Source organism: Ranitomeya variabilis, chromosome 4, assembly GCF_051348905.1.
Source record: "Ranitomeya variabilis isolate aRanVar5 chromosome 4, aRanVar5.hap1, whole genome shotgun sequence".
NCBI lineage: Eukaryota > Metazoa > Chordata > Amphibia > Anura > Dendrobatidae > Ranitomeya > Ranitomeya variabilis.
Genome location: NC_135235.1, coordinates 217,552,038 through 217,623,314, shown reverse-complemented (window position 1 = coordinate 217,623,314; position 71,277 = coordinate 217,552,038). Strand labels below are relative to the sequence as shown.

The window sequence follows — 71,277 nt, the reverse complement described above, 5'->3', positions numbered from 1 at the left end:
TGTATGTATGTACGGTATATGTGTGTATGTACGGTATATTTGTATGGCTGTGTGTATGCATGTACAGTATGTGTATGTATGTACAGTATATGTATGTGTATCTGTATGTGCAATAAATTTGTATGTAAATATGGTATATATGTATGTTTATGTGCATGTACATACAGTATGTGTATGTATATGTGTGTGCGGTATGTTTATACTATATGTGTATATACTGTGTGTATGTACGGTACATGTATGTGTATCTGTACGGTATATGTGTGTATCTGTGTGTATGCACAGTATATCTATGTACGGTATGTGTATGTATGTACGGTATACTGCATTTATGTGTATTTGTGTGTATGTATGGTATATGTATGTACGGTATGTGTATACAATGTGTATATAACTGTATGTGTATGTACAATGCGTGTATGTGTATATGTATGTACGGTATGTGTGTATGTATGTAAGGTATATGTATGTATATGTATGTACAGTATATGTATGTGTATCTGTGTGTGTACGGTATGTGTGTGAATGTACGGTATATGCATGTGTGTATGTACGGTATGTGTATGTATGACGGTATATGTATGCGTATCTGTGTGTATGTATGGTATATGTATGTGTATCTGTGTATGTACGGTATGTGTATGTATGACGGTATATGTATGTGTATCTGTGTGTATGTACGGTATGTGTGTGTATGTACAGTACGTGTATGTGTATATGTATGTACGGTGTATATGTATGTACGGTATATGTATGTGTATCTGTATGTACGGTATGTGTGTGAATGTACGGTATATGCATGTGTGTATGTACGGTATGTGTATGTATGACGGTATATGTGTATCTGTGTATGTATGTGTTTGCATATACTGTATTTATATGTGTATCTGTATGTATGTATGGTATATGTGTGTATGTTTGTACAGTATATGTAGAGCAGATACCAGACATATCGTGGTTATGTAATCTACTAGATGGTGGCCCGATTAGAACGCATCGGGTATTCTAGAATATGTATGTATGTGTGTATATAGCAGCCACATAGTATATAGCAGACACGCAGTATATAACACAGCCCACGCAGTATATAACACAGCCCACGCAGTATATAATACAGGCCACGCAGTATATAACAGTGGCCACGCAGTGTATAACACAGCCACGCAGTATATAACAGCCCACGTAATATATAGCACAGCCCACGTAGTATATAACAGTTCACGCAGTATATAACACTGGCCACGTAGTATATAGCAGCGACACAGTATATAACATAGCCCACGTAGTATATAGCAGTGTGGGCACCATATCCCTGTTAAAAAAAAAAAAAAAAAAAATAGTTATATACTCACCTCCAGCGTCCAGCGAAGCTGTCCTGATGCACGTGCTGCTGCCGCCAGCTTCCGTTCCCAGAGATGCATTGCGAAATTACCCAGATAACTTAGCGGTCTTGCGAGACCGCTAAGTCTTCTGGGTAATTTCACAATGCATCTCTGGGAACGGAAGCTGGCGGCAGCCGCGCGCATTGGCGGATGACGGAAGGTGAGAATAGCAGGTTTTTTGTTTTTTTATTATTTTTAACATTAGATCTTTTTACTATTTCTGTGTGATGTGCAATATGTTAGTATTTGGGGCCCCATTTTAAACTTTTGCCTAGGGCCCCACTTTGCCTAAAACCGGCCCTGCCTTCAGGAGTCAAAGACAGCCAGAGTCCCCGTAGAGAAGGCACAGACAGGTTATTACGATCTGTGCCTTCCCCATCGCTTTATACACAATACTAAACAAGATCTGAGTATTTAGTAATAGAAAGCAATGAAGGCTCTTTCTCCTTCATACACAGAAGTGTATAGTGAAGGTGCAGGAGCTCCACTGGGTAACATGAGATACACACAGCTCTGCAACGCAGCTAATAGGCTGGATGTCCCCTGCAACTGGGGCTAATATACCAGCGCCAGATACAGGGAAAATAAGACGAAAATAAAAATATTTAAATGCCCCCCACTCCTACCCCACTGCGCACACAAAGGCCTTAATGGCCTTATTGAGGGGATTCACAATGTGCAAAATAAATGAAAAATAAGGGAATAAAATATAACATGTAAAAAATAAATATATAAATAAAAATAAAATAGAAATGCCATTGTCAGTCCAAATTACTGTTACTAGCCTCGCTCATGTAAAGAAAAGTGTCCAATATTTTAAAATATTTTTTACAAAACAGCAACACATTTTTAAATGTATTTTTGTGGTGATAAAAAAATAAATGAAATGGGAAAAACAGATATTTATTTCTCTTATTTTTCCACCCATATCGCCAGATATGAGCAAAAAAAAAAGAGACTGTGACAGTGATATACAAATGGAGCCCACAAAAAAAAGACACAAAAATAACTTGAATACATGACACAAAAATGACATCTCTTTAAATCGCATGTATGCCAAAAAAAAAAAATGTTTCTGGTCACAAATGGGGGTTGAATGTCCCGGTCCTGAACATGTTAATTAGTCATGGTTTTAATTTTTTTTGTGTAGATAAATCTTTACCACTTCTTGCTTCTGTTTTTGGATCCATTTTAGGAACAAGAAACAATGATGAAACAAGGGTTTAATGACAAAATGTCAGCCCTGGAAAACGAAATTCACCACTTACGTGAACAGAACAGAGCAGAACCCGGAATATGTATTATGGTTAAATTTTATTAAAAAAGTGAATAAAAACAAACCTATCACCTTTTTTTTCCAATATAAACTAAAGCCATCACCCTGAACTGCTCTATTCGCTGAGAGTTTCGGACCTGCGCCATTAAACTAAAGGCAAAGCACAGTCTTGTACTGCGCATGCGCCGGCACCGACCACTTCTGGGTTAACAAATGCCTGCACATTATAGGTCTATGCTTTGTCCTTAGTAGGTGCAGGTACAATTGGGAAAATCTGGATCCCTTTAAAGTCCCTTTGGATCAGTAGAAGTCCTCTACTCTGGACCCCATACTCATTGTTGGTACTTCGACATAAAGGAGACTGGTCCCTTCATCCTGCACGGCTAGAGGATCAGGGGATTGGCTGAATGTTCCTGCCAGGACAAAGATTGATGCACGGACATTATCTCTAGCGTAAAATATTAGATGATTAATAAATGCTTTTTCGAAGTACTAATATTGTAGAAGGTAAAAGTATGAATAAAAGGGAAAAAGCAATAAAAATATATAAAAGTAAAAAAAAAAAAGCATGCTGACTAGAGATATACACAGCAGTGTGCACTACCCTAGTTTCACATCCAGTTAAAATCTCCATTACAATGCGAATTTGCTATGTTGGCACTCGAATGCCACCATCTTGGCGCCTCTTACTAATACTAAGCCCTCGCCGCATCATGACATAACATAAAGCCTCATCACTAGGGATTATGTAATGTCATGATGTCATGGGAGCCTGGTATTCACCAGAGGCGCACAGTACACTGGCATTCAAGTAACGATGAAGGAAGATGCACTGCCACTTCCAACCAGAGAGGTGCCTCAGTGAAGCATGGGACCGGACAGGAGACAAGCCGAGAGAAGGTAAAAACATCCCTAATATGTGTGCATATTCTGTGTTTGTGTATATTTATATGCCTGTTTATATGTATTTTTCTATATAAGTCTTCAAATATGTATATGCCTATATATGTATCTGAGAGTGAACGTGTCTGTGTATGTTTGTGTGTGCATGTCTGTGTAACTGCGCGTGTGTGCATGTCAGTGTAGCTGCGCGTGTGTGCATGTCAGTGTAGCTGCGCGTGTGTGCATGTCAGTGTAGCTGCGCGTGTGTGCATGTCAGTGTAGCTGTGCGTGTGTGTGCATGTCAGTGTAGCTGCGCGTGTGTGCATGTTTGTGTAACTGTGCATGTCTATGTAGCTGCGCGTGTGTGCATGTCTGTGTAGCTGCACTCCAGGAAACATCAACCGTAATGAATACACATGTCAGACATGGCCACATTCTTTTATTTAAACACAAACAATAAACATTGTGTGAATTTAATATTAATAAAGACGCCGGCACATTTCACCTATCTATAGGTCACGCGATTACTTTCTCTAGTTGCTCTCCTCGACTCACAATAATCAAAGTTGGACCCAGTAGCCTCTATTGCTCCAACATTGCATCATTAAGAAAATCATTAGTGCCATTAGCAGAATCCATGTTTTCAGAGATGTTGTCATTACGAGCTCCGTTTCCCAATGTAGAGCCAGAACCATTGCTCTCAGCCACATACTCCTAGCTCAAGGGGAAATCCGGGTCTGACAATGAGTGGGGCAGCACCCAGTCCCCCCAGGCTCAGATCCCTGACTCGAAGGCTCATGACATGAGCAACACAGCAGTCTCAGCCACACACCTAGCTCAACGAAAGGAAAAAATGGGTGTGAGAAAGAGTCTGCTGGGATCATCCCAGGAATCCATTTCACTGTCTACTGAGCTCACTCAGGGACCTATACACTAGCTACTGAGTTTACCCAAGGACCCACATACAGCCGACTGAACTCACCCTGTCACCTACAGTATACACTAGCTACTGAGTTTACCCAAGGACCCACATACAGCCCACTGAGCTCACCCAGGGAACCACACATTAGCGACTGAGCTTATCCTAGGGCCCATATAGAGCCCACTACGCTTATTCTAGGGACCTACTCCTCTCCAGTCCTGCCACCTTTTTGTCCTGGACTACCCCCAAGCCTGCTGACAACATCAGCCTCAGGGATTAGTTGTCCATGTCTGCAGTGCAGTCAAGACCAGCCACCTGCCTTCACGTACACAGATCTTGTGATGTCAGAAGACAAGGCCTGCTCCTTCATACTTGGCCCGAGCTCTAGACTCCAGATATTGCAGAAATGTCCATCAGGGAATTCTATTCAGCCTCTCAATGCCTCAAACGGTTGGCCCATGCTTCCCCCAACAACCCACCGTGCCTGAGCTTGGTCTTCACTAGACACTTCTTCACTAGCAGTAGCTGACACTGAACTCCCTCTTACCAGGAAGTGCCCCCATTTTATTGACGCTAGTGCCCACCCACGGGGCGAGTTCTAACCTTAACCATTTCCTATCTCAGATGCTAAACCTATTATTCTTATTTTGTATCTTATACGGTCCTATCCTATGTTATACTCACATTATGCATGAACACTTTACATACTTTACAATATCATAATACATTACATTGGACTCACATTACTTTCCGCATGACAGTATTCACATGACGGGTTTGTTGTTGTCAGGGGCATTAACAGGGTAAGAAGGTCTACATCCCTGAAGGTCATTGAGCTCACTCAGGAACCCATACTAATATACCTATATACAGCTCCCTGTGTTTACCTATGGGCTTACATTTATTGTGCCCTAAATTCACCCAGAGGTCCACATTTTATTGTCTGCTGAGCTCACCCCAGGGACCCATTCCACTGCCACTAGTTCTTCAGGTAAGAAGTAGAGAGATAAGAGTAGAGCGCCTCCCTATAATGCAGGACCTCCCTGGCTTAAAATCTACATAGCTGCACAAAACAGAAACTGCAGGGGTGTGTTATAGGTCCCCCCACAGTCCTATCCCCCATATGCCTGTGTATTGTATGTGTGTATGTCTGCATGTGTGCATGCCTGCATACTGCGGGTACAGAAAGTATTCAGACCCCTTTACATTTTTCACTCTTTGTTTCATTGCAGCCATTTGGTAAATTCAAAAAAGTAAATTTTTTTCTCATTAATGTACACTCTGCACCCCATCTTGACTGAAAAAAACAGAAATGTAGTAATTTTTGCAAATTTATTAAAAAAGAAGAACTGAAATATCGTGCAGCGCCCCAGAGTCCTGGTCGTTGCAGTAATGTCGCTCTTCCACCAGGGAAAGTGATGTTACATCTGATGGTACTAAAGGAGTTCACCTTGCCAGGTATCACAGTCACACACTACACTTCACACTCCAGTCCACCAGGGGGAGCAAAGCTTCTATCTACTAGGGCACTCCTCACACACGGGTAAAACTTGTATGTTGGATAGGAAGTTAGACAGAGAGAAGCAGACTGGGCTTCGACCAGATAACATCGAGGGAGAAGCAGCCTGGGTTTGACCCAGAGAGGTCCTGTCAGGGGTGGGATCCTGACAGAGACCTAGCAAGCGATAGAACGTTACGGAGCTGCGCCTGCACATCATTGTGGCAGCATCCTAAGAAAGGACACAAAGCGAAGTATATTGTGGAGAGTGAGAACCGAAGTCACAGCACAAGGAGATAATACCGAGAGGAGTCCTGCCCCGAGATCGGCAGCCTCCTTCCGAGGCGCGTAGCCGGTGGCCGGAACACCGAGGGAGTACTGACTCTACGCATTACTCCAGACAACTGCAGGACAGTCAATTCCAAGTTGGCTGCCCAACCTAAAAACTTAAGAAGACACGGAGGCAACTGTGGAAGAGGGGCGTTTCTAGGGTCCCTATAAAATAGCTCCAGGCCTACCCCGTCATACGGGTTGTCCTATCCATATCATCTGGGTGACAGAGAGAGAACATCAGAAATATCTACAAAGGTTGTGAGGACTTTCCCGTTGTGCTCAGCAGGGAGGTACTACAACACACAGGCGCTAGCAGGAAGGCTACTGATTTCCTCTTGGCTAAGGGAACTCTGGATGTGCCTTCGGACCGGCTGGACTCAGCCAGCCCTGTGAGCGGTACTCTGGACTGCGGATGCTGAAGTCTTCAGTAAAAGGTAAAGAGGCTGCAACCTTTGTGTCCTCGTTATTCATCGCGCCTTACAACTTCCACTATCACCATCCGCACACCTTGGGAAGCCCTGGGGACATACTTCAACTGTGGGAAGGTATACTGTTATGACCCCAGTGGACAGGGTCTCAGAGGAACGTGTAAGTCTGCAAGATACAAAAATCCAGCTCATAGGGCTGTGGTAACTGGGTTGACCAAATAGCTACTCCTAACGCCAACACTAGAAGTAGCCGGGGATCATGCCTACGGTGATCGCTAGATGACTCGCGCCAGCCGGAGAATCTAACTACCCCTAGGAGAAGAAAACAAAGACCTCTCTTGCCTCCAGAGAAAAGGACCCCAAAGCAAGATACAAGCCCCCCACAAATAATAACGGTGAGGTAAGAGGAAATGACAAACACAGAAATGAACCAGGTTCAGCAAAGAGAGGCCAGCTTACTAATAGCAGAATAAAGCAAGATAACTTATCTGGTCAACAAAAACCCTATAAAAATCCACGCTGGAGATTCAAGAACCCCCGAACCGTCTAACGGTCCGGGGGGAGAACACCAGCCCCCTAGAGCTTCCAGCAAAGGTCAGGATACAGATAGGAACAAGCTGGACAAAAATACCAAACAAAACAAAAGCAAAAAGCAAAGAAGCAGACTTAGCTTGAAAAACAGGAACCAGGATCAGAGGACAAGAGCACAACAGATTAGCTCTGATTTCAACGATGCCAGGCCTTGAACTGAAGGTCCAGGGAGCTTATATAGCAACGCCCCTGAACTAACGGCCCAGGTGAGGATATAGGAAAAGACAGACGCTCCAGAGTCAAATCACTAATGACCACTAGAGGGAGCAAAAAGCAAAATCACAACAGTACCCCCCCCCTTAGTGAGGGGTCACCGAACCCTCACCACGACCACCAGGGCGATCAGGATGAGCGGCGTGAAAGGCACGAACTAAATCGGCCGCATGAACATCAGAGGCGACCACCCAGGAATTATCTTCCTGACCATAGCCCTTCCACTTGACCAGGTACTGAAGCCTCCGCCTGGAGAGACGAGAATCCAAGATCTTCTCCACCACGTACTCCAACTCGCCCTCAACCAACACCGGAGCAGGAGGCTCAGCAGAAGGAACCACAGGCACAACGTACCGCCGCAACAAGGACCTATGAAACACGTTGTGGATAGCAAACGACACAGGAAGATCCAGGCGAAAGGACACAGGATTAAGAATTTCCAATATCTTGTAAGGACCAATAAAACGAGGTTTAAATTTGGGAGAGGAAACCTTCATAGGAACAAAGCGGGAAGAAAGCCACACCAAATCCCCAACACGTAGTCGGGGACCCACACCGCGGTGGCGGTTGGCAAAGCGCTGAGCCCTCTCCTGTGACAACTTCAGGTTGTCCACCACAAGATTCCAGATCCGCTGCAACCTATCCACCACAGAATCCACCCCAGGGCAGTCAGAAGGTTCCACATGACCCGAAGAAAAACGAGGGTGGAAACCAGAGTTGCAGAAAAACGGCGAAACCAAGGTGGCGGAACTAGCCCGATTATTAAGGGCAAACTCAGCTAACGGCAAGAAGGTCACCCAATCGTCCTGATCAGCAGAGACAAAACACCTCAAATAAGCCTCCAAAGTCTGATTAGTTCGCTCCGTCTGTCCATTAGTCTGAGGATGGAAAGCAGACGAAAACGACAAGTCAATGCCCATCCTACTACAAAAGGATCGCCAGAATCTGGAAACGAACTGGGATCCTCTGTCTGACACAATATTCTCAGGGATGCCGTGCAAACGAACCACGTTCTGGAAAAACACAGGAACCAGATCGGAAGAGGAAGGCAGTTTAGGCAAAGGAACCAAATGGACCATCTTGGAGAAGCGATCACATATCACCCAGATAACAGACATGCCCTGAGACACCGGAAGATCAGAAATGAAATCCATGGAGATATGTGTCCAAGGTCTCTTAGGGACAGGCAAGGGCAAGAGCAACCCGCTGGCACGAGAACAGCAAGGCTTAGCTCGAGCACAAGTCCCACAGGACTGTACAAATGACCGCACATACCTAGACAAGGAAGGCCACCAAAAGGATCTGGCCACCAGATCTCTGGTGCCAAAAATTCCTGGGTGACCTGCCAACACCGAGGAATGAACCTCGGAAATGACTCTGCTGGTCCACTTATCAGGCACAAACAGTCTGTCAGGTGGACAAGAATCAGGCCTATCAGCCTGAAATCTCTGCAACACACGTCGCAGATCTGGAGAAATAGCTGACAAGATAATACCATCCTTAAGAATACCAACAGGTTCAGCGACTCCAGGAGCATCAGGCACAAAGCTCCTGGAAAGAGCATCGGCCTTCACATTCTTTGAACCTGGTAAATACGAGACAACAAAGTCAAAACGGGAGAAAAACAATGACCAGCGGGCCTGTCTAGGATTCAGGCGTTTAGCAGACTCGAGATACATCAGATTTTTGTGATCAGTCAAGACCACCACACGATGCTTAGCACCCTCGAGCCAATGACGCCACTCCTCAAATGCTCCCGATTGCCCACATCATAATTTCGCTCCGCAGGCGAAAACTTCCTAGAGAAAAAGGCGCAAGGTCTCATAACAGAGCAACCAGGGCCTCTCTGCGACAACACGGCCCCTGCTCCAATCTCTGAAGCATCCACCTCAACTTGAAAGGGAAGCGAGACATCAGGCTGACACAAAACAGGCGCCGAAGTAAACCGACGTTTCAACTCCTGGAAAGCCTCCACGGCAGCAGGAGCTCAATTAACCACATCGGAGCCCTTCTTGGTCATATCCGTCAACGGTTTCACAATGCTAGAAAAGTTAGCGATAAAACGACGGTAGAAGTTAGCGAAACCCAAGAACTTCTGAAGACTCTTAACTGACGAGGGCTGAGTCCAATCAAGAATAGCTCGGTCCTTGACTGGGTCCATCTCCACAGCAGAAGGGGAAAAAATGAACCCCAAAAAGGGAACCTTCTGTACACCAAAAAGACACTTTGAGCCCTTGACAAACAAAGAATTTTCACGCAAAATTTTAAAGACCATCCTGACCTGCTCCACATGCGAGTCCCAATTATCAGAAAAAAACAGAATATCATCCAGATAAACGATCAGAAATTTATCCAGATAGTTCCGGAAAATGTCATGCATAAAGGACTGAAAAACTGAAGGGGCATTAGAGAGCCCAAAAGGCATCACCAAGTACTCAAAATGACCTTCGGGCGTATTGAATGCGGTTTTCCATTCATCCCCTTGCTTAATGCGCACAAGGTTGTACGCACCACGAAGGTCTATCTTGGTAAACCACTTGGCACCTTTAATCCGGGCAAACAAGTCAGACAACAGCGGCAAAGGATACTGAAATTTGACAGTGATCTTATTTAAAAGCCGATAGTCAATACAAGGCCTCAAAGATCCGTCCTTTTTAGCCACAAAAAAGAATCCCGCACCAAGAGGGGAAGAAGACGGACGGATGTGTCCTTTCTCCAGAGACTCCTTGATATATGAACGCATAGCGGTATGTTCAGGTATCGACAGATTAAACAGTCTTCCCTTAGGAAACTTACTGCCTGGAATCAAATCTATTGCACAGTCACATTCCCTATGAGGAGGCAATGCACTGGACCTGGACTCGCTAAAGACATCCTGATAATCAGACAAGTACTCCGGAACTTCCGAAGGCGTAGAAGAAGCAATAGACACAGGCAGGGAATCCTCATGAATACCACGACAGCCCCAACTAGACACTGACATAGCCTTCCAGTCAAGGACTGGATTATGGGTCTGTAACCATGGCAGCCCCAAAACAACCAAATCATGCATTTTATGTAGAACGAGAAAACGTATCACCTCGCGGTGTTCAGGAGTCATGCACATGGTAACCTGTGTCCAATACTGCGGCTTATTTTCTGCCAATGGCGTAGCATCAATACCCCTAAGAGGGATAGGATTTTCTAATGGTTCAAGAATAAAACCACAGCGCTTAGCAAATGAGAGATCCATAAGACTCAGGGCAGCACCTGAATCTACAAACGCCATGACAGGATAAGATGACAGTGAGCAAATCAAAGTTACAGACAGAATAAACTTAGGATGCAAATTACCAACGGTGACAGGACTAACAACCTTAGATATACGTTTAGAGCATGCTGAGATAACATGTGTAGAATCACCACAGTAGTAGCACAAGCCATTCCGGCGTCTATGAATTTTCCTCTCATTTCTAGTCAGGATTCTATCACATTGCATCAAATCAGGTGTCCGTTCAGACAACACCATGAGGGAATTTGCGGTTTTTCTATCACATTGCATCACATCAGGTGTCTGTTCAGACAACAACATGAGGGAATTTGCGGTTTTGCGCTCCCGCAACCGCCGGTCAATTTGAATAGCCAGGGACATGGTATCATTCAGACCTGTGGGAATGGGAAAACCCACCATAACATTCTTAATGGCCTCAGAAAGGCCATTTCTAAAATTAGCGGCCAGTGCACACTCGTTCCAATGTGTCAGCACGGACCATTTCCGAAATTTTTGGCAATACACCTCTGCCTTGTCCTGGCCCTGAGACATAGCCAGCAAGGCTTTCTCTGCCTGAATCTCAAGATTGGGTTCCTCATAAAGTAAACCAAGCGCCAGAAAAAACGCATCAATATCAGCCAATGCCGGATCTCCTGGCGCCAACGAAAAAGCCCAATCCTGAGGGTCACCCCGTAAGAATGAAATAACAATTTTTACTTGTTGAGCAGAGTCTCCAGACGAACAAGGTTTCAGGGACAAAAATAATTTACAATTATTCCTGAAATTCCTAAACTTAAATCGGTCTCCTGAAAACAGTTCAGGAATCGGAATCTTGGGTTCAGACCTAGGATTTCTGGTAACATAATCTTGTATACCCTGCACACGAGCGGCAAGCTGGTCCACACTTGTAATCAAGGTCTGGACATTCATGTCTGCAGCAAGCTTAAGCCACTCTGAGGTAAAGGGGAAAAGAAAAAAAATGAGAGAGGGAAAAAAAAAACTCAAAATTTTCTTTCTTATAATCCCACTTCTGCAATGCATTAAACATTTAATACTGGCCTGGCATACTGTTATGACCCCAGTGGACAGGGTCTCAGAGGAACGTGTAAGTCTGCAAGATACAAAAATCCAGCTCATAGGGCTGTGGTAACTGGGTTGACCAAATAGCTACTCCTAACGCCAACACTAGAAGTAGCCGGGGATCATGCCTACGGTGATCGCTAGATGACTCGCGCCAGCCGGAGAATCTAACTACCCCTAGGAGAAGAAAACAAAGACCTCTCTTGCCTCCAGAGAAAGGGACCCCAAAGCAAGATACAAGCCCCCCACAAATAATAACGGTGAGGTAAGAGGAAATGACAAACACAGAAATGAACCAGGTTCAGCAAAGAGAGGCCAGCTTACTAATAGCAGAATAAAGCAAGATAACTTATCTGGTCAACAAAAACCCTATAAAAATCCACGCTGGAGATTCAAGAACCCCCGAACCGTCTAACGGTCCGGGGGGAGAACACCAGCCCCCTAGAGCTTCCAGCAAAGGTCAGGATACAGATAGGAACAAGCTGGACAAAAATACCAAACAAAACAAAAGCAAAAAGCAAAGAAGCAGACTTAGCTTGAAAAACAGGAACCAGGATCAGAGGACAAGAGCACAACAGATTAGCTCTGATTTCAACGATGCCAGGCCTTGAACTGAAGGTCCAGGGAGCTTATATAGCAACGCCCCTGAACTAACGGCCCAGGTGAGGATATAGGAAAAGACAGACGCTCCAGAGTCAAATCACTAATGACCACTAGAGGGAGCAAAAAGCAAAATCACAACAGTATACCATCTGGCTGCCATTCCATCACCCCAGCGGACACCCCAGCAGCGTCGGTCACCCTGACCGAACACCACAGGTGGCGTCATAAACACTTGACAAACTATCACCTTTAATTGGGCGCCCCTCAGCAGGGCCACGGACCGGGTCGGGCCACCGTGACATCCCCAGAACCGAGACCGGGGGACCCGGTGCCGAGTACCTCATTGCCCTGCGCCTGGGGGCGATCCAATCACATGATCATAAGTATTCAGACTCTTTTCTCTGACACTCATATTTAAGTCACATGCTGTCCATTTCCTTGTGATCCTCCTTGCAATGGTTTTACTCCTTCATTTGAGGCCAGCTGTGTGTAATTAAACTGATAGGGCTTTGATTTGGAAAGGCACACACCTGTCTATATAAGACCTGACAGCTCACAGTGCATGTCAGACCAAATGAGAATCATGAGGTTAAAGGAACTGGCCGAGGAGCTCAGAGACAGAATTGTGGCAAGGCACAGATCTGGCCAAGGTTACAACAGAATTTCTGCAATACTCTAGGACCACCAGAAGTCTTCCTAGACCTGGCCATCCAGCCAAACTGAGCAATCGTGGGAGAAGAGTCTTGGTGAGAGAGGTAAAGAAGATATTTTGTCTTGGAACCTGTCATCCGGCCAGCTTGAATGCTCGCTGAGAAAATTTGGTACCATTATTAGAATCTATATTAGTGGTGTCATTTAATGTAATTTGATAATAATTTGTTGTTAATGTATGTATACTTTTTGTATGAAATTATATATTTTTTCACATTGTGGTTGTTCTCACACATATTGGTTGTGATTTTAATCAGTGTTTGTCACATGACCTTTTGACTGATTTTCATTGGTTTTGGTGCAGTTAAATACTTGCCATTTCATCTATGGTATAGCTTTGACAAAGAACACCTAGTGTGTTTGAAATGCGTAGCTGCTATACGCTGCTATTTGGTCACTCTGAGCCCTCGCGGGCAGGGTCTTCTCTCCTCGTGTACTTGTGTGTGCCTTGTTTTACTCATGTTTATTGTACTTGTCTATATTTACCCCGTTCACATGTAAAGCGCCATGGAATAAATTGCGCTATAAAAATGTATAATAATAAAATAATAATGTGACGACAGGCACAGTCTGCCGCGAATTCTGGAATCATCATTGTCCATATACTACGGGGACATGCATATTCTAGTTAGTTCATATATTGCGTTAGAATCGGGCCACAATCTAGTAATAAATAATAATCTTTATTTTTATATAGCGCTAACATATTCCGCAGCGCTTTACAATTTTGCGCACATTATCATCGCTGTCCCTGATGGGGCTCACAATCTAAATTCCCTATCAGTATGTCGTTGGAGTGTGGGAGGAAACCGGAGTACCCGGAGGAAACTCACGCAAACACGGAGAGAACATACAAACTCTTTGCAGATGTTGTCCTGAGTGGGATTAGAACCCAGGACTCCAGCGCTGCAAGGCTGCAGTGCTAACCACTGCGCCACCGTGCTGCCCACTAAGTTTGGTTCTGTTCTCACATCTATGAATCATCCAAAAGTGATTCAGTTCAATTCATAGTCCAAAAATGGAAGGAGTTTAGCACAACTGCAAAACCTACCAAAACGTGGCCGTCCACCTAAACTGACATCCCAAGCAAAGAGAGCACTAACTAAGAGAAGCAGCCAAGAAGCCCATGGTCACTCTGGGGGAGCTGCATAGATCTGTAGCTCAGGTGGGAGAATCTGTCCCATCCACAGGACAACTATTAGTTATATACTCCACAAATCTGGCCTTTATAGAAGAGTGGCAAAAAGAAAGCTATTTTTTTATAGCAGTTTTCAGAAAGTTATGTAGGGGACACAGCGAATATGTAGAAGGAGGTGCCCTGGTCAACTAAGACCAAAGTTTAACTTTTTTTTACCTAAATGCAAAATGTTATATGTGGTGGAAAACTAATACTGCACATCAACCTGAAGACACCATCCACACCATCACACATGGTGGTGGCAGCATAATGCTGTGGGGAGGCTTTTCTTCAGCAGTGACAGGGAAGCTGGTCAAAGTTGATGGGCAGATGGATGGAGCTAAAGATAGGAAAATCCTATAGGAAAACCTTGAGACTGGGGCATAGGTTCACCTTCCAGCAGGACAATGACCCTAAACTTCGTGCTAGAGCTACAATGGATGGTTTAGATCAAAGCATATTCATAAGTGTGTAAATGGCCCTCTCACAGTCCTGATCTAATCTGTAGCAAGAGTTGGAAATTGCTGTTCACAGACGCCAAAATCCAATCTCACTAAACTAGAGCTAGTATGCAAAGAAGAAGGGGCAAAAATGTCACCTCTAGATGTGCAAAGCTGGTTGAGACAGACCCCAAAAGATCTGCAGCAGTAATTGCAGCAAAATGTGATCCTACAAAGTATTGACTCAGGGGGGTGAAAACACATGGACGTCTCAATTTTCAGATTTATATTTGTAAAATATTTAGAGAATCATTCCTTTACACTTGACAAATACTTGCTACTTTGTGTTGGTATATCAGATAAAATCCCCAAAAAATAAATTTAAGTTTGTGGTAGTAACGTGAAAAATGTGGAAAAGTTCATGGAGTATGAATACTTTTTCAAGGTATTGCATGTTATAATAATTCACAAATATTAGCAGAGATGTAAAGAAAACAACTTTATTTTAGTGTAACAGAATGTTTTTGTTTTAATCATGTACTGATATCTTCATCAGTCATTGGTTCTCGATCCCACAGTAGATCAAGCAGAACACGGAATTTACGAGGAGAAAGGATCCCAGTGATACACTCGCCTAACAATATTAAGATCTGAGATAAACTTTTTTTTAAACTAAGTGAGTCCAAAAATCTGTGCTACAAAATGTACCCTTAAAGGGTTTGGACAACCTCATGTTCTTCTTAGTGTACAGCCACAAATAATGAAGCTTCGGTTCCGAGATGGAATTTACAACATATTTACGGCATGTGCTCACTTTTTTTAAGCTCAAAGGAACCCAACGATTTTTTTCAAGGAGAAAACACTTTAGGAAACTTGTGTTGTTGTAATTTTTTTTTGGCTGTAGTTTTTTTTTCAGTCCAATCGAATAATGTGATTTTGTTTATGTAAAATCTATGGAAATTTAGCTCTGCTTTCGAAAATAGGAATGTTGATTCTTCTAATGATATAACTCAACAATTAATTAGCACTGAATTTGGGCAATACAAATATAATACTTTTCCAAGGTAGATATTGATTTTAAATAATGTATTGCTTAGAAAAAACCGGTTTTCTTTAATACATTTCCTACTGCACCAGGTAAAATCCCGGTTATTAAGTCTCCGAGAAAAGATGATGATTGTTTCTTGGTGTCTTCTTTCAACCTCCTAATGTCATCCTCCATCATTTCAGCTTTCCTTTTAAATCCTTCTTCCAGCATTGCCTTTTGATCCTGCAAAGAACACATTGGATTAATTCCTTCTGAGCATTAATTGCTAAAAACCCTCTGCCCTGTCCTGGGTATCATGCACACCCCAGCCAGCATCATCCAAAGGCAGGTTTTGGCATTGTCCAGAAGATTTGCAACTCTTTCATGAGTCTGGAGGCCAGAAGATTTGCAAAAACCTTCAGGCATCTAGAGGCCAGAAGATTTGCAACTCTTTCATGAGTCTGGAGGCCATAAGATTTACCAATTTTTTCAGGCATCTGGAGGCCATAAGATTTGCCAACTCCTTCAGGAGTTAGGAGGCCTGAAGATTTGCCAACTATTTCAGGATCCTGGAGGCCACAAGATTTGCTAACTCCTTCAGGAGTCTGGAGGCCAGAAGATTTCCCACCTCCTTCTCCTTCTCCTAGTCCAGTGATGGGCAACCTTTTGAGCTCGGTGTGTCAAAATTCGCCAAAAAACCGAGCATAACTTGGGTGGTGTGTCACCTTGATAAAAAAACAATTTTGCGACATGTATAGTTTAAATAACAAATATGTATAATTAGAATTAACTTACCTGCTTAGTGACTTCTTTGTTCATCTGTCAGTTGGTTTCTTTTGTTGGTCTTGCTATTATTTAACTTGTGTGGGGTGCCGTGAACTAAGATAAGTGAGGGGGAGGGGGAATTCTTCCAGTGATGGCGAACCTGTGGCACTCCAGCTGTTGCAAAACTACAATTCCCATCATGTCTTTACAGCCAAAGCCTTTGCTTTGAATGGCCAGCCATGATGGGAATTGTAGTTTTGCAACAGCTGGACTGCCACAGGTTCGCCATCACTGATGCCTCCCTCTCACTTATCTCAGTAATGGCCAATGACACCCCACAGTTCACTGGATGATGGTTGCTGTAGTAGTCACAGGGCCTGAGTCCAGACAGCTATCACAGGGCCTGAGTCCAGACAGCAATCACAGGGCCTGAGTCCAGACAGCTATCACAGGGCCTGAGTCCAGACAGCTATCACAGGGCCTGAGTCCAGACAGCAATCACAGGGCCTGAGTCCAGACAGCTATCACAGGGCCTGAGTCCAGACAGCTATCACAGGGCCTGAGTCCAGACAGCAATCACAGGGCCTGAGTCCAGACAGCAATCACAGGGCCTGAGTCCAGACAGCAATCACAGGGCCTGAGTCCAGACAGCAATCACAGGGCCTGAGTCCAGACAGCAATCACAGGGCCTGAGTCCAGACAGCAATCACAGGGCCTGAGTCCAGACAGCAATCACAGGGCCTGAGTCCAGACAGCAATCACAGGGCCTGAGTCCAGACAGCAATCACAGGGCCTGAGTCCAGACAGCAATCACAGGGCCTGAGTCCAGACAGCAATCACAGGGCCTGAGTCCAGACAGCAATCACAGGGCCTGAGTCAGGGCCGGACTGGGACTAAAATTCAGCCCTGGCATTTGAAGTTACACAGGCCCACTTGTCACATGGTGACTGTATAATATCTTTGTACACTTGTAGGCAGGGCCGGTTTTAGGCAAAGTGGGGCCCTAGGCAAAGTTTAAAATGCGTCCCCAAATGCTAACATATTGCACATCACACAGAAGCCTTTCTGTTGTATTTACGTGCGCTGAGTTCAGGCCGCTAAACGAGTTTGATCGACAATACTGAAGTTGTTCAACGCTTGTTTCCCGGCCTCTTTCCACCAGTTGAGGAATAATGATGGGACAGAACGATCACTAATAGATCACTAACAGATCACCATACAGTATCATGTTTTCAGCAGCACATCTACAGTTTACACTGGCAATGTGCTGCTGACAACAAGGCTTTTTGTTCCAGCAAAAACAATCCGAATATGCAGCATTTTACTTGTTTAGTAAAATACACCCCATAGTCCTCCATATATTATAATGTGCTCCATAGTCCTCCATATAGTATAATACACTCCCTATAGTCCTCCATATATTAAAATACACTGCTCAGTCCTCCACATAGTATAATACACTCCTCATAGTCCTACATATAGCATAATACAATCCTCATAGTCCTCCATATAGCATAATACAATCCTCATAGTGCTCCATATAGTATAATGCACCGCCACAGTCATCCATGTAGTACAATTCACTTCCCATAGTATAATGCACCCCATAGTTCTTCATATAGTATAACGTATTCCCCATAGTCCTCGATACAGTATAATGCAGCCCACATATAGTATAATGCAGCCACCCCAGAGTATAATGCAGCCACCCCAGAGTATAATGCAGCCACCCCAGAGTATGTAACCCCCATAGAATATGATACAGCCCACCTCCCCATAATATATAATGTAGCCCCCCATAGAATATAATGCAGCCCCCCATAGTATATAACGCAGCCTCCCCCATAGAATATAATATACCCCCACAATAGTATATAACACAGCCACATAGTACATAACATGGCCTCCCCCATAGAATATAATATACTCCCCATAGTATATAGCAAAGCCCGCATATTATATAGCACAAACCGCATAGTATACAGCACAGCCTGCATACTATAGCACAGCTCGCGTAGTAGATAACACAGCCCACACAGCAGTATTCAGCACAGACCACACAGTAGTATACAGCACAGACCACACAGTAGTATACAGCACAGCCCACGTAGAAGTATACAGCACAGTCCACACAGTAGTATACAGCACAGCCCACAGAGTAATATATACAGCACAGCCCACAGAGTAATATATACAGCACAGCCCACAAAGTAATATATACAGCCCACAGTAGTATACAGCACAGAGCACAGCCCACAGAGAACTATATACAGCCCACAGCAGTATACAGCACAGAGCACAGCCCACAGAGAACTATATACAGCCCACAGCAGTATACAGCACAGAGCACAGCCCACAGAGAACTATATACAGCCCACAGCAGTATACAGCACAGAGCACAGCCCACAGAGAACTATATACAGCCCACAGCAGTATACAGCACAGAGCACAGCCCACAGAGAACTATATATAGCACAGAGCACACAGTAGTATACAGCACAGAGCACAGCCCACAGAGAGCTATATACAGCCCACAGCAGTATACAGCACAGAGCACAGCCCACAGAGAACTATATACAGCCCACAGTAGTATACAGCACAGAGCACAGCCCACAGAGAACTATATACAGCCCACAGCAGTATACAGCACAGAGCACAGCCCACAGAGAACTATATACAGCCCACAGCAGTATACAGCACAGAGCACAGCCCACAGAGAACTATATACAGCCCACAGCAGTATACAGCACAGAGCACAGCCCACAGAGAACTATATATAGCACAGAGCACACAGTAGTATACAGCACAGAGCACAGCCCACAGAGAGCTATATACAGCCCACAGCAGTATACAGCACAGAGCACAGCCCACAGAGAACTATATACAGCCCACAGTAGTATACAGCACAGAGCACAGCCCACAGAGAACTATATACAGCCCACAGCAGTATACAGCACAGAGCACAGCCCACAGAGAACTATATACAGCCCACAGCAGTATACAGCACAGAGCACAGCCCACAGAGAACTATATACAGCCCACAGCAGTATACAGCACAGAGCACAGCCCACAGAGAACTATATACAGCCCACAGCAGTATACAGCACAGAGCACAGCCCACAGAGAACTATATACAGCCCACAGTAGTATACAGCACAGAGCACAGCCCACAGAGAACAATATACAGCCCACAGCAGTATACAGCACAGAGCACAGCCCACAGAGAACTATATACAGCCCACAGCAGTATACAGCACAGAGCACAGCCCACAGAGAACTATATACAGCCCACAGCAGTATACAGCACAGAGCACAGCCCACAGAGAACTATATATAGCACAGAGCACACAGTAGTATACAGCACAGAGCACAGCCCACAGAGAGCTATATACAGCCCACAGCAGTATACAGCACAGAGCACAGCCCACAGAGAACTATATACAGCCCACAGAGAACTATATACAGCCCACAGCAGTATACAGCACAGAGCACAGCCCACAGAGAACTATATACAGCCCACAGCAGTATACAGCACAGAGCACAGCCCACAGAGAACTATATACAGCCCACAGCAGTATACAGCACAGAGCACAGCCCATAGAGAAGTATATATAGCACAGAGCACACAGTAGTATACAGCACAGAGCACAGCCCACAGAGAACTATATACAGCCCACAGCAGTATACAGCACAGAGCACAGCCCACAGAGAACTATATATAGCACAGAGCACACAGTAGTATACAGCACAGAGCACAGCCCACAGAGAGCTATATACAGCCCACAGCAGTATACAGCACAGAGCACAGCCCACAGAGAACTATATACAGCCCACAGCAGTATACAGCACAGAGCACAGCCCACAGAGAACTATATACAGCCCACAGCAGTATACAGCACAGAGCACAGCCCACAGAGAACTATATACAGCCCACAGCAGTATACAGCACAGAGCACAGCCCACAGAGAACTATATACAGCCCACAGCAGTATACAGCACAGAGCACAGCCCACAGAGAACTATATATAGCACAGAGCACACAGTAGTATACAGCACAGAGCACAGCCCACAGAGAGCTATATACAGCCCACAGCAGTATACAGCACAGAGCACAGCCCACAGAGAACTATATACAGCCCACAGTAGTATACAGCACAGAGCACAGCCCACAGAGAGCTATATACAGCCCACAGTAGTATACAGCACAGAGCACAGCCCACAGAGAGCTATATACAGCCCACAGCAGTATACAGCACAGAGCACAGCCCACAGAGAACTATATACAGCCCACAGCAGTATACAGCACAGAGCACAGCCCACAGAGAACTATATATAGCACAGAGCACACAGTAGTATACAGCACAGAGCACAGCCCACAGAGAACTATATACAGCCCACAGCAGTATACAGCACAGAGCACAGCCCACAGAGAACTATATATAGCACAGAGCACACAGTAGTATACAGCACAGAGCACAGCCCACAGAGAGCTATATACAGCCCACAGCAGTATACAGCACAGAGCACAGCCCACAGAGAACTATATACAGCCCACAGCAGTATACAGCACAGAGCACAGCCCACAGAGAACTATATACAGCCCACAGCAGTATACAGCACAGAGCACAGCCCACAGAGAACTATATACAGCCCACAGCAGTATACAGCACAGAGCACAGCCCACAGAGAACTATATACAGCCCACAGCAGTATACAGCACAGAGCACAGCCCACAGAGAACTATATACAGCCCACAGCAGTATACAGCACAGAGCACAGCCCACAGAGAACTATATATAGCACAGAGCACACAGTAGTATACAGCACAGAGCACAGCCCACAGAGAGCTATATACAGCCCACAGCAGTATACAGCACAGAGCACAGCCCACAGAGAACTATATACAGCCCACAGTAGTATACAGCACAGAGCACAGCCCACAGAGAGCTATATACAGCCCACAGTAGTATACAGCACAGAGCACAGCCCACAGAGAGCTATATACAGCCCACAGCAGTATACAGCACAGAGCACAGCCCACAGAGAACTATATACAGCCCACAGCAGTATACAGCACAGAGCACAGCCCACAGAGAACTATATACAGCCCACATCTCTTCTCTTCCTCCCCTCACCTCCTCCGAGAATGGCGCCACAGTCCAGAAAAAAAAAAAAACTCTCCTCACCTCTCCTCGTGCCCAGCGTTGCTTCCTGGTTCCTGCTCCTGTCTCAGCAGCTGCAGTCTGCCCGGGACACAGCAGGTGCGCGATGATATGACATCATCGCGCACCTGCAGTGTCAGAGGCAGAGCGGGGAATGATGGGAGAGGAGCGTCTGTAGACGCTCTCTCCTCCATCATTGCATTCAACTGTACCGGCGTCTATACGCCGGTATAGTTGAATGCGACGGCGGGGGCGGCGGATTGAGCGGCCCACCACTGGCACCGGCCCTTCTGGCATTTGCCAGAAGTGCCCTATGGCCAGTCCGGCCCTGGCCTGAGTCCAGACAGCAATCACAGGGCCTGAGTCCAGACAGCAATCACAGGGCCTGAGTCCAGACAGCAATCACAGGGCCTGAGTCCAGACAGCAATCACAGGGCCTGAGTCCAGACAGCTATCACAGGGCCTGAGTCCAGACAGCTATCACAGGGCCTGAGTCCAGACAGCTATCACAGGGCCTGAGTCCAGACAGCAATCACAGGGCCTGAGTCCAGACAGCAATCACAGGGCCTGAGTCCAGACAGCTATCACAGGGCCTGAGTCCAGACAGCTATCACAGGGCCTGAGTCCAGACAGCTATCACAGGGCCTGAGTCCAGACAGCTATCACAGGGCCTGAGTCCAGACAGCTATCACAGGGCCTGAGTCCAGATAGAAATCACAGGGCCTGAGTCCAGACAGCAATCACAGGGCCTGAGTCCAGACAGCAATCACAGGGCCTGAGTCCAGACAGCAATCACAGGGCCTGAGTCCAGACAGCTATCACAGGGCCTGAGTCCAGACAGCAATCACAGGGCCTGAGTCCAGACAGCTATCACAGGGCCTGAGTCCAGAGAGCAATCACAGGGCCTGAGTCCAGACAGCAATCACAGGGCCTGAGTCCAGACAGCAATCACAGGGCCTGAGTCCAGACAGCAATCACAGGGCCTGAGTCCAGACAGCAATCACAGGGCCTGAGTCCAGACAGCTATCACAGGGCCTGAGTCCAGACAGCTATCACAGGGCCTGAGTCCAGACAGCTATCACAGGGCCTGAGTCCAGACAGCAATCACAGGGCCTGAGTCCAGACAGCAATCACAGGGCCTGAGTCCAGACAGCTATCACAGGGCCTGAGTCCAGACAGCTATCACAGGGCCTGAGTCCAGACAGCTATCACAGGGCCTGAGTCCAGACAGCTATCACAGGGCCTGAGTCCAGACAGCAATCACAGGGCCTGAGTCCAGACAGCAATCACAGGGCCTGAGTCCAGACAGCAATCTCCTCAGGCCTCAGAAGTGCAGCCTGGGACTTCTGGTCGGTGCAGCCTGGGACTTCTGGTCGGCGCAGCAGGGAGCAGCGCAATGTCGCCCAAACAACACAGATCCGACGCAGAGGCCTGGGACTTCCGGGAGCTGCGCCTGGCCTACCGGAAGTCCCAGGCCTAGACGCTCTGCACCGGAGCTCTGTTGTTTGGACCCACAGACCTCCTGCATGGCATCCGATCCGATAAAAAATCGGATCGGATGCCATTGTTTAGTATTCCGATACCGCAAGTATCGGGTATCGGCCGATATTTGCTGTATCGGAATTCCGATACCGAGATCCGATACTTTTGTGGTATCGGGTATCGGTATCGAAACAACATTAATGTGTGTAAAATAAAGAATTAAAATAAAAAATATTGCTATACTCACCTGTCCGACGCAGCCTGGACATCCGCGAGGGAACCGGCAGCGTTGTTTGCTTAAAAATCGCGGTTTTCCTTCCTTACTTGAAGTCCCGGCTTGTGATTGGTTGCGTGCCGCCCATGTGACCGAGACGCGACCAATCACAGCAAGCCGTGACGTAATTTTAGGTCCTTCAGGATTTTAAAATTACGTTCCGGCGTTGTGATTGGTTGCGTGCGGTCACATGGGCGACGCAACCAATCACAACGCCGGAACGTAATTTTAAAATCCTGAAGGACCTAAAATTACGTCACGGCTTGCTGTGATTGGTCGCGTCTCGGTCACATGGGCGGCACGCAACCAATCACAAGCCGGGACTTCAAGGAAGGAAGGAAAACCGCGATTTTTAAGCAAACAACGCTGCCGGTTCCCTCGCGGACGTCCAGGCTGCGTCGGACAGGTGAGTATAGCAATATTTTTTATTTTAATTCTTCATTTTACATATTAATATGGTTCCCAGGGCCTGAAGGAGAGTTTCCTCTCCTTCAGACCCTGGGAAAGAAGCAATTTCTATGGGGCCGCGGCCGGCGGCCGGCGTGTCACTGAAAATGACTACGCGTGTCAGCACTGACACGCGTGTCATAGGTTCGCCATCACTGTCCTAGTCTGATGGCCAGAAGATTTGGCAACTCGTCCAGGAGTCTGTGATGTCTCTCCGTTTTCCAGGAGACAGAAGGACATTCCAGGAAAGTTGTCAGGGATGGGAGCTTTTTTGAAAACTAAATTGTGATTAATTACCTTTAGTTTCTCTTGTATCATCCATTGGTTTTCTTTCCTCATATTCTCCTGTTCTTCTTTCATTTTCTTTTCCAGCATTTCCACATGCATCTTATAAGTTTCCTTGTCATTCTCCTGTTTCTTCTGCAGCTCCATGTTGTTTTTTTCCAGGATCTCCTTCTCTCGTGCTGCATCTTCTGCATGCTTTCTCTGCTCTGTTGAAATAAATAGATTTATCTATATAATTCACTGATAATCTAATAATTATATTTTATTACTAATAATACCCTCATGGTGGTCCAGCGCTGAGTCTCTGCTGCTGCCCTGGTCTTATTAATTAGCTGCAATGCTTACACCACTTCCTCATCATTGCAGCCAATCAGTGAGCTTAGCGGCTCTGAGTGCTCATGGGCAGTGCTGCTGAGATCAGTGATTGCCTGCAGTGCTGTTTACATTGCAGTTAATAAATGACAATGGAGCAGCAGCGGAGGATTAGCATAGGAACCAGGAAGGGTGAGTAAAGCAAGTTTGTTTCTTTATGCAACAAATTTAATATATCAGATAACGATTTCTTAAAGGGGACAGCCCTTTAACCATCAACCTGCCTGGGTCATTTAGCCTGGCTCAGATTTGATGCCACCAGGGAATTCAGGTTGCTAAGGTTCACTGCTACCATGGCCTGTTTCTCAAAGTTCAGCCTCATGCCAGCCTCCTGATAAAGAGCGGCGGAACGCGCGTTGAGGCGGCAGGCTGGGGTCCAGGTCTTCCACCACATGTAAGCTATATGATTGCACATGCACCTTATGTTTAATTTATGTAGTTTTGTACCCTTCTATATCTTTGCATTATTGCACTAAGGTTCCCGTGCATTAGCACCTTATTTTTTCTATGGGACAACTCGTGCTATAGTTTTTCAACATATCACCTTCAATATGATATTAAGTGACTGCTTGTAGCCTTAATGCACAGAGATTCCGATGCACATGCACTTTATATGTTTTTATTGGGACAAGCCGATTTAGAATTTCTATTAATAGCTGTGGTCTAAGGGGTATCGTTTCTCCTTATGAAGAGTGACATACCATCTCTGGCTTGTCAAGGTAAGGAGGCTTATTTGCCGTACAATGCTCCTCTGGGAAATTAAATATGCAAATTGCCTCTTCTGAGAAAAAGAGGACTTAACTCTATAGCGCCACCTGTTGGAAGTAGCGATCCTACAAGTCACAATCAACCCTCTAACGAGTCGTGCAATATGACTTAGGATAAAAGCCAAATCAGTATCTCAATTCGCAGACACGGTGCATATTTAATTTCCCAGAGGAGCATTACTCTGGACCTCATCTCTTTTGTACTCAGAGGTTTTTTTCTGTATTACTCATGCCAAACTTTGCCATGCTACTGCTGAGTCAAATCGGTTATACTGCTACTAGTCTAGCTCTCCATTGGACTCTGCGACAAACTAAGCTCTGTTATTGCTAAGTCATATCTGCTTTACTGCTACCAGCTCTACATTGGACTCTGTGACAAACTAAGCTCTGCTATGGCTGATTCAACACTTTTATTCTGCTACCAGCTCTGCATTGCACTCTGTGACAAACCCAGCTCTGCTTTCACATAGTCAACCCTATTACTTCTGCTCTGGATTTTCTGACAAACTATGCGCATCTATATCAATGTCAGTCCATTTTGCTGCTCCTATCACCATTCTACCACTGTTGCCCCATCTGGATCCCCCTGCTGCACTAACGTCATCTGTCCGTGCTTCAATACAACGGCACATCCGGACTAGGGTATTTGAGAATTCACTTAAACAGGTGAAGGATGGCATATAATGGAGCCCAGTAGATTAGAAAGTCCAGGACTTTCAGGTAATCTAAAATCCTACCAGCTAACTTTTTTTCTTTTTCCTTCAGATTCTTGTCAGCCTGCAAGATGGTGGATTCAGTATGTTCCATTTCTTTAAGAAACTCCTGCAAGACCTCCAGATACTGTGAAGAAATTCAATAGTAATACTATTATACAATAGGAATACAATACAAAAGTAATACTTAATATTATCGATGATTATTACTAAGGATGAACAAAGGAAACAAGTAAATTTCGCACTGCTACACATGTATACACTAGTGCATTTGTGAAATTAAAAACCCCAATTGCTTACCAAGCATGAAGTTTTAACAGCACAATGGTCAGGAGCAGCTCTACGTACCTTCATCCCTTTGCCTGTAGCCTTCAGATAATTAACCTCCAATGTTTTCTTCTCTTCAGTGAATAATTTATATCCGCCGGCCACCGAGAACTTGCCGTCATTTATTGCCTTTTTCATTCCAGCACTTAACTCCTCTAGTAAGGCTTTGCACTTCCTCACAGATGCCTCTTCATTTTGACTTATATATTCTGCCTTTTTCCTTTCCAATTCTTCCTACAAAAGAAAAATAGGAAAGAAAAAGTCCAATCAATAAATGCACAATCCATAAATGGTAAAAGAATCGTTCTTCGTGGCCTCGAAAGCAGAGCTGGAGACAGACAAGGTAAGAGCACCGAAGATCAAAATGCATCTGTAAATGTAATAATAGGAAATTGGGCAGAAGAGGTAGAAAAGAGTGCCCCAGTAAACCCAGAGCTTACTAAATTACAGAGCTAGAGCTTGGAGTAAAACCAAATTGTCCTTCCATGAGGACAGGGGCACCTGGCATACCGAGTGACTGAAAGTAAATGAAGATCAAAGACTGTCAGTACTTCTGGTCATTTTTCTCCCTGGTTATATCATTTTAAAAACTATCCAGGTATCTATTGTATGTAATGTAATAATAATGTAGTACAACATTTTGCAGTGATAATAAATATATAGCTGGTTGCATCACACACTCCCTCATCCCAGAAAAATCAACTGTTTGTAGGAGGTCTCAAAACCTAATCTGATGTCGATCAAGCTTTTTTTATATAACTTTACTTACAACGAGCTTTGCCTGGTATTCTTGATTTTCATCCTTGAAGGAAAGATTCATAAAGACGTTCAGTGCTTCTGACTGACAAGCCTTGTCCAGGTTTAAGAACTCATCACAGGTCTCAGTTGGAAATTTGCTTGTATTTTGACTCATCATCTCGTCATACTTAGATGAAGCTTCTACTATGGCTCGAGAGTTCTCAAGTTTGGTCAGGGCAAGAACCGCATTTTCCAAAGAAGGAATTGAACCACTACGAATTGCCTCTACGTAGGCAACTGCAAGGTCTCCAAGACCTAATGATATAGAAGAGTGAGAATGAGACTATTACGAGTTGGACGATCACACAGAGAAATGAGAAAAGCCATCCCATACAGTGAGGACCCACCTCTCCCGGTAATCTTGTACCCCCCTGATATGGATTTAACTTGACTGTTTCTGTAAATGTAGTCACAGAATTTCTTTGTCTGTTCTACAAAGGAAGCATCTAGCTGAGTTTCTTCAATATTATCCAGGTTCTGGAGATCTGTCTTAGATGCTGGCCGATCAAACACAAAACATTTGTGTGAATGGAAGTAATGGAGGAGACACTCCCGGGGAAGGTTGTAGTTTTGTACTGCAGGACTCAAGCCTAAAAAAAAATTAAAAGATTTGATTTATATCCGCACATTAATATATAAACCATCAGGTTTGGGGGTGACGCTCTAGAAGTGGATATATGTAGCAGTCACACCCCTAATGGAGATGAATAAGGACGTCACCCTCTGAAGATTTGCAACTGTTGACTTAAAGCTAAAAAGTATTATATAAGTACAAATTCTATATAATGTGATATTACTGCTATGTAATCGGCAATGTACTGTAATAATTTTAGTAGGCAGTTGTTAGCGTTTCCCCTGGCTCTATAGGATTCACACTGGGAAGAATGAACAATAAGCCAGACCCTGCAGCAGTGAAGGGTCATAGAAGAAGAATTAGATTTTTCTACAAAGTTCATTGGATTTTTGTAATCGTTAGTGAAGAAGAAATGAACTGAAGAGAGCAAGGCTGCAAAGAGTGTGTGTGTGATGGAAGGAAGAACAGAGATAGCAAGTATGTAATTGAATCTGCTATGTGGCTGTAGATCTAGTATATGAATGGCAACTTTTGAGGACCAAAATAGGGAGACTAGAGACAAGAGAAAGGAGCCAACTCCATTGGTATGGAGCTGGACATCCAACCTACTGTCTCCTTCCCCATAATCCTGTAGAATGTAAGCCCGCAAGGGCAGGGTCCTCGCCCCTCTGTATCAGTCTGTCATTGTAAGTTTGTCTACTGTAAGTGATATTTGTAACCTGTATGTAACCCCTTCTCATGTACAGCACCATGGAATCAATGGTGCTATATAAATAAATAATAATAATAAGGTAGTCGTGGGTTAGAGGGGACCCTAAGACAGCAAGCAATTTGGACAGAGTCTACATGTAAGCCGTGCACTGGAAATGCAGGAGGAAATTTCTAGAGCTGGAGGGTCAAAGCCAGCTAAGCTTTACAGGACAAACAATATTGAGTAAATTTGGAAAGCTTCTTGGCTCTGAACTCACATCTCCCAGGAGTACCCTACTGATTCAGAGTCTTTACACCAAGCAATATCATAATGTATGAATCTGATATAGAAAAAAAAGATACTTAATCCAAAGTGTATTGCCTCATAGGAGCTCAGGCCATATGCTTTGTCAGCACATATTGGCTGGTTCCATTAGGAATCAGCAAAATTGGGATTATACGGAGTGATTCACTTGCTACTTTACCTGGAAAAATTGCTGTAACTTCTAAAAGATATGGTCTATCATACTGAAATTTGGACTGTAAATTTCTTGGTTCATAAGAAATTGATGTTTTAAAACAGGTGTTGAAAATGTCCACCGTTCTCATCCAAGCACGTCTGCACGCACCATTCCATATTGTTTAATGTATTCAGCAGGACGTCTGGGGTCATAGCCTGGATTTCTCTTGGAGTGCCTGAATGTTCGTGGCTTGTTACTGTAAACCTAACCTTTCAAATGGCCCCAAAAGAAAAAAATATAGCCATGTTAAATCAGACAATCTTGGTAGCCACAGTACCATGGAGATTACGATGTCATCAAAGAAAGCTTCAATACACGGTTTGGACGGCGGTTTTCGTCCTCCAAACTTCTTTAGCAACTCCCTTTGGTGCCTCTTTAAGGACTTTTAAGAGTTTTCCGATAAGTTTTCACAATAAGAACACACTTTGTATCTGTACATCATCAACAATTCTAGAAGGAATTTGGCAGAAGTGAAGTCCAGCTCCACACATAAAGCAAGTCTATCTCGTAGTGGAGATGACTGGTGGGACGAGAAGTTAGAGAGACCACTCGGCTCGAGGACTTTTCTAGTCACTGTTGCTGAGGTTAGTTGCACTCTACTCATGAACCAATGTCACGGCGCCGCTCGGCGGCGCCGCTCCTGCCACCCCGCCTGCCGCTCCTCCCCTCGCTCGCCGGCATACTTACCCTCTCCGGCGCGCTTCTCTTGCAGGCGCGCGTTCTCTCTTCTCCTCCTGATACACCGCAGCCTCCTGGTGTCCGTCGGCTGCGCATGCGCACTCCATCTCCCTCTGCGCATGCGCACTTCCTCTGTCATTCTGGAGCGCTGCTTCTGGAGCGCCCCCACACCGCCGCAGGGCCGAGGGGTACCCGGAGCCGGGCCTCTGGGATCTCAGTCCTGGGGTTGTCACGGTGGCTAGACCCGGTCCGTGGCCCTGTCTGTCAGTGGGGGACGTCCGTTGCAAATAGGTGCTGTTAACGGTGGTATAGCGGTGCAGTTGTGGGGTGCAGGTCGCGGTAAATAACGAGGACACCAGGTTGCAGTCTCTTTACCTCTTTACTGGAGATCTCTCGGTCCTCAGTCCAGAATCCGGTCCACCAGGCTGCGCAAGTCCGGCCGGTCCAATGGCACTTCCAGAGTTCTCCTCACAGGTGGAAATCAGTGCCTTCCTTCTTAGCGCTTTGTGTTGTAGTCCTTCCCTGCTGTGCTTACGGAAAGTACCCCACAACTGTTGTGTCTGTTTCTTAAGTTCCCTCCCTCACAACTCGATTAACTGATCTTCTGCTAATCTTCCGTCCCTTCCTGATGTTACAGTAAGAACGGCACCCGTTTGTCAGGTAGGCCTGGAGTTCTTCCGGGACCCTAGAGACGCCCCTCTCCCGCAATTGCCCCCCAAGACTTCATAGGTGATATGTGGTAGACAGCCCGCCTGAGACTGACTGTCCTGCCGCTGTTTGGAGTATGGCTTAAAGCTGTATATTATTCCACTCCCTCGGCGTTCCGGCCACCGGTAATGCGCCTCAGCAAGGTGCTGCCTCTTTCAACAAAACCCCTGCTGGTATTCTCCTTCTGCTTGATTTCGTTTCTCACTCAGCACAATCTATCTCGCTTCTAATCCTTTCTTAGGGCACCGCCGCTATTCTGAGCAGGCACGGTCCCGTTACGTTCTTTCAATGCCAAGCCTCTGCCAGGATCCCACCCCTGGCAGAGACCCTACTGTCTCTTCCTCCACAACCCCCTCTCTCACTAGGTGTTGCTTCGTTCGATCCAGTCAGCTTTCTCTCCTAACTTCCTGCCTGACCCCCAGTTTACCCACTATGGTGGGGAGTGGCCTAATGAATAGCACCCTTAGCTCCCCCCGGAGGCCCAGCTGTGAAACATATTGGTGTCTGTGATACCTGATTGGAGGAACTCCTTCAGTGCCATCGAACGCACCATGGCTCCCCTTAGTGGCGGAGCCACAGTACTGCAACGACCAGGACTCTGGGGCGCTGCACTCCCCCCTGGTTAAACACAGTACTCCGGGACTGGGAAGAAAACAACAATACAGGTTAGCAAAAAGACATACAAATTTGTTGAGTGCAAAACAATAAGCATACTTGAACAGGCTTCCCTTTATGGGAGGTGAGGACACTTTAACGTTACAAAACATAATCAAATATCATAGCAACAGGCTACAATTAACTCTCATTACCCAACCGGGTATTCTACTAAGTGCAAATGCTGGAACAATAAATTAACATTGCCTTTAGGAAACATACACTCTTAGTTTACCAAAGGCCTTCCTATAATCACATTACAGGGCAAGGTAACTTCACATTCTCCTACTTTGAACCTGCAGGACCGCCTGTCCCTATGGCACCAGACCTACTGCCTCTCCTTTCTTTTACAGGACCGCCCCGTTCAGCCAGGGCCTACTGCCTTTCTCTACTATACATAGTATAGACATAACATTCCTTTCAATTTGAGAGCATGGAGCACACTCTGCTTGGCTCCTATAAGGACTCACTCACTAACCCCTACGGGTCTACTTTCTGTCCTTAGTAACGAACTAACTTTCTATGGGGACGCAGGGTTTACCTTCTATCCTCACCTTCGTTATTACTTCTTTACTTTCAGTTAAACGGAACTCTACATCTACCCCTACGGGCTTTCTGCATCTTTCTCTTCAAAGAACATTATCTAGGTTTCACATTTTAAACAAATTAAACACACATAACTTTTCCATGAAAAACAGTTACATTTCCTTCAAAGCATTATCTTGACATTACTGTTCTAAAACAGTATCACTTTCAAGTTCAATTCTAACCTCCCCTTTAAGAGGAGATCAAGTCTTTCTGAGGTAGCTCCTCTTCTCAGCCTACCAGTCCATGCAAAGGCTCCGGAATGGTATCTTCGCAAAATGTCTTTAAACAAAACCAGTAGGAAGCACCTTTAAGAAGGTGCAAACTATTTACAAGAAAGTTCAAATCATGCTCAGTCCATGATTTCGCAGTTTTTATAACATTGTGGAACAAAAAGCAAAAATGAAAGTGAAAGCAAAAATAAAAAGCAATAGGGATCCCGGGTAAACAAAGGGATCCCTTTAAGAGTTAACCCAGGACGGGTTTTAGCAGCAAAACAGCAAGGAAATAAACAGTTAACTATTTACAGTTTCAGGTTTCCGAGGCTTAGTTGGACGGCTTCCAGGGCTGCACCTGGCACTTAACCCTTCTTGGCCTGGGCAAAGTGAGGTCCAGGGTTACACCCAGTGCTGGACAAATGCCGTTAATCCGTCTTTCATGTACGATTAAATCATGCGCAGCGATGGAGGTCTGCGCAGCTTGAGTATGGGCATCTGCTGCAGCAGAGGTAGCGGCTGCTGCAAGATCAGTCACTGGAACGGAGTCAGCAGCTGTGGCACTAGCAGTCGCTGGGGTGGTGTCGGTCGTCAGGGCAGGGTGGCTCTTCCTACCTGCTTCAGATGCGGTTCCTCCGGTGCCGGTCTGCTCCGTCTCCGCTGGGGTCTGGAACGCTGGCTGCAGGGCCTTGTTCTGCGACGCTGTCATCTCTGCTTGCAGCACCTCGCTTTCCGGCAGGGCCTTGCTTTCCAGCTTCGGAGCGCTGGGACTTCTTCCCTGCTCCGGACCAGATGAGGCTGCCGACAGATGTCCGGTGAGGCTCCTGATGATGGCCTTCTTCCACCCGGCCTCGGTGCTCAGCTGCGTCCGCCGGGGTCGGTCGCTGAGCTCGTCCACTCCGGCCTGCAGGAATTCAGCATCAGCGGTGGAGGCCTGGTTGCGGTGCCCCTCCGGGTGGCTGGGGGAGTCCTCTGCTCCGACCCCACGCTCCGGCTCCGGGCGGCTCGCCATGGCGTCCTCCATGTCGCTCGCTCCTTCTTCCTGGTCCTTTTCCCGCTCTCTTCTTCGTGGGCGGTTTCGTTTTCGTTGTCTCTGCCCACCATTAAGGATCAGGAGGCGGATCTCGGCTGCTGACGGACACGTCCTCAAGGGGCCGAGATATTTAGACTGGGCGGCCATTGTCTTTCGCGCTCTTCAGCTTGTTCACGCCCACTTCCACGCCCTTCTTCTTCTCCTGCGCTCTCCTTAGCGCTGTAATGGCGGCGGTTTTGGCGGGAACTTCTGGCGGCAAGTGGCAACACACAGTCCTTGTAACAAAGCACAGTCCAAGCACGATAAATCACAGTTCCAAGGCACACATGACCTGATTCTTCAGGCTTAAGTAGATCCTGTTCGTGACGCCAAGATTTGGAGCGCCCCCACACCGCCGCAGGGCCGAGGGGTACCCGGAGCCGGGCCTCTGGGATCTCAGTCCTGGGGTTGTCACGGTGGCTAGACCCGGTCCGTGGCCCTGTCTGTCAGTGGGGGACGTCCGTTGCAAATAGGTGCTGTTAACGGTGGTATAGCGGTGCAGTTGTGGGGTGCAGGTCGCGGTAAATAACGAGGACACCAGGTTGCAGTCTCTTTACCTCTTTACTGGAGATCTCTCGGTCCTCAGTCCAGAATCCGGTCCACCAGGCTGCGCAAGTCCAGCCGGTCCAATGGCACTTCCAGAGTTCTCCTCACAGGTGGAAATCAGTGCCTTCCTTCTTAGCGCTTTGTGTTGTAGTCCTTCCCTGCTGTGCTTACGGAAAGTACCCCACAACTGTTGTGTCTGTTTCTTAAGTTCCCTCCCTCACAACTCGATTAACTGATCTTCTGCTAATCTTCCGTCCCTTCCTGATGTTACAGTAAGAACGGCACCCGTTTGTCAGGTAGGCCTGGAGTTCTTCCGGGACCCTAGAGACGCCCCTCTCCCGCAATTGCCCCCCAAGACTTCATAGGTGATATGTGGTAGACAGCCCGCCTGAGACTGACTGTCCTGCCGCTGTTTGGAGTATGGCTTAAAGCTGTATATTATTCCACTCCCTCGGCGTTCCGGCCACCGGTAATGCGCCTCAGCAAGGTGCTGCCTCTTTCAACAAAACCCCTGCTGGTATTCTCCTTCTGCTTGATTTCGTTTCTCACTCAGCACAATCTATCTCGCTTCTAATCCTTTCTTAGGGCACCGCCGCTATTCTGAGCAGGCACGGTCCCGTTACGTTCTTTCAATGCCAAGCCTCTGCCAGGATCCCACCCCTGGCAGAGACCCTACTGTCTCTTCCTCCACAACCCCCTCTCTCACTAGGTGTTGCTTCGTTCGATCCAGTCAGCTTTCTCTCCTAACTTCCTGCCTGACCCCCAGTTTACCCACTATGGTGGGGAGTGGCCTAATGAATAGCACCCTTAGCTCCCCCCGGAGGCCCAGCTGTGAAACATATTGGTGTCTGTGATACCTGATTGGAGGAACTCCTTCAGTGCCATCGAACGCACCATGGCTCCCCTTAGTGGCGGAGCCACAGTACTGCAACGACCAGGACTCTGGGGCGCTGCACTTCTCCTCTCTATGGTTTGGAGGATCGTGACCCGGAAGTCCTCCTGCACACCATGTATTTAAGGTACGCCCTTTCCTCTGATCCTTGCCTAATTGTCATTTGTCTTCATTTGACCCAGGTACCTTCGTACCGTGCTCTGTCTTGTGCGTCCGTCGTACTTTGCTCAGTCTTGTGCGTCCGCCGTACCTTGCTCTGTCCTGTGCGTCCGTCATACCCTGCCCGTCCTGTGTTTCCGCCATACCTTGATTTGTTCTGTGTGTCCGTCATTCTCTGCCAACCCTGTTTGTCTGCCACATCCTGCCTGTCCTGTGTTTTCTCCGTACCCTGCCTGTCCTGTACTACCGCCATACCCAGTCCGCCTTGGGCGTCCGCTATATTCTATCTTGGTCTCTGTCATAGCTATCTGCCCTGTGTTTTCGTCACACTCAGTGCTGCTTCTTTTCCGCTCCTACTTCCTGTCCCCGGGTATCAGCTTCTGCGACAATAGTCTCCCTCGGGCCTGCCCCTAACACTCCCTGTATAGGGGGTGGTCCACCTGGCCAGCTCACCCGTGGGAGGTTCGTTGTCGTGGATCTGCGGGTTCACTCTAGGAGTTCCCAGCAGTGATAGTACAATCAGGCCATGGACCCCGCTGGTACCCCGTCTCCTACCCAAAAGGAACTTTTGTTCCTCCGGGAGAACCAGTCTAGGATCATGTCCTTCCTAAAGTCCATGGAGTCCCGACTCTCGTCTCTACAGGTCTCTGACCCTGGGAGCACTCCGCAGCTGGCAGGTCTCCAACAACAGCTTGCTCAGTAGCGTGACACCCAAACTCACATCTTGAATTTTATGGCCTCCGTGGATGACCGCCTTCGTGTCCTCCAGTCTCCTGCTTCTGTTTCCTCTCAGTCCTCGGTCCCTCACCCACCGCCTCGCCTGGCTAAACCACCTCATTACAGTGGGGATCCTAAACTTTGTAGGGGGTTTCTGAACCAGTGCCTACTCCATTTTGAGTTGCTCCCTATGCAATACTCTACTGATCGAGCAAAGGTGGCCTTTGTAATTTCCCACTTAGAGGGAGAGGCCTTAGCCTGGGTAAACCCTCTTTGGGAGCAAGATGACCCGCTTGTCTCTCAACTATCCATCTTTTTAGATACTTTTCGTAAAGTATTCGACGAACCGGGTCGTTTGGCCTCAACCACCGAGTCTCTGTTTAACCTTCATCAGGGTTCTTTGTCTGTGGGCCAATACGCCATTTGTTTTTGCACTCTATCTTCTGAGTTAGGATGGAACAACGAGGCATTGGTGGGAGCCTTTTGGCGAGGTCTTTCGTCTCAAATTAAGGATGAATTGGCAGGTCGGGATACTCCAGCTACCTTGGAGGATCTAATATCCCTGGCAACCCGCATAGATTTACGCTTCCAAGAGCGTTCCCGAGAATCCGCTAGGGAAAGGAGAGTTCCTCATCTTCCTTCGGCTACTTTGTGTCCTTCCCGTCCGTCTCCTGTGACAACTTCTGCTGTTTCTGTCCCAGAGCCCATGCAGGTGGATCGTCTCAAACCGGCGGAACAGCGCTGGAAGGAGAGACTGGCTCAAGGTCTCTGTTTCTATTGTGGCAGCGCGGCTCATCTTTTGCGTTCCTGTCCTTTAAGGCCGGGAAACGCCTCAACCTAGGACAGGTTAAAGAGGTCTCCCTAGGTATCCCTGAATCCTCTCAACCCCTCACTCTTTCAGTACTATTGCATCTGGGTAATACGCGTTTTTCTGATTTTGCTTACATAGATTCCGGGGCGGCCGGGAATTTCATCCAACTCGAGGCAGTCAGGAGGTTGCGGATTCCGGTCAGATCCCTGGAGATTCCTCGACAGATTGCGTCGGTCGATGGTCGACCTCTGCGGGAGCCCGTCACCTTGGTTACAGAGGAGTTGGAACTCCAAATTGGAATCCTGCATTGGGAGAAGATCGTCTTCTACGTGCTGCCCTCCTTGTCCCATACTATTTTGCTTGGTCTCCCTTGGTTGAGGACTCATGAGCCTTGTCTTGACTGGCGGTCAGGTGAGATCCTGCGCTGGGGACTCTTCTGTCAAAGTAACTGTCTGCTTCCTGTTCAGCCACGAAAACCACCCCGACCAAGTTCTGCGCCTGCCAATTTACCTGCCTCTTACTTGTCATTCTTGGATGTCTTCGACAAGAAAGAAGCAGAGATCCTGCCTCCACATCGGCCGTACGACTGTCCAATTGATCTTGTTCCTGGTTCCACTCCACCCCGGGGTCATATCTATCCATTGTCTCCAACCGAGACCCAGGCCATGACTGAATATGTCCAGGAGAATTTGGCTAAAGGCTTTATTCGCAAGTCCTCTTCTCCTGCTGGTGCTGGTTTTTTCTTCGTAAAGAAGAAGGATGGATCCCTACATCCATGTATAGACTACCGAGGCCTCAACAATCTCACGATTAAAAACAAGTATCCTCTACCTCTTATTCCAGAGCTGTTTGATCGCCTAAGGGGAGCACGAATCTTCACAAAGTTGGATCTTCGCGGAGCTTACAACCTTATCCGTATTCGTTCAGGTGACGAGTGGAAAACCGCCTTTAACACCCGAGACGGTCACTATGAATATCTTGCAATGCCTTTCGGCCTGTGTAATGCTCCTGCTGTGTTCCAGGAGTTCGTGAATGATGTCTTCCGGGATCTAGTCTACTCCTGTGTGGTGGTATATTTGGACGACATTCTTGTGTTTTCTTCGGATCTTGCTTCTCACAGGAGAGATGTCCGCCAAGTTCTGTCTCGTCTAAGACAGAATCGTCTCTATGCCAAACTCGAGAAGTGTGTGTTTGAACAATCCTCGTTACCGTTCCTCAGCTATGTCATCTCAGATTCTGGATTACGAATGGATCTGGATAAAGTGTCTGCTGTTCTTAACTGGCCACGTCCTCAAGGGGTAAAGGCTTTCTCGGGTTCGCAAATTACTACCGGCAGTTTATTCCACATTTCTCTACTCTGGCTTCCTCAATTTCTGCCTTGACTCGCAAAGTATCCAATCCCCACATCTGGTCTTCAGAAGCTGAAGAAGCATTTCGGTCTCTTAAGCAAGCCTTTGCTTCCGCTCCTGTACTTCGTCGTCCTGAGATCAACAAGCCTTTCATCCTTGAGGTAGATGCTTCTGCCATAGGTGCTGGCGCGGTTCTTTCTCAGAGATCATCTTCCGGTCAACTGGCTACTTGTGGTTTCTTCTCCAAAATCTTCTCCGTCTCGGAGAGAAATTACGCCATAGGCGACAAAGGACTATTGGCCATCAAGTTGGCACTGGAGGAGTGGCGGTATTTGCTGGAGGGAGCAGTTCACCCTTTTAAGATCTATACCGACCACAAGAATCTGGAATACATCCGTTCTGCGCAAAGACTAAATCCCCGACAGGCCAGGTGGTCGTTATTCTTCGCCCGCTTTGACTTTGAATTACATTTCCGTCCTGGCAACAAAAACCTCAAAGCTGATGCCTTGTCCAGATCCTTTCTTGCATCCGATGTAGAAGAAGAACCTTCACATATCATGGATCCCAGCAAGATCATTCCAGTAGCTCCAATCAGCATATCTTCCTTACCTCCAGGTAAGACCTTTGTCCAGGCAAACAAGAGGACTCGAGTTCTACGTTGCGGTCATGCCTCCAAGTTAGCAGGACATATTGGGTGCAAGAAGACACTTGCTCTAATCTCACGCTATTATTGGTGGCCGTCTCTTTTGCAGGACGTCCGAAGTTTTGTCGCCTCATGTCCTTCTTGTGCAATGAACAAGGTTCCTAGACATCCACCCTCCGGCCTCCTGCATCCACTTCCAGTTCCTTCGGCTCCCTGGCAACACTTTGCCATGGATTTTATTACTGATCTTCCTCGCTCTTCCGGACATTCGGTCATTTTCGTAGTCGTGGATCGATTTTCCAAGATGGCACATTTTGTCCCTTTGCCTGGTTTACCTTCCGCTCCAGAGTTGGCAAGAATCTTCATTGCTCACATCTTCAGGATTCATGGTTTCCCTCTACACATAGTCTCTGATAGAGGAGTCCAGTTCACCTCTCGATTCTGGCGCGCTCTATGCAAGCTGATGAATGTTGCTTTGGATTTCTCTTCCGCTTACCATCCACAGTCCAACGGACAAGCTGAGCGCACTAACCAAATTCTAATGAGCTATCTCCATCATTTTTCCAACAGTCATCATAATAACTGGGCTGATTTGCTTCCGTGGGCCGAATTTACGTACAATAACCATATCAATGACTCTTCTTCCAAAACTCCCTTCTTCATCGTCTATGGGCAACATCCTGGAGTTCCTCTGCCGGTGCTTCCTGTCTTGGGTGTGCCGGCGGCCGATCTTCTGTCTGAGGAGTTCTCCAGGGTCTGGCAGGAGACCAAAATCGCTCTTGAACAGGCACAAGCCCGGATTAAGAGACATGCCGATAAGAGACGCCTGGATCCTCCGGTATATCGGCCAGGAGATAAGGTCTGGTTGTCTTCCAGATTCGTTCGTCTTAAGATTCCCTCGTATAAATTGGGTCCACGGTACATAGGTCCCTTCGAGGTTTTGGCTCGTATCAACGATGTTTCTTACAAGTTGAAGTTGCCCGCTTCACTGCGCATACCTAACTCTTTTCACGTTTCTCTTCTCAAACCTGTCGTTTTCAATCAGTTCCATGCTTCTCCTGCTCAAACTCCTTTACCAGTTTCTGACCCGGATGTCTTTGAGGTTAAAGATATTCTTGCCATGAAGAAGTCTAGAGGTAAAACTCTCTTTTTGGTTGATTGGAAGGGTTTTGGTCCCGAGGAGAGGTCTTGGGAACCCCGTGAAAACATACTGGCTCCTCTTATACCAGCCAGATTCCTTTCTGGTCTTAGAAAGAGAGGGAGTAAGGGGAGAGGTACTGTCACGGCGCCGCTCGGCGGCGCCGCTCCTGCCACCCCGCCTGCCGCTCCTCCCCTCGCTCGCCGGCATACTTACCCTCTCCGGCGCGCTCCTCTTGCAGGCGCGCGTTCTCTCTTCTCCTCCTGATACACCGCAGCCTCCTGGTATCTGTCGGCTGCGCGTTTGCACTCCATCTCCCTCTGCGCACGCGCACTTCCTCTGTCATTCTGGAGCGCTGCTTCTCCTCTCTATGGTTTGGAGGATCGTGACCCGGAAGTCCTCCTGCACACCATGTATTTAAGGTACGCCCTTTCCTCTGATCCATGCCTGATTGTCATTTGTCTTCATTTGACCCAGGTACCTTCGTATCGTGCTCTGTCTTGTGCGTCCGTCGTACTTTGCTCAGTCTTGTGCGTCCGCCGTACCTTGCTCTGTCCTGTGCGTCCGTCATACCCTGCCCGTCCTGTGTTTCCGCCATACCTTGCTTTGTTCTGTGCGTCCGTCATTCTCTGCCAACCCTGTTTGTCTGCCACATCCTGCCTGTCCTGTGTTTTCTCCGTACCCTGCCTGTCCTGTACTACCGCCATACCCAGTCCGCCTTGGGCGTCCGCTATATTCTATCTTGGTCTCTGTCATAGCTATCTGCCCTGTGTTTTCGTCACACTCAGTGCTGCTTCTTTTCCGCTCCTACTTCCTGTCCCCGGGTATCAGCTTCTGCGACAATAGTCTCCCCTGTATAGGGGGTGGTCCACCTGGCCAGCTCACCCGTGGGAGGTTCGTTGTCGTGCATCTGCGGGTTCACTCTAGGAGTTCCCAGCCGTGACAACCAAAGTATGCAGAGTACAGATTTTCAGTACAGATGACCATCTCTTTTAGAACTTACAGCTATTTTTCCAGGTAAAGTAGTGAGTGAATCACCCTGTACTTACCGGTACAAGAATTAGGCAAAATAGCACTGATTGGCCATTATCATTATACGGACATATCCCATTGACAAGCGGGAAACTCCCAGTTGTTCATTTATAAACCAGCACAATACAGAGTTCTAAGAAAAGTATAAGCTATAAAAATTTGTACCTTTCTTTAACCTCAAGGCATTTTTCAGATACTCATCCTCGGTGATGTCCTGTCCATCAATTTTCAGCTCTAGGCTAAAATCTCGAACACACCACACAAATGATGGGAATGTTCTCTTGAACTCTGACGAGTCGTCTTCCAAATCTGCCTCCAGCTCTGATGATTTTATTTTTATCTTCTCAGTAAGTTCTGTGACATAACTACGAGAAGTTAAGGAATTATTTCTATGTCAGTTGAATAAAGGGGTTATCATTCATTTTATAAAAGTTCAAAGGAAAAAATTACCCCCAAAAAAGTTTTCCAAAGTGGGTTTTAGATTCTGTTCATATGGAAAAAGTTATAGAGCTCATGTGAAGGATACTGAAGTTGGTCCATGGCCTGTTGGTCAATTGTCCCTACACTGTTAAATACCAGGGTGCTGCTAAGAAGAACAGCGAGGGCGAAAATCCAGGAATCGTTTTGGCTGTTTCCCTGAAAAAACAAGAAAAGTTTTTGTAATGCAAAATGATATTCAATCCCCAATACCAGGTTTAGAACTCAAGAATCCAAAAGTGCAGAATAGGTAAAGATTTCTGGTCTTCAAAGCCAATCCTCTTTCCCATTAGTAGATACAGCATTCATAAGGCAAGGATAAGAAGGTTCTGCATGGTGGCTCATAGAAGGTGATCTCCAATAGAGAACCTTCTTCTAAAGTAGATGAGTTGTCCATTTTTGGACAGACTCTTTAACTTGTGTATATGGCCAATAAAAGAAATGGGACAGGTGACATTCTGAAAAACAAGTGAAAACTTTGGTGTACATAGAGTGAATCTGGTATCGGAACACATGAATGTCCAATCTCTACCTAGAGATGGTCAACTTTAGGTCTACAATGGTTTAGATTCCACTGACCTTCTCCACATCACCCAGTCCTTCTGTATCTATCAGCACCAGGGTTTGCTCCTTGTTAAAAGGGTGAGGGACACACCACATCCAGATACCTTTAGTCATGGACTGGACTGTCGATCCTAAGGAAAAGCCTGTATGGACAGAAGCATGATGGTATAAAGAATGTGTTGTGAAAAAACAGACTGAAGACATAATGACGAGTAATGATGTCCATGAACAGAAAAATAAATGATGTGGTATGAGAATGGAGGCCAAAAATGGCAGATACTTCCTACAAAGCCATACTGTCCTGTTTGGAGGCCCCTGTGTATAGGGTTCTCTCCATCTGATACATGGTTGCCAAAATGGGACACAATATTCATAACAGAGTACCCCTACATATAATAGGTCATGGAGAGAAGGAAGAGGCCAATATTCTGTTCCTCATACGGAAGAATTGTCACTCCATCTACCAAAAGATTGTGACTTTCAATTGATGTCAAATTGTCAATGCATGACCATCGAAAATTGATGTGAACTGGTAATGTTGCCCTATATACTTATTTCTGGACCCTGTCGTACTTATCTTACCATTTTTACTTCCCGCCAGTCTATTCATCAGATAAGACTTCCCAGTACGGTATTTCCCAACTATGGCGACAACAACCACCTTCTGACTTATGCCGGATAAGGTTTGTAGAGCATCCTGATTAACTTGGATTGTTCCATCTTCGTGGTTCTCTATCAAACACACTGGATGATTCATATTGGAAAGTCTGTAAATGATAAAAATATAAAATAAAATATCCTGTACTGATCCTGAGTCACATTGTGTATTATACTCCAGAGCTGCACTCACTATTCTGCTTGTGCAGTCACTGTGTACATACATTACATTACTGATCCTGAGTTACATCCTGTATTATACTCCAGAGCTGCACTAACTATTCTGTTGGTGCTGTCACTGTGTACATACATTACATTACTGATCCTGAGTTGCATCCTGTATTATACTCCAGAGCTGCACTAACTATTCTGCTGGTGCTGTCACTGTGTACATACATTACATTACTGATCCTGAGTTACATCCTGTATTATCCTCCAGAGCTGCACTCACTATTCTTCTGGTGCAGTCACTGTGTACATACATTACATTACTGATCCTGAGTTACTTCCTGTATTATACTCCAGAGCTGCACTCACTATTCTGCTGGTGCAGTCGCTGTGTACATGTATTACATTACTGATCCTGACTTACATCCTGTATTATACCCCAGAGCTGCACTCACTATTCAGCTGGTGCAGTCACTGTGTACATACATTACATTACTGATCCTGACTTACATCCTGTATTATACCCCAGAGCTGCACTCACTATTCTGCTGGAGCAGTCACTGTGTACATACATTACATTAGTGATCCTGAGTTACATCCTGTATTATACTCCAGAGCTGCACTCACTATTCTGCTGGTGCAGTCACTGTGTACATACATTACATTACTGATCCTGAGTTACATCCTGTATAATACCCCAGAGCTGCACTCACTATTCTGCTGGTGCAGTCACTGTGTACATACATTACATTACTGATCCTGAATTACATCCTGTATTATCCTCCAGAGCTGCACTCACTATTCTGCTGGTGCAGTCACTGTGTACATACATTACATTACTGATCCTGAGTTACATCCTGTATTATACCCCAGAGCTGCATTCACTATTCTGCTGGTGCAGTCACTGTATGCATACATTACATTACTGATCCTGAGTTACATCCTGTATTATAGCCCAGAGCTGCACTCACTATTCTGCGGGTGCAGTCACTGTGTACATGCATTACATTGCTGATCCTGACTTACATCCTGTATTATACCCCAGAGCTGCACTCACTATTCTGCTGGTGCAGTCACTGTGTACATACATTACATTACTGATCCTGAGTTACATCCTGTATTATACCCCAGAGCTGCACTCACTATTCTGCTGGTGCAGCCGCTGTGTACATACATTACATTACTGATCCTGAGTTACATCCTGTATTATACCCCAGAGCTGCACTCACTATTCTGCTGGTGCAGTCGCTGTGTACATACATTACATTACTGATCCTGAGTTACATCCTGTATTATACTCCAGAGCTGCACTCACTATTCTGCTGGTGCAGTCACTGTGTACATACATTTCATTACTGATCCTGAGTTACATCCTGTATTATACCTGAGAGCTGCACTCACTATTCTGCTGGTGCAGTCACTGTGTACATACATTACTGATCCTGAGTTACATCTTGTATTATACCCCAGAGCTGCACTCACTATTCTGCTGGTGCAGTCACTGTGTACATACATTACTGATCCTGAGTTACATCCTGTATTATACTCCAGAGCTGTACTCACTATTCTGCTGGTGCAGTCACTGTGTACATACTTTACTGATCCTGAGTTACATCCTGTATTATACCCCAGAGCTGCACTCACTATTCTGCTGGTGCAGTCACTGTGTACATACATTACATTACTGATCCTGAGTTACATCCTGTATTATACTCCAGAGCTGCACTAACTATTCTGCTGGTGCAGTCACTGTGTACATACATTACATTACTGATCCTGAGTTACATCCTGTATTATTCTCCAGAGCTGCACTCACTATTCTGCTTGTGCAGTCACTGTGTACATACATTACATTACTGATCCTGAGTTACTTCCTGTATTATACTCCAGAGCTGCACTCACTATTCTGCTGGTGCAGTCGCTGTATACATGTATTACATTACTGATCCTGACTTACATCCTGTATTATACCCCAGAGCTGCACTCACTATTCTGCTGGTGCAGTCACTGTGTACATACATTACATTACTGATCCTGACTTACATCCTGTATTATACCCCAGATTGCACTCACTATTCTGCTGGAGCAGTCACTGTGTACATACATTACATTAGTGATCCTGAGTTACATCCTGTATTATACTCCAGAGCTGCACTCACTATTCTGCTGGTGCAGTCACTGTGTACATACATTACATTACTGATCCTGAGTTACATCCTGTATAATACCCCAGAGCTGCACTCACTATTCTGCTGGTGCAGTCACTGTGTACATACATTACATTACTGATCCTGAATTACATCCTGTATTATCCTCCAGAGCTGCACTCACTATTCTGCTGGTGCAGTCACTGTGTACATACATTACATTACTGATCCTGAGTTACATCCTGTATTATACCCCAGAGCTGCACTCACTATTCTGCTGGTTCAGTCACTGTATGCATACATTACATTACTGATCCTGAGTTACATCCTGTATTATAGCCCAGAGCTGCACTCACTATTCTGCGGGTGCAGTCACTGTGTACATGCATTACATTGCTGATCCTGACTTACATCCTGTATTATACCCCAGAGCTGCACTCACTATTCTGCTGGTGCAGTCACTGTGTACATACATTACATTACTGATCCTGAGTTACATCCTGTATTATACCCCAGAGCTGCACTCACTATTCTGCTGGTGCAGCCGCTGTGTACATACATTACATTACTGATCCTGAGTTACATCCTGTATTATACCCCAGAGCTGCACTCACTATTCTGCTGGTGCAGTCGCTGTGTACATACATTACATTACTGATCCTGAGTTACATCCTGTATTATACTCCAGAGCTGCACTCACTATTCTGCTGGTGCAGTCACTGTGTACATACATTTCATTACTGATCCTGAGTTACATCCTGTATTATACCTGAGAGCTGCACTCACTATTCTGCTGGTGCAGTCACTGTGTACATACATTACTGATCCTGAGTTACATCTTGTATTATACCCCAGAGCTGCACTCACTATTCTGCTGGTGCAGTCACTGTGTACATACTTTACTGATCCTGAGTTACATCCTGTATTATACCCCAGAGCTGCACTCACTATTCTGCTGGTGCAGTCACTGTGTACATACATTACATTACTGATCCTGAGTTACATCCTGTATTATACTCCAGAGCTGCACTAACTATTTTGCTGGTGCAGTCACTGTGTACATACATTACATTACTGATCCTGAGTTACATCCTGTATTATTCTCCAGAGCTGCACTCACTATTCTGCTTGTGCAGTCACTGTGTACATACATTACATTACTGATCCTGAGTTACTTCCTGTATTATACTCCAGAGCTGCACTCACTATTCTGCTGGTGCAGTCGCTGTATACATGTATTACATTACTGATCCTGACTTACATCCTGTATTATACCCCAGAGCTGCACTCACTATTCTGCTGGTGCAGTCACTGTGTACATACATTACATTACTGATCCTGACTTACATCCTGTATTATACCCCAGAGCTGCACTCACTATTCTGCTGGAGCAGTCACTGTGTACATACATTACATTAGTGATCCTGAGTTACATCCTGTATTATACTCCAGAGCTGCACTCACTATTCTGCTGGTGCAGTCACTGTGTACATACATTACATTACTGATCCTGAGTTACATCCTGTATAATACCCCAGAGCTGCACTCACTATTCTGCTGGTGCAGTCACTGTGTACATACATTACATTACTGATCCTGAATTACATCCTGTATTATCCTCCAGAGCTGCACTCACTATTCTGCTGGTGCAGTCACTGTGTATATACATTACATTACTGATCCTGAGTTACATCCTGTATTATACCCCAGAGCTGCACTCACTATTCTGCTCGTGCAGTCACTGTATGCATACATTACATTACTGATCCTGAGTTACATCCTGTATTATAGCCCAGAGCTGCACTCACTATTCTGCGGGTGCAGTCACTGTGTACATGCATTACATTGCTGATCCTGACTTACATCCTGTATTATACCCCAGAGCTGCACTCACTATTCTGCTGGTGCAGTCACTGTGTACATACATTACATTACTGATCCTGAGTTACATCCTGTATTATACCCCAGAGCTGCACTCACTATTCTGCTGGTGCAGCCGCTGTGTACATACATTACATTACTGATCCTGAGTTACATCCTGTATTATACCCCAGAGCTGCACTCACTATTCTGCTGGTGCAGTCGCTGTGTACATACATTACATTACTGATCCTGAGTTACATCCTGTATTATACTCCAGAGCTGCACTCACTATTCTGCTGGTGCAGTCACTGTGTACATACATTTCATTACTGATCCTGAGTTACATCCTGTATTATACCTGAGAGCTGCACTCACTATTCTGCTGGTGCAGTCACTGTGTACATACATTACTGATCCTGAGTTACATCTTGTATTATACCCCAGAGCTGCACTCACTATTCTGCTGGTGCAGTCACTGTGTACATACTTTACTGATCCTGAGTTACATCCTGTATTATACCCCAGAGCTGCACTCACTATTCTGCTGGTGCAGTCACTGTGTACATACATTACATTACTGATCCTGAGTTACATCCTGTATTATACTCCAGAGCTGCACTAACTATTCTGCTGGTGCAGTCACTGTGTACATACATTACATTACTGATCCTGAGTTACATCCTGTATTATTCTCCAGAGCTGCACTCACTATTCTGCTGGTGCAGTCACTGTGTACATACATTACATTACTGATCCTGAGTTACTTCCTGTATTATACTCCAGAGCTGCACTCACTATTCTGCTGGTGCAGTCGCTGTATACATGTATTACATTACTGATCCTGACTTACATCCTGTATTATACCCCAGAGCTGCACTCACTATTCTGCTGGTGCAGTCACTGTGTACATACATTACATTACTGATCTTGACTTACATCCTGTATTATACCCCAGAGCTGCACTCACTATTCTGCTGGAGCAGTCACTGTGTACATACATTACATTAGTGATCCTGAGTTACATCCTGTATTATACCCCAGAGCTGCACTCACTATTCTGCTGCTGCAGTCACTGTGTACATACATTACATTACTGATCCTGAGTTACATCATGTATTATACCCCAGAGCTGCACTCACTATTCTGCTGGTGCAGTCACTGTGTACATACATTACATTACTGATCCTGAATTACATCCTGTATTATCCTCCAGAGCTGCACTCAGTATTCTGCTGGTGCAGTCACTGTGTACATACATTACATTACTGATCCTGAGTTACATCCTGTATTATACCCCAGAGCTGCACTCACTATTCTGCTGGTGCAGTCACTGTGTACATACATTACATTACTGATCCTGAGTTACATCCTGTATTATACCCCAGAGCTGCACTCACTATTCTGCGGGTGCAGTCACTGTGTACATGCATTACATTGCTGATCCTGACTTACATCCTGTATTATACCCCAGAGCTGCACTCACTATTCTGCTGGTGCAGTCACTGGGTACATACATTACATTACTGATCCTGAGTTACATCCTGTATTATACCCCAGAGCTGCACTCACTATTCTGCTGGTGCAGCCGCTGTGTACATACATTACATTACTGATCCTGAGTTACATCCTTTATTATACCCCAGAGCTGCACTCACTATTCTGCTGGTGCAGTCACTGTGTACATACATTACATTACTGATCCTGAGTTACATCCTGTATTATACTCCAGAGCTGCACTCATTATTCTGCTGGTGCAGTCACTATGTACATACATTACATTACTGATCCTGAGTTACATCCTGTATTATACTTCAGAGCTGCAATTACTATTCTGCTGGTGCAGTCACTGTGTACATACTTTGCTGATCCTGAGTTACATCCTGTATTATCCCCAGAGCTGCAATCACTATTCTGCTGGTGCAGTCACTGTGTACATACATTACATTACTGATCCTGAGTTACCTCCTATATTATACTCCAGAGCTGCACTCACTATTCTGCTGGTGCAGCCGCTGTGTACATACATTACATTACTAATCCTGAGTTACATCCTGTATTATACTCCAGAGATGCACTCACTATTCTGCTGGTGCAGTCACTATGTACATACATTACATTACTGATCCTGAGTTACATCCTGTATTATACCCCAGAGCTGCACTCACTATTCTGCTGGTGCAGTCACTGTGTACATACATTACATTACTGATCCTGAATTACCTCCTATATTATACCCCAGAGCTGCACTCACTATTCTGCTGGTGCAGTCACTGTGTACATACATTACATTACTGATCCTGAGTTACATCCTGTATTATACCCCAGAGCTGCACTCACTATTCTGCTGGTGCAGCCGCTGTGTACATACATTACATTACTGATCCTGAGTTACATCCTGTATTATACTCCAGAGCTGCACTCACTATTCTGCTGGTGCAGTCACTATGTACATACATTACATTACTGATCCTGAGTTACCTCCTATATTATGCTCCAGAGCTGCACTCACTATTCTGCTAGAGGAGGCATGACAAACATTATATTACTTATATGGATCTTGGGTTGTACTCTTTATTTTACTTGAGAGCGGCATTTACAATTCTGGTGCTGCACACTTGTTGTCAGACACATCCATTAGTTTGTTATTACACGGGTCTGTATTGTACTAGTGAGAACTGTGCTACAAAACCAGGAGGAATTTTTCTGTAATTGTTGCAGTTTGTTTTGCAGGAAGAAGAGATTTTCCGCTACTGATATGAGGCCTAAAGAATCAGCGCCTCACTGTGGCTGCAGGTGTAATAGCAGCTGCACATCTCAGCTCTTACATGGCAGAACAGTTCATGTTTCCTATATCACAGTACAAACCCCCAAAACCGGAATGTGGGTCACTTCTAGGACCCTACTTCATGAGCAGGGGTTCCGGTTCCCACATTTCCGACTGGTGCCCTAGCAGGGTGAGATCCTCATGGGATTGATAGTTATATCTATCATTAAAGAACCCCTTTAAGTCTCTATCATATATCATCTCTATATTTATGTTCATGTTAAGGGTTTCCTAATTCACATTTATGTTACAAAAAGCTAAATGCAAGAGTTCCACCCTAAATTAAATTTAAGCTAAAGAGAAAGAAAGAAAAAGAGAGAAAGAAACCAAGATTTAACTGCACTCAATATTTTTAGTTTGTAGTTTATGAATAAACAATATAAAATAACACTTGATACAATCCTTCTTACCTTCCAGAGATCCGTCTCAGTCTGTGCCCAGAATTCAATGTGATCGTCGCACTTTACTCTCTTATTTATATGTTGAAAATGAAAGTAAAAGTATCGAGAAGCCTCAAAATCTGAAACTACGTAAAATAAATAAATATATTAGATGTGTTCAATTAAAATCAATGAAAGACAAACAGGCTTGGAGGGAGGTGAGAGACAGAAGGAAAAGAGTGAGAGAAAGAGGAAGGAACGAAAGAGGGAGGGAGGAGAGAGAAAGAAAAAGATAACTAGAAAAAGAAGGTGGGACAGAAAGAAAAACATAGAAGGAAGGGAGGGACAAAGGAGAAGAGGGAGGGGTAGGGAGAGACAAGAAAGAAAGAGAGATAAAAACAAGAAAAAGAAAACCGGTCTAAAAAGAGAACAAAGGAGAGGAGGAAAAGAAAGGAAAGAGAGAGAAAGAAGGAAAGGAAAGAAAGAGGAGGGAAGGAAAGAGAGGGACTGATGCAGGAGAGAAAAAGACAAAATAAAAAAACGAAAAAAAGGAAGGACAAAAAGAGAGAATGAAGGAGAGAAAGAAAGAAAAGTATACAAGGGAGGGAGTGACAAAGGAGAGAGAGAGAGAAAAACAAGAAGAAGAAAACAGGTAAAAAAGAAATAACAAAGAAAAGGAAAATGAAGGAAAGAGAGGGAGGAATGGAGGAGAGGGAGAGAGAATAAAAAAGATAAAACAAGAAAGTAAGGACAAGAAAAAGAAAGAAAGGGGAAGGAATGAAGAGAGGAAAGGAGGGAGGGATGTAGGAGAGAGGGAGGGAAAGGAGAAATAGAAATAGAAAGAAGATAAAAGCAAGAAAAAGAATAATAATAATAATAATAATAATAATTTTTATTTATATAGCGCCAACATATTCCGCAGCGCTTTACAAATTATAGAGGGGACTTGTACAGACAATAGACATTACAGCATAACAGAAATCACAGTTCAAAACAGATACCAGGAGGAATGAGGGCCCTGCTCGCAAGCTTACAATCTATGAGGAAAAGGGGAGACACGAGAGGTGGATGGTAACAATTGCTTTAGTTATTTGGACCAGCCATAGTGTAAGGCTCGGGTGTTCATGTAAAGCTGCATGAACCAGTTAACTGCCTAAGTATGTAGCAGTACAGACACAGAGTGCTATTATCTGCATAAAGTGTATGAGAACATGATGCGAGGAACCTGATTATGTTTTTTTTGTTTGTTTTGTTTTTTATGGGCCACACAGGGATGGTTAGGTTAATGCGTTGAGGCGGTAGGCCAGTCTGAACAAATGAGTTTTTAGGGCACGCTTAAAACTGTGGGGATTGGGGATTAATCGTATTAACCTAGGTAGTGCATTCCAAAGAATCGTCGCAGCACGTGTAAAGTCTTGGAGACGGGAGTGGGAGGTTCTGATTATTGAGGATGCTAACCTGAGGTCATTAGCGGAGCGGAGGGCACGGGTAGGGTGGTAGACTGAGACCAGAGAGGAGATGTAGGGTGGTGCTGAGCCATGGAGTGCTTTGTGGATGAGGGTAGTAGTTTTGTACTGGATTCTGGAGTGGATGGGTAGCCAGTGTAATGACTGGCACAAGGTAGAGGCATTGGTGTAACGGTTGGTGAGGAATATGATCCTGGCAGCAGCATTCAGGACAGATTGGAGCGGGGAGAGTTTGGTAAGAGGGAGGCCGATTAGTAGAGAGTTACAATAGTCCAGACGAGAATGAATAAGTGAGACAGTAAGAGTTTTTGCAGAGTCGAAAGTAAGAAAAGGGCGAATTCTAGAAATGTTTTTGAGATGCAGATAAGAAGAGCGAGCCAGTGATCGGATGTGGGGGGTGAATGAAAGCTCAGAATCAAGGATGACCCCAAGGCAGCGGGCATGTTGCTTTGGAGTAATGGTGGAACCACACACGGAGATGGCAATGTCAGGCAAAGGTAGGTTAGTAGAGGGAGAGAACACGAGGAGTTCAGTTTTTGACAGGTTCAGTTTCAGATAGAGGGAGGACATGATGTTAGAGACAGCGGTAAGACAATCACTGGTGTTTTCTAAGAAGGTCGGCGTGATAACAGGAGAAGAGGTGTATAATTGGGTGTCATCAGCATAGAGATGGTACTGGAAACCAAATCTACTGATTGTTTGTCCAATAGGGGCAGTATACAAAGAGAAGAGGAGGGGGCCTAGGACTGATCCTTGAGGAACCCCAACAGTAAGGGGAAGGTGAGAGGAGGAGGAACCAGCAAAACATACAGTGAAGGATCGGTCAGAGAGATAGGAGGAGAACCAAGAGAGAACGGTATCCTTGAGGCCGATGGAGCGGAGCATAGTGAGGAGGAGCTGATGATCCACAGTGTCGAATGCTGCGGAGAGATCCAAGAGAATTAGCATGGAGTAGTGACCATTAGATTTAGCTGTTAGTAGGTCATTAGAGACTTTAGTGAGGGCAGTTTCTGTAGAGTGTAAAGAGCGGAAGCCAGATTGAAGAGGGTCGAGAAGAGAGTTATCTGAGAGATAGCGGGTAAGACGGGAAGGTAAAGAAGGTAAAAAGGAGAGATAGATGGAAAAGGAATGTTGGAGGGGGGAAGGAAGGAAAGAGTGTAAAGAGAGAGGAATGGATGGAGAAGAGATAAAGAGAGAGAGGAGATAGAGAGTTAAAGAAAAAAGATAAAAAAGAAGAAAAGAAGAAAGGTAAAAAAAGAGAGAATGAAGGAGGAAGAAGGAAGGAAAGAAAGCGAGGAATGGAGGAGTGAGAGGTAGATAGACAAATAAAAAAAGATAAAACAAGAAAAAGAAGAAAGAACAATAAAGGGAAAACGAAGGAGAGAAAGAAGGAAAAGGAAGAAAGGAACATTTTCTTCAAAAACTGACTGAGTACAAGTATAGCAGAAGTGACACTGTTTTGAAGGAGAGGGACGGTTGTTGGCAGATATGCAACAGATACAGACTTATTTGTGTGCAGGTGGAGTTCACACTTTTTTGACAGTAGATGGCGATGTTGTTACTGTTATATGCTTAGATGAATGTAATCCCTATACATGTTGTACTTTGTTTTACTTTCTCTCTGGTAAAAGGTTCTCCAGACTTCCTGTTATGCTGTATTAAGGAGCTGATGCATGTACCTCATGTTCTGTGTAGATAAAAGTTGAATTACCCCATATAATCTACTCTCGCAAGTTTCTTCTGCGACCAAACTATGCAACAGTAAGGAGGAGGAATCCTTGGAAGCACCAGGACCATTGTATAAAAGAGACTGGTGCAATTCTGTGAAATATGTATAGGCGAGGAAAGCTGTGATAGGGGGTAGCCTTCCTGATGTAGTTGGCTCAGGCAAGAATCATCCAAATGTTTGTTAATGACGTAACACCTTGGAAGACTTATGGTGTGGTGGGAACATGGAGGATCATGTGCTCGGCACTGGCGAAATATATCTGGAGCAATAAGATTGAACATTGAAGAGGTGGAAAAAACAGTTATGCGGGTTTCTGAAATCATATGTAAAAAACAAATACATGCAACTTAATTACCTACAGAAACCTTATGTCCCCAGACACATTAGATTAATGTCGATCAAATTGACTGGACCAGTTGACCATCTAATATGTATAAGGGTTGAGAGACAGATGATATTGGGGGAGAGAAGGATCAATAAATTGGAATTGCAATGGCCGATCTTTTTGCTCTCCCTGCAGCTAAAAATTTCTGTGTATGGAAGAGACTCCTCTATTGGGAGCTCTGATGCTCTCTCACTATCCTAAGTCAGTAAGAAAAGGCTGGTGTTCGTTGAGTTTACGTGCTCCAAGGCCATGACCATGTGTTGGCATCTGAATGTCTTTTTGCAAGACCAGCCGACCATCTGATGTGTATGGGGGACCTCCCTTCTCTTTGCCAAAAAAACAAGGATCCTGTGGTTAGAATTTCAATAGCTTCATTTGGATAAGCCGAATCCCAAGGAGTTTGTCAATGTCTTTCTCCTCTCTCCCCAGTAAGAACACATAACACTCGGCTGAGTTGACAGCTCATGCATATGGAGACGCTGGACTGATGCATGGGCAGACATAGCGCCGGTTCAATCGGCTGCACCGGGGCCCGGAGGCTCCTGGGGGCCCCTGCAGGGTGGCTAATAATGAGGGCAATCTGGCCAGTTTATCCGGCCCCAAGGCTCCGGGGGGGCCCTGGCCAGATTGCCCTCATGTGCGGCGGGCAGGGAGCAATCCCTGCAGCTTCGCTGCCTGCAAGAGAAAATGGTAGCAGAGCGGAGCTGCAGCGAATTTATCCATCCTGCTTCCTGCCCTCGCTTCCTGTCTCACACAGCAGTGACTGAATGACATCATCATTCCACTGTGGCTGTGCGAGACAGGAAGCTGCTAGCAATGGTGCGGCTTCAGGATACCGTGCGCAGAGGTGAGGCGTGTGTGTGTGACTGTGTGTATGCAGAGAGGTGAACGGTGCTGTGTGTGTGTCTGGCAATGATTGGGTTGACAGAGAGGGCAATGATGGGGATGATGGGGCAGAAGGCAATGATTGGGTTGACGGAGAGGGCAATGATCGGGGTGGTGGGGGAGGAGGAAATGATGGAGGTGGTGAATGGGCAATAATGGGAGCAGTAGGGAGGAGAAAATGATGGTGGTGGTGTAATGGGCAATGATGGGGGTGGTGGGGGAAAAGACAATGATGGTGACAGTGGAAAGGACAATAATGGGTTTGGTGGGGAGGAGGCAATGATGGAGGTGGTGGAATAAGCAATAATGGGGTGGTGGGGAAAAAGCTATAATGGAGGTGGTGGAGAGGGCAATCATGGGGGTGGGGGAGAGGGCAATAATGGGATGCGGGGGGAGAAGGACAATGAGGGGTGTGGGGGAATGGGAGGAAGGGGGATTTATAATGGATTTAGGAACAGGGGGAGGTGGAGGAAGATGTTATTATCGATTATTATGTCTAACACAGTCCCTTAGTATAAAAGTGTACTCACTTATGTATACACAGTCCCTTAGTGTATATATAATATATATATATACATATATATATATCTATATATATATATATATCTATCTATATATATATATATATATATATATATATATATATATATACAGTATATACTGTATACATATAGCTTTGTCACCTTAACCCCTTCATGACCCAGCCTATTTTGACCTTAATAACCTGGCCGTTTTTTGCAATTCTGACCAGTGTCCCTTTATGAGGTAATAACTCAGGAACGCTTCAACGGATCCTAGCGGTTCTGAGATTGTTTTTTCGTGACATATTGGGCTTCATGTTAGTGGTAAATTTAGGTCGATAATTTCTGAGTTTATTTGTGAAAAAAACGTAAATTTGGCGAAAATTTTGAAAATTTCGCAATTTTCACATTTTTAATTTTTATCCTGTTAAACCAGAGAGTTATGTGACACAAAATAGTTAATAAATAACATTTCCCACATGTCTACTTTACATCAGCACAATTTTGGAAACAAATTTTTTTTTTGCTAGGAAGTTATAAGGGTTAAAATTTGACCAGTGATTTCTCATTTTTACAACAAAATTTACAAAACCATTTTTTTTAGGGACCACCTCACATTTGAAGTCAGTTTGAGGGTTCTATATGGCTGAAAATACCCAAACGTGACACCATTCTAAAAACTGCACCCCTCAAGGTGCTCAAAACCACATTCAAGAAGTTTATTAACCCTTCAGGTGCTTCACAGCAGCAGAAGCAACATGGAAGGAAAAAATGAACATTTAAATTTTTAGTCACAAAAATGATCTTTTAGAAACAATTTTTTTATTTTCCCAAGGGTAAAAGGAGAAATTGGACCCCAAAAGTTGTTGTCCAGTTTCTCCTGAGTATGCTGATACCCCATATGTGGGGGAAAACCACTGTTTGGGCACATGCCGGGGCTCGGAAGGGAAGTAGCGACGCTTTGTATTGCAGACTTTGATGGAATGGCCTGCGGGCATCATGTTACGTTTGCAGAGCCCCTGATGTGCCTAAACAGTAGAAACCCCCAACAAGTGACCCCATTTTGGAAACTAGACCCCCCAAGGAACTTATCTAGATATGTGGTGAGCACTTTGAACCCCCAAGTGCTTCACAGAAGTTTATAACGCAGAGCCATGAAAATAAAAAATAATTTTTCTTTCCTCAAAAATGATTTTTTAGCCCACAATTTTTTATTTTCCCAAGGGTAACAGGAGAAATTGGACCCCAAAAGTTGTTGTCCTGTTTCTCCTGAGTACGCTGATACCCCATATGTGGGGGAAAACCACTGTTTGGGCACATGCCGGGGCTCAGAAGGGAAGTAGTGACGCTTTGGAATGCAGACTTTGATGGAATGGCCTGCGGGCATCATGTTACGTTTGCAGAGCCCCTGATGTGCCTAAACAGTAGAAACCCCCCACAAGTGACCCCATTTTGGAAACTAGACCCCCCATGGAACTTATCTAGATATGTGGTGAGCACTTTGAACCCCCAAGTGCTTCACAGAAGTTTACAACGCAGAGCTGTGAAAATAAAAAATCATTTTTCTTTCCTCAAAAATGATTTTTTAGCCCGCAATTTTTTATTTTCACAAGGGTAACAGGAGAAATTGGACCCCAATAGTTGTTGCCCAGTTTGTCCTGAGTATGCTGGTACCCCATATGTGGGGGTAAACCACTGTTTGGGCGCACGTCAGGGCCCGGAAGGGAGGGAGCACCATTTGACTTTTTGAACGCAAGATTGGCTGGAATCAATGGTGGCGCCATGTTGCGTTTGGAGACCCCTGATGTGCCTAAACAGTGGAAACCCCTCAATTCTAACCCCAACACACCCCTAACCCTAATCCCAACCCTAACGCTAATCCTAACCACAACCCTAACCCCAACACACCCCTAACCATAACCCTAACCACAAGCCTAATCTTAACCCTATTTCCAACCCCGGCCCTAATTCCAACCCTAACTCTAATTCCAACCCTAACCCTAAGGCTATGTGCCCACGTTGCGGATTCGTGTGAGATTTTTTTTGCACCATTTTTGAAAAATCCGCAGGTAAAAGGCACTGCGTTTTACATGCAGATTTACCGCAGATTTCCAGTGTTTTTTGTGCGGATTACACCTGCGGATTGCTATTGAGGAACAGGTGTAAAACGCTGCGGAATCCACACAAAGAATTTACATGCTGCGGAAAATACAACGCAGCATTTCTGCGTGGTATTTTCCACACCATGGGCACAGCGGATTTGGTTTTCCAAAGGTTTACATGGTACTGTAAACCTGATGGAACACTGCTACGAATCTGCAGTGGCCAATCCGCTGCGGATCCGCAGCCAAATGCGCACCATGTGCACATAGCCTAATTCTAAGGGTATGTGCACACGCTGCGGAAAACGCTGCGGAAAACGCTGCGGAAAATGCTGCGGATCCGCAGCAGCGTTTCCGCAGCTGCGGGTCCGCAGCAGCGTTTCCGCAGCTGCGGGTCCGCAGCAGCGTTTCCGCAGCTGCGGGTCCGCAGCAGCGTTTCCGCAGCTGCGGGTCCGCAGCAGTTTCCCATGAGTTTACAGTTGAATGTAAAGCTATGGGAAACAAAAAACGCTGTGCACATGCTGCAGAAAAAACTGCGTGGAAACGCAGCGGTTTACATTCTGCAGCATGTCACGTCTTTCTGCAGATTCCGCAGCGGTTTTACAACTGTTCCAATAGAAAACGCAGTTGTAAAACCGCAGTGAAATCTGCAGAAAAACCGTGGTAAATCCGCAGCGGTTTTGCACTGCGGATTTATCAAATCCGCTGCGGAAAAATCGGCAGAGTACCAGAATACGTGTGCACATAGCCTTACCCTAGCCCTAACCCTACCCCTACCCCTAACCCTACCCCTACCCCTAAGTCTACCCCTAAGTCTACCCCTAACCCTACCCCTAACCCTAGTTCTAACCCTAACCCTAGTGGAAAAAAAAATACAAATATTTTCTTTATTTTATTATTGTCCCTACCTATGGGGGTGATAAAGGGGGGGGGTCATTTACTATTTTTTTTATTTTGATCACTGTGATGGGTTATATCACAGTGATCAAAATGTACATTGAACGAATCTGCCGGCCGGCAGATTCGGCGGGCGCACTGCGCATGCGCCCGCCATTTTGGAAGATGGCGGCGCCCAGGGAGAAGACGGACCGACTCCGGGAGCATCGGTAAGTATGAAGGGGTGGTGGGGGGGTGAATCGGAGCACAGGGGGGTGGATCGGAGCACAGGGGGAGCGGACACTAGGACGGGGGAGCGGACAGGCGGACGCAGGGGAGTACCGGACTGAACGGAGGACCGGGGAGCAGATCGGTGGCAGTGGGGGGGGGCAGATCAGGATTTCCAGCCATGGCCGATGATATTGCAGCATCGGCCATGGCTGGATTACAATAATTCACCATTTTCATAGGTGAAATATTGCAAATTGCTCTGAATGGCTGTTGCGCTTTCAACAGCCAATCAGAGCGATCGCAGCCACGTGGGGGCAAAGCCACCCCCCCTGGGCTGAAGTACAACTCCCCCTGTCCCTGCAGATCGGGTGAAATTGGAGTTAACCCTTTCACCCGCTCTGCAGGGACGCGATCCCTCCATGATGCATACGGTGCGTCACAGGTCGGATTGGCACCGACTTTCATGACGCAGCGTATGCGTCAAAGGTCAGGAAGGGGTTAAAAAGAGGGGGGCCCAGACATATTTCCTGCACAGGGGAACCAAGCTGTCTGTGTCTGCCCCTGGACTGACGAACATTTAGATTACAGTGATCTCATATTTATGGTCAACTTTACTGGTGCAGCCTCAGGTTTTGGGCCTACAGCTTACAATGATTTTATTGCTCCCGCTAATATGTGTACATATGTCATAATTTAATACTTAATAATATATTAAACACAAAAACGTCTCTGAACAAAACAATCTTTATTTATTTATTATCGTACAAAGAAATCCAGGAACAAAAAGGGAACATAACACTGTAAATGTGGGAAATGTCATGGCAGTGGGCGAATATTCAGTGATATATGTACTATTTGTCCTTCTACATGTTGTGAATTGTTCAGTTTATAAAAGCTATGAAGGCCTATCCCAGAGATAAAGGGATCACTGTGAGTTTGCATAGCAGCAGTCCATGTAGGCCTTCCTTAGCAACGGTGGATCTTTGCCATCCTGAGAAATTCTCGGAGTGACTCTTGGAGTGACCCTTGTATATGATTATTACCAGGCAATCATCGATCTCTGTTTCCTTGGAGCTGCGGTTAGACCCCCAAGTAAAGTTTATCTGAATCCCGCAAGCAAAATGGCAGCTCTAATCTGGCATTAGAATAGTTAAAAAAAAACAAAAGGCAGAAATATAATGCTACAGCCCCAAATTTTCCAAAACAATTCTGAACATGTGTCAGCAAAAATGTGTGAAGTTTATGTAAAGCCCACCCAAAAGTGGTCAATTTTGGCTAGTCCTTGGAGCAGGACTTAAAGGGGTTTGTTGACTTCTGGGGACTTTTTTCAGACTTAAATGTATGTAAATAATTTTAACAATCAGTTTGCATTAAAAATATTGAACCTTTTGCCTTCTATAGCCTCTGGGTTGCACTGTCTAGCTGATATATGACCACAGACCCAGGGTGGACATAACATTGGCACAATCTGAGCAGCTACACAGGGGCCCAAGAGGTAAAGGGACCCACTTCCACCTCCAAAGTAGTGGAATTGAGCATTATGATGAGTGATTGGACTGCAAAGGGTCCATATATTTTTTGTTGCACACAAACCCTCTCATGTATAGGTCCACTTCTGCACAGACCACATCAAAGTTGTTGGAGGAAGGACAGAAAGAGCTTGTAAACTCCAAATAAGGTAAAATATTTAATGAAACCCAATGGCAAAAATGATTTTTATCCCCAAATATATACATTTAAAAAAACAACAAAAAAACACTTTAACCTCTTTCCGACATCGCGCGTAATAGTAGAAAAGCTGAAATGTGCCTCTAACAGCCGTGGGTGGAATCGCGATCCACCCTCGGCTGTTAACTCGTTAGATGCTGCTGTCAAACTCAGCGGCATTTAACTCGCGCTTCTGGGAAGGGCACTGGAAATGGTATCATTAGAAATGTCAGCTCAGCACGCAACTAATAAGCCCTCACCCAACCTGAGAAGAAGGGGAGCAAAAAATGAAAATGTAAAACCAAAAACACCTCTGGTAGTTAAGTGGTTAAATGTCCCTCTTTTACCTATGGTAATGTTGTATGACCAGCTGCTACTGGTGGTGTAAACACTATTAGTATACTATTTTTCTAGATGCTAGATGCTAACACTTTTCCATACTTGTGGAATTCTTGTTAATACTGCTTAATAATCTGATTATGGAATACATTTAAAGACAAAGCTCCTATAGAAGAACTTTTTTAACAATTTTCCCTAAAGTTCCAGGCAAGAATGTCGTGATGATTTCATCCATTAATGATATGGGTTGTCTGTTCTCCTCTCGCAATCGGCTAATCTCATCCTCCAGCATTTGACATTGCGTTTTGAACCCTCCTTTCATCATTTCTTCTTGTTCCTGCAGAGAAAAAAAAACAAATAGTCCATTAATTGGAGTTATCAAGATTTCTGCTCATATCTTGGTCCAGTTTTTGGCCCATAACAACTGTCCAAGTTTATGGTTGGTGTACACTTGTTTTTGGTCCTCTTCTTCTCGATTTTCAGGTCAGCTGCTAAATTGGTTGTAAACAATGACAACTCACTCACGACTACCAGAATTGTGCTCAGACCAGTTGTCAATGCCCTTCCATCCACTCCAAGATCCAAAGTCGCAGATGTACAAAGAGCAAAATAATCAGCAGCTTCATTCCTCAGTAGAACATAGTATGGTGGTAATATCAAATTTGATCACTAGAACAAATTGAATACATGCACTCAGAATAGGGGCCTGGTCTCGGAGTACTATACATTCCTCCGTCCTTTGATACAGTATGATACCGTGGGGGTAGGAATTACAAAATGGCAGGTGGATGATGTCTCCTTTACACCATCTCTTATCTTGCGGGCATTACAGAAAGCACTCAAATATATACCTTCTGTCTCTTATTGGGAAATGGCGTTACAGATCCTGCACAAGACCTATGTTTCACCAAAACGTAGTTATCTGATGGGGAATCTGGCGAGCCCGGCCTGTTCTAGATGTGGGGAATCTGAAGCGGACCACTATCACTGCTTTTGGGCCTGTCCACAAATTCAATTGTTCTGGCAGCGTATATATACCTTCGTGTCGACGCACACCTCATATAACATCACACTTACTCCAGCCTGGGCTCTCTTTGGTCATATTACGGATAGTGATGTCCATATACCATACCATGGTAAAAAATTCCTTTTTATTATCTCAGCTGCAGCTCGTAAGACAGTTCTGCAAAACTGGTTGGCGCCTAAAGTGCCCACACTGCGACTTTTCCTAGAGAAACTTGCTTTTCTGTTTAGAATGGATTGGATAGATGCTTCCCTCCAAAAGGAGAGGAGGACTCAGACATTCTTTGACACATGGGAACCATTTATAGCGATCCTTCCGACTCACACTAAGCAAGGAATTAGAGATTGTTTTAAGATGACTACTTGGTTCTTGGAACAAACAATAGCAGGTCGTCCGCCTCTGTGAGGATGACTCGCGGATTGGGTCATATAAACCCGAGGATGTAGGAGTGGAAGCCGGGTGCTCTCCCCCCCTTCCCCCTTCCTTCATTTCCCCAGATGTTTTCCCCCCCCCCCCCTCCCCCCCCCTCCATTTTCCTAAATATTTTCCTCATACTTCTCTGTCTTTCTGCCCATTCAGGCATAACGTCAAAATATGGCGACGATAGATAATAAAGACCAACAACAGACCTTTTAGATTAGCCATTCTACTTATTTGTTATGTCTATGTAAATTATTTTATTTTCTTACTCCGTATTGCTCGAAATGTGACGTAACATTGTCTGATTGATACAAGAATGTGCAGATTTTATATTTGTATTGTCAAAAAAGTTTAATAAAAACATTATTGAAAAAAAAAAATTTGATCACTAGAGTTGCAAATCGGTTAGTAGAATCTGGTCCAGTGGCCAACTCCGTAATCTATGACCTATGGACAGGAGCCAGGAGAACCTCCTCTCACTTTTCGCCTCCTTGCACCCGTGCCTCCTCTTTTGATTAGCCGGCCTGGTGTGACACATATGTGATGACACGCCAGGTCGACTAATCAAAAGAAGAGCCGCAGATTCCGTTAGGTGTCAGGCAGTCCTCAGGGGTCACAGATCAGTGACATGGCGGTTGGATCGAGTCCTGCATATCGATTTGCACCATCTCTACTTTTCACCTCGTTTGGGCATCTGGTCAAACTTAGAAAAACAGAAACATTGGTAGACAAACAAAAATTCCAGACCACTCATGGAAATAAAATGTGACCCTTTACCTTAAGTTTCTCTTTTATCAGCCATTCGTTCTCTTCCTTTATCTTCTCCCTTTCGTCACATATTTTCTTTTCCAGCATTTTCATGTGCATGTCATAACTTTCCCGTTCACTCGCCAGGTTCTTCTCCAACTCCATGTTCGTCCTTTCCAGGATCTCCTTGGCTCGCGATGCAGCTTCTGCCTGTGATTTTTGCTCTGTAGAAATAGATGGACATTGACGTTTTTAGACTTGTGGGGGTTATTTATGTGTACTCCATGGTTGCTGTTTATATACTTTATGTTCTCACTAAGTTGATGGCATCTTCTGAAATTTCCCGAAAGATAAATGGCTCCACCAACCTGACAAATGATGAACTGGTTGCTATAAAAGGAGGTCTCCAGTGGTTGGAGTTAGTATTTGCTTTCAAAGTCTTACCAGCCAGCTTCTTTTCTTTTTCTTCCAGAGTTTTATCTGCTATTAGGATGGTGGATTCCACACTCTCCTTTTCTTTGAGGAACTGTTGCAAAACTTCCAGAGACTATAATGAAATCAGATATTGATATAGATAACTTATTGATTGATCTATGGCTTACCCCAAAGCTTTGTCTATGAATCTGCCTGAAACGCGTTAGGATAGATATAGGCTTTTAAGATGTATTGAACAGTTTACTTATTCCTTTACCTTCACTCCCTTTCCTTTGGCTCTTAGATAATTGGCTTCCAATGTCTTCTTCTCATCAGTGAATAGCTTATATCCACCAGGCACAGAATACTTCCCTTCCCTTATTCCTTTCTCCAGTTCAGCGCTTAGCTCTTGCAGTAAGGTTCTGGACTTTATCTCCGATGCTTGCTCATTTTGCTGCTGATATATGGCCTTTTTAATAACCAACTCATCCTATGAGAGAATAACATTAAAAAATACAATATAAATTGGATATTTAGGCTACCTGTATTTTGTGCTACTTGGCCCAAATGTTCAAATGCAAATTTGCATGTAAGAGGGGCAAACGTTAGTCTGGTTGCCCATGTGCATGTTTTCACTTTATAGGTATTAATACAGTAATATTAAATAGCTGTCGCCAGAATAATCTTTGCAACTGAAATCAGAATTATACATAGGGCTGCTTCCAGGAAGTAAGACAGTGTGCGGCCAAGCACATGGTTGATGTACCATTGTTACTGAGCAGAAAAAGGAACTAAGACATAAGCCAAAGTCGCGGAGCAGGGGCCTAAGAAAAGAGCAGCTTTACAGTGTTCAATCAGAGTAAGGTATCAGAGTCAGGTATCAGAGTCAGGTATCAAAGTCAGGTATCAGAATCAGGTATCAGAATCAGGTATCAGGATCAGGTATCAGAGTCAGGTATCAGAGTCAGGTATCAGAGTCAGGTATCAGAGTCAGGTATCAGAATCAGGTATCAGAGTCAGGTATCAGAGTCAGGTATCAGAATCAGGTATCAGAGTCAGTTATCAGAATCAGGTATCAAAGTCAGGTATCAAAGTCAGGTATCAAAGTCAAGTATCAAAGTCAGGTATCAGACTCAAGTATTAGAATCAGGTATCAGAGTCAGGCATCAGAGTCAGGTATCAGACAGAGTATTTCTGATGTTTGACTTTGATATGTGATCATGTCCTAAAATGAACACTGTACAGCTTCAATGGACTCGGTAAAGAGTCTCAGAGACGCATGCCCCAAGAGAGAAGAATTATTGTGGGCTGATAAGTTGATCATTTGAGACTTGATAATTTCATAGGTGGGGAGTGTTGTAATGCTGATGTCTTGTGCCATAATGTTGGAGTGTGCTGTGCCAAAAATAAGAGTGTATTCATCAGGGATTGGTTTTGGCATTGAGAAAAGGAGGTTAAATCATGTGTGGTACCTAGAGGATTTGTGGATGACCTCTATGGAAGATGGTTCTGGGTTAACACATTCTTGGACTCATAGTTCCTGTATTAAGTCAAAACTGAAAAGTTCCATATCATGCGACGAAAGTCCAACGAAATTACTCATTGTCCAAAAAGACACATTCGTCACTCAAGTTAGCTAAAAATGATGTTATGCCTTTATTGTGTTATTTTACTTACTATTAGCTTGTACTGGTATTCATGATTTTCATCTTTGAAGGAAAGTTTCATAAAGTCATTCAGGGCTTCTGCGTGACATTCCTTGTCCAGGTTTAGAAGTTCATCTTGTGTCTCAGTTGGGAATTTGCTTACATGCTGACTCATCAGCTCGTCGTATTTGGATAAAGCTTCGTGAACGGCTCGGGAGTTCTCAATTTTTGCCAACGCAAGAACGGCATTTTCCATAGATGGAATGGAACCGCTACGAATTGACTCTACATAGGAAACTGCGACATCTCCAAGACCTAAAAGGGTTTGAATAAGAGATATTAATTGCGGAAATTATGTACAGAAAGGCTAAGTCATATTATAAAGTAAGGACTTACTTCTTCCGATCATTGTGTACCCGCCTGATAGGGATTTAACTGGACTTTTCTCGTAAATGAATTGACAGAATCGCTTTGTCTGTTGTACAAAAGCATGATCCAGCTGAGACTCCGCCACCTTATCCAGGTTCTGGAGATCAATCTTTGATGCAGGCCGATCAAACACAAAACATTTGTGTGAATGGAAGTAATGGAGGATACACTCCCGGGGAAGGTTGTAATTTCGCACTGCTACGCTCATGCCTAGAAGTAGATTGATTATTTCATAAATAACATATGTCACCTATCCACAGGATAGATAATAAAAGTATGATCACTGTGGGTCCAGTTGCTGAATCCCGCACAAATCCCAAGAAGAGAAAGGGAGAGGTAAAAAATGCTTTGAGTGAACAAAGCATTACTGAGCATGTGCAAGCACTGCTCCATCATCTACCCTGTCTTAGCTGGCCAAGTGTTTGCACATACTCAGTATCACTTTATTTATAGAAGTTACTCTGGACTCTGAGAGTTTCAGCTATTGCACATTTTTCATCTATTTTAAGGCATTTGAAGCAAATCGATAGCGATAGCAATCTGCAGAATTTTGCAGCACTGGAGATGAATATAAAAGTTCACTTCACAAGGATTAACATTTACAGATTAATGTGTGTACCTGTCTTTAGCTTCAAGGCATTCTTCAGGTACTCATCCTCAGTAATGTTCTTTCCGTTGAGTTCCAGTTTTAGATTGAAATCTCGGACGCACCATACAAATGATGGGAAAAATCTCTTGAACTCTCCGGAATCATCATGAAATTCTGATTGCTGCTCGCTCGCTTTCACTTTTATTTTCTCAGTAAGTTCTGTGACATAACTAGGAGAAGTTAAGGAGTAATATATATGGATAACAAATATCTGTCATGTCTCCTCTGGGACCTGGTCTGGTGGCATCTGCTCCTCTCACCAGGCGCTGCCATATTCATTCTGCGGGAGGAGCTGGTGATGGAGAAGACGTCAGGACCAGAAGTTCTGGGCCGTGCAAGCTCTGTCAAGCCATTGAGACTATGATGGCTAGGACCTGTGGTGCTGTCCGGTCTGGCAGTATGTGGGTGTATGTGCTGCTCACCTGGAGTTACCAGCTCTCTACAATTGAACAGCGCCGCACTCTATTGAAACTCTCAACTTCTGCTAGTACCTGTCAGATATAGTTTATCTGGTTCAGTTCCTGCTTGCTTGACTATTCTACTGTTGTCTAATCTTGCCCCATTCCCTGACCATTCTTTTGCATTCTGATTTTGTACCTTGACTGTCCTTCTCTGACCCAACTGTTCAAAATGTATCTGCCCTGACATTTGATTTTACAGGGGAATCGGGAGCAGCTTAAACCTTAGCGGGTAAGTTGATGCCACCAAATTTGGAGGATTCACCCATGTGCATTAAATAGTTGAGGTCAAACTGTTTTTTTGGCCCTGAGCCACTTCTCTTAACTTCTCCACGCGTGCATGTGCTTACAGTGTGGAGAAGGGAGTAAGTGACTTCCCCATCAAAAACAAAGTGATTGAGAATTTAAATTCATGTGATCCTTCTCTCCCCCAACATCATCTGTAAGAGAAGAGTTAGAAGGCATCCATAATTATAAGATGATCATTCGGTCCCTCGAAGTTGGAGGACTTGGTCAACTTTGACCTAATCTGTATGTGCATGTCCAGCGTAACAACGTGAACAATTTGTCATGGGGGGGGGGTTGAAGTATTCATCTTTAGGGTTGACTATATGTATGTCTGTAAGGTGGAGCCATGATGACTCCATATGGGGGTGGTTTAATGCACCAGATACTTCCAATACAGCAGATTCCCCATTAAGGTCTCGGAAAGGATACTGGAGTTGGTCCATGGCCTGCTGGTCAATTGTGCCTACACTGTTAAATACCAGGGTGCTGCTGAGTAGAACAGTGAGGGCGAAAATCCAGGAATCGTTCTGGCTGTTTCCCTGAAATTAAAAAAAGGGATTTCTCGGGTTAATTAAAGGGAACCTGTCATTGGATTCATGCTGCTCCAACCATTGGAGCCAGGTATATTTTGGTATGAAACGCGGTCAGAGACAACATAGTATGAAACGAGACTATAGGGAGAGATATAATCAGTCCAGTCCTCGGATGGCTTCTCCCCGCTCCAGATGATAGACCTCTATGTGCGCACACAGGACAGACCTTTCTATCGACTAGAGCGTGGACGGGAGAAGCCGGACTAGCCTTGTCCTCTGCCTATAGTCCTGGCATCTCTTCAGACTATGTTTTGTTTTCAAAGCACTAAAAGAATAGTTAGGATTATGACTCTACCATTTGATGTACACAGCTCCGTAGACCTAGTTCCTCAATGACTGCGGACTACAAACAAACTCAATCCCAAAGGTTGGCTTTTTGAGGGCAGAGTTCAAATGTTGATAAGAATGTTGTCCCCGGCTCTTCCCTTATCTACTGAATGCAGTTGGAGCACAGTGGAGTCACATCTGACTATAGGATCAGGGTTTGTTTGTATTCTGTTAACATGGTGACACATAGAAGTGGGGATGCAAATGTATACTGCATCAGGTAACATATGTGAGTATCTATATCTGCATTTTTGTGTTTATTTTGGACCCAGACGCCCAATTATACAGCAGCAGAAGTATTCACAGAGGCCTCTGTTGAGTTTGTTATGAATGTCTGGAGAAAGAGCTCGAAGCTGCTCTTGGCCGGGATCCCAGAGATTCCTATATATGGATCTGATAACTCCGGCTGCAGAAATGTTTACACTGACCTTCTCCACGTCACCCAGTCCTTCTGTATCCAGCAGCACCAGGGTGTGGTCACGTTTCACAGGGTGAGGGACGCACCACATCCAGATACCTTTAGTCATGGACTGGATTGTAGATCCCAAGGAAAAGCCTGAAGGGGAAAAGCAAAGTTCTTATGGATTTTATACAGTAGAGAGTACAAACAAGGCATATAGTCATATTCAGTGTGGGCCTAAAATACAACGCAGTTCTAGGAAGAAAAGACCCATTTGAAGGTCACTTTAATTTCAGTGGTGAAACGTGTCTGTAATCATTTTTTTCCAATAGCCCAACTCTCTTTATAACATCCCCGCCCTACTTTCCTCTTCTTCAATCAACAAATGTACGTTTGGCACAAGTTCTCACGTAGCATAAACGCTCCCCTTTCCTTCCCTATCACGTTTTTTAACAGTCCAAGCAAAGTGGATGGGATTTCTTAACCATTTAGCCCCATTGTGTTTTTTAAGGGAGCAATTGAACCGTGTGGGGGTTTTTCGATGGTTTTTTTCAGTGTAGGCTTTTATAGGGAGCCTGGGAAAAAAATGCATTTGCAGTTTTCAGTTTAATCTTTTCTATTTTTCTAAGAGCCCCCGAGACATTCCGGGAAAATGAGTAAGTGTGCAAATATATACTCTGAATAATTATTATCTGAGAGAGGTAGTCCTAACCCAGCATTTTGGGCAGATCGACCAACCATCTAATGTGTATGGGAGTCCTCTGACTCTCTTCCAGACAGAAAATGATGGGGAGTCTTACCATTATTATGTCCCGCCAGCTTGTTCATCAGATAAGACTTCCCTGTACGGTATTTCCCAACTATGCCCACAACAACCACCTTCTGGGTAAAGCGGGATAAAATATTTAAGGCTTCTTGATTAACTTGGATTGTTCCATCGTCGTGGTTCTCTATTAGACACACCGGGTACTCCATTTTTTTTTACAACTCTGTGAATAAAAAAATAAAAAGTTAGAAATGTTACTTCCACTGTGGGCATTGTGAGGTTATGCCTACTTAGAAATAGCACCACTCTTGAGCTTTGACTGTGTCTGGTATTTCAGTTTGAGGGCTATGATAGGCACAAGATGGCTGAATTAATCAACCATCATGTGCGGGGAAAGATGCGGGCTCGGCATGTGAGCCCACATCAAAGGCAAGAATATGACATAAATGTATGTCATATGTCATGAAGGGGTTGAAGAGATCTATCACCATGTCACAAGTGGCCATATATTTGTTCTTTTATTATTACCACTGCTGCCCTGAGTATACCATTATTTACTTTAAATCCGATATACGGTTGCAGAGATATGGCCCTTTTTATTTAGTGCTAATTTTAATATTTTTTTACCAAAGGTGTGGTGCTTACAGGGTAATAATGCAGAACGGTCTAAAGTCAAGCTCTCTTGGTGAAACTGCCCTAATTAAAGTGACCAATGACCTACTAACTGCCAAGAGCAAGCGACACTACTCTGTCCTCCTTCTCCTGGACCTGTCTTCTGCCTTCGACACTGTAGACCACTCCCTTCTGCTACAGATCCTCTCATCTCTCGGCATCACAGACTTGGCCCTTGGATTTCATCATATCTGACAGACCGAACATTCGGTGTCTCCCTCCCCCTCACCACCTCCTCACTTCGCCCCTTGTCAGTCGGTGTTCCTCAAGGCTCTATTCTAGGACCCCTACTCTTCTCCATCTACACCTTCGGTCTGGGACAGCTCATAGAATCCCACGGTATGCAGTACCATCTCTACCCCGATGACACGCAGATCTACCTATCCGGACCTGACCTGACAAAAATATTTGCCGGATCCGCACATTACTTGACTGGGACACTACAAAAACACTAGTGCATGCCCTTATCATCTCCCGCCTTGACTACTGCAACCTCCTACTCTCTGGACTCCCCTCTAGCACTCTGGCACCACTCCAATCCATCCTACACTCTGCTGCCTGACTAATCCACCTGTCTCCCCGCTATTCCCCAGCCTCTCCCCTATGCCAAGCCCTTCACTGGCTTCCTATCACCCAGAGACTCCAGTTCAAAACCCTCACAATGACATACAAAGCCATCTACAACCTGTCTCCTCCATACATCTGTGACATGGTCTCCCGATACCTACCTACACGCAACCTCCGATCCTCTCAAGACCTCCTTCTCTACTCCCCTCTCATCTCTTCTTCCCACAACTACATCCAAGACTTCTCCTGTGCTTCCCCTATACTCAGGAACTCTCTACCCCAACACATCAGACTCATCGCCTACCATAGGAACCTTCAAAAAGAACCTGAAGACTCACCTCTTGCGACAAGCCTACAGCATGCAGTGATCCTCAACCTACTGAACCACCGCACAACCAGCTCTACCCTCTCCTAGTGTATCCTCACCCATCCCCTGCAGACTGTGAGCCCTCGCGGGCAGGGTCCTCCCTCCTTATGTACCTGTGTGTCTTGTTTTTAGCTCATGTTTAATGTATTTGTCTACATTGCCCCGTATTCACATGTAAAGCACCATGGCATAAATGGTGCTATATAAATGTATAATAATAATAATAATAATAATAATAAAGACCATAAAAATGACCAGTAAATTTTAAATAAAATCAAGTATCTCTGCAACTGTATTGTGGATAAAAAAAACCTTAGCATTGCAAAAAAAAAAAAGCAAAAACTGTCCACTCTTGTCCTGGTCAAATACCCTCTTTAAAATGTATTGAATTTTCTACTATTTTTTACTTTTTAAGGTCTATTTGCTTTCAAATTTTTTCCAAATTTTGCACCTTTTTTTTAAGTCTATTTTCTACTTATTCATCAGTTTTTTTTCCTCTGTCCACCACTGCGGGAAATCTCTTAAAAAAAATTAAAAAAAAATCCCGATGTTTGCGACCGACTTGCTTTTTGCTACTTTTTTCAAAAGTTGCAAACTTTTTGTGTAAGTGCACTCCAGTCTTTTACCAGGAGTCATTTTTTGCCAATGAATTTTATGCAAAGGGTAGAATTTTAATTAATGAACTTGCATGCGCCGGTAAGAAGAACTGGGTGCAAATAAAAAAGCAAGGAATAGCCTAAGAGAAAAAAAATTATATATATATATATATATATATATATATATATATATATATATATATATGTATAATTTTTTTATAAAAAATTATACAAAATAAAAATAAAAAAGTAAATATATATACGGTATATATATATATATATATATATATATATATATATATATATATATATATATATATATATATATGACACAATTGATGAATCGATCCTTGGTTCTCATTGAAAGGAGAAACTAATATGCTGTCCCCTACAGACTGCTGCAATGTCAGGCACTTGGCACAAAAGTCTGACTCTTATCTCTCCAGCATGGCTGCCTAAGCTGATCCGGGTCACACTCAGGACTCAGGACTATGGATACAATCCTTTTCTCTACCCGTCAAACTGTTAAATCCTCATCTATATTTTATCTAACATAAAACTTTTTAAAAAAACAGAAAAAAAATGCAGAAAAGTAATAAAAACCCTCTTACTGTGCAGAGAAGATCCTCCCGTCCGTGCTCCCTGCTCGGCTCTCACTGCAATTCTTTCTTCCTCTCTATTATATTATGAAAACTGAAAGTAAAAGTAGAAAAAATTCCATTTCCCCCCTCCCCCGTCACATATTTCAACCGTGCACTAGACAGAAAGAGAATTGGCATTTTATTCTAGGAATAATATATATAGCTGCTTTGTTCCAATAACAGCGCCACACATGTGCACAGTTTGTGTCTGGTATTGCAGTTCCCATTAATAGACAGGAGCATAGCAAGGATCGGGGGGGTCCTGGGTCACCAAAAATCCCCCCTTTTCCCTGTCCTTCTATCTCTACTGCATACTTCTGACCCCGTCTTGCTGAACTGCGTCAGATGGAAATGTTTTGACTTTTCATTGCAAGAAGCCACATAGTCCATTAAATTGATGGAGAATTTGTGCAAAAATTTTAAGAGTGTATAAAATCACTCCAGGGGACTAGTATACATGTGCACAAGAATTTACTCCACAATTTCCGTTTTTTTGGTTTACGGTTTTTTCCTTGCATTATTCCAGGAGCCATATCTTTAAAATGTTTCCATCCACATAATCGTATGAGGGCTTCTTGTTTTGAAAGATGAGTTGTACTTTTGAAGTATACCATCTATTTTATCATGCGATGTGCTGGAAAACGGAAAAAAAATCTATGGAAATTGCAAAAAAAAGTGCAATTCCATAATTGTTTTTTTTTTTTTTATTTATCATGTTCACTATATGGTAAAACTGACCTGGCGATATGATTGTTCAGGTCAG

The 71,277-nt window shown here is 44.8% G+C and overlaps 2 protein-coding genes across 2 annotated transcripts; both read right to left on the bottom strand.

Annotated features, from left to right (window-relative positions):
* Positions 1-15,270: 15,270 nt before the first annotated feature.
* Positions 15,271-49,582, bottom strand: LOC143770381 (guanylate-binding protein 6-like). The gene is made up of 11 exons (XM_077259982.1): positions 49,300-49,582; positions 41,813-41,997; positions 41,246-41,373; positions 40,716-40,825; positions 40,355-40,554; positions 27,553-27,795; positions 27,177-27,460; positions 26,429-26,641; positions 26,105-26,207; positions 24,241-24,434; positions 15,271-16,056 (listed from the first exon to the last, which is right to left on the bottom strand). Exons 2-11 carry the CDS (start codon positions 41,985-41,987, stop codon positions 15,880-15,882), a joined length of 1,827 nt encoding a protein of 608 aa, XP_077116097.1. The 5' UTR covers positions 41,988-41,997; positions 49,300-49,582; the 3' UTR covers positions 15,271-15,879.
* An 8,610-nt stretch (positions 49,583-58,192) lies between these two features.
* Positions 58,193-70,542, bottom strand: LOC143770379 (guanylate-binding protein 7-like). The gene is made up of 11 exons (XM_077259980.1): positions 70,485-70,542; positions 67,706-67,894; positions 66,934-67,061; positions 66,015-66,124; positions 64,810-65,009; positions 64,158-64,400; positions 63,793-64,076; positions 62,393-62,605; positions 62,146-62,248; positions 61,732-61,925; positions 58,193-59,847 (listed from the first exon to the last, which is right to left on the bottom strand). Exons 2-11 carry the CDS (start codon positions 67,878-67,880, stop codon positions 59,677-59,679), a joined length of 1,821 nt encoding a protein of 606 aa, XP_077116095.1. The 5' UTR covers positions 67,881-67,894; positions 70,485-70,542; the 3' UTR covers positions 58,193-59,676.
* Positions 70,543-71,277: the final 735 nt, after the last annotated feature.

Excerpts from the sequence above, each read along its gene's own strand:
- LOC143770379 (XM_077259980.1), bottom strand. The coding sequence starts at position 67,880 with ATGGAGTACCCGGTGTGTCTAATAGAGAACCACGACGATGGAACAATC. Across the intron at positions 65,010-66,014 it reads CAGGCCATGGACCAACTCCA|TTATGTCACAGAACTTACTG; the intron begins GTATCCTTTCCG and ends AACTTCTCCTAG. Across the intron at positions 61,926-62,145 it reads AAAAGAAAAGAAGCTGGCTG|AGCAAAAATCACAGGCAGAA; the intron begins GTAAGACTTTGA and ends CTATTTCTACAG.
- LOC143770381 (XM_077259982.1), bottom strand. The coding sequence starts at position 41,987 with ATGAATCATCCAGTGTGTTTGATAGAGAACCACGAAGATGGAACAATC. Across the intron at positions 26,208-26,428 it reads CTACAGGCAAAGGGATGAAG|TATCTGGAGGTCTTGCAGGA; the intron begins GTACGTAGAGCT and ends ATTTCTTCACAG. Across the intron at positions 24,435-26,104 it reads AAAAGAAAAAAAGTTAGCTG|AGCAGAGAAAGCATGCAGAA; the intron begins GTAGGATTTTAG and ends TTATTTCAACAG.